Consider the following 72,089-nt stretch of genomic DNA (forward strand, 5'->3'; position numbering starts at 1 on the left):
AATATCAAATTTATCGCCAGGCCTGGCTTGCATGCAAAATTTGGTGACTTTTGGAGAACTATCAAATATGGACCAATCAGATGAAGGGGAGGCGCGCTTTTTGGCATCTAGCGTCGTCACGATAACACTTTTGAAAGAGAAAAGTAATGCGCATAGTCACAAGATGGAGATGCACATTTTGATGTATAACACACCTGGGTGCACATTACGGTTCGGGCCATATTAATTGCTGAAGGAATGGCATAAATTGCGCCAAATTTACACAATTATTTCAAAATGGCTGACTTCCTGTTCGGTTTCGGCCATGGCGCCAAGAGACTTTTCTTTAAGTTGCGACATGATACAGGTGTGTACCGATTTTTGTGCATGTACGTCAAACCGTATTGTGGGGCTTGAGTCACAAAGTTTTCCGGGGGGCGCTGTTGAGCCATTTTGCCACGCCCATTAATACAAACCATGAAATATCAAATGTATCGCCAGGCCTGCCTTGCATGCAAAATTTGGTGACTTTTGGGGAACTATCAAATATGGACCAATCAGATGAAGGGTGGCGCGCTTTTTGGCGTCTAGCGTGGCCACGGCAACACTTTTGAAAGAGAAAAGTAATGCGCGTAGTCGCAGGATGGAGACGCACATTTTGATGTATAACACACCTGGGTGCGCGTTAGGGTTCGGGCCGTATTAACTACCAAAGGAATGGCATAAATTGCGCCAAAATCACGCGATTAATTCAAAATGTTCGAAATGGCCGACTTCCTGTTCGTTCCGGCCATGGCGCCAAGAGACTTTTCTTTAAGTTGCGACATGATACAGGTGTGTACCGATTTTCGTTCATGTACGTCAAACCGTATTGTGGGGCTTGAAGCACAAAGTTTTTCGTTCTGAACCAATCAGATGAAGGGTGGGCGCGCTTTTTGGCGTCTAGTGTCGCCACGGTAATGCTTTTGAAAGAGAAAGGTAATGCGCGTTGTTGCAGGATGGAGACGCACATTTTGATGTATAACACACCTGGGTGAACGTTACGGTTCGGGCCGTATTAACTGCCGAAGGAAGGCATAAATTTCGCCAAAATGACACGATTAATTCAAAATGGCCGACTTCCTGTTCAGTCTCTCGACATGACGCCAAGAGACTTTTCTTTAAAGAGCATATTGCAGGTTAGAAATTTTTCAAAAATTATACCTGACCTTATGTGAAAATGACTATGTGAGAAGTTAATGTAGGATTTAATATGTTTTACAAGACAGGGCATTCAGAGGAAAAAGTGGCTGATTTTAGCCAAGCTCCTACAAACGCTTTTGTTTTCGAACATCGCGTCATATGACGCAACACCAGGGAGACGTCTCCACAGCTCTGCCCCATCTGACTGTGCAGACCCCGTACACACGTAGCCGGGTATCTGCTAAACCGAAGATATTTTCCTACGTTTCGACCTGTCATCCACATGAAAACGCAAATAAACGAATGTTTAAAAAAACTCTTCAAAAGACTTTTCAAAGTGAAGATTTTTGGCCCCCTCCGCTGCCTCCGCGGCGGGGCGCCCCTCTGGTCTTGGAGGGCCACTTTCGTGGGGGCAGGTGCACCTGCCCGCGTCGGCGGCCGGGACGGCTCTGTCTCTCCGGGCAGGCTGACCCCATGCCGGGTGGGGGTCATTGGCCTGGAGGGTGAGGGCCTCCTGGCCACGTGTCCGGCCCGGACCAAGTGGCCGGGGATTGCCTGGGTCGCGGTCCGCGGCCGCGGGATCCCTGGCTGCTTCTTTCCGCACCGTGGGGGCCCCGCCCTCGCAGGCGGTGGGTTGCCTCCCTCCTACTTCTCCCTTCTGTGGGGTTGCTGGTGGCCTGGGTTCCGGGTTCTTCCGTGTCGGCCTCTGGTCTCGCGGGTGGCGGGGTTGCTCCCCCCCCCTCCCCTATAGATACCCTTCAGGTGGAGCTTTGTAATGGTTTATTACACACACACACACACACACACACACACACACACACACACACACACACACACATACACATATAGCCACTCTCAGTTACATGCACACAAACATACACAGCCACACAAACATATACATACACATACATATACATACACAGCCACAAAGACACGTACACACACACACACGTACGTACACACACACACACACACACACACACACACACACACACACACACACACACACACATAGACATACACACTGGCTTGTTCACCTGCATGCTTGCTCTGTAGTTTTTGGGGTTAGGTAGCGGTAGCTTAGCTCAGACTGCGATCAGATCTCAAGATTTGGGTCAATTGCTGTTCGTGTTTTGGTCGGCTCCGTGCCGGTTTCGTGTTTTGTTTGTGGTTTTTTGTTGCAGATTTCCAGTGCTTGACGTGTGTCTCCGTGTGTTCCTGCTTCCTGGATTGGCAGTGGATGTCGTCACGAAATGGTCTCTGCGGGGGCCCCCCTTGTGGGCCAGGATGGTCTCTGTGGAGCCCCCCCCCCCCTCCTTGTGGTTGGGATGGTCTCTGTGGAGCCCCCCCCTTGTGGGCCGGGATGGTCTCTGTGGAGGCCCCCCCCCTCCTTGTGGGCCGGGATGGTCTCTGTGGAGCCCCCCCCCCCCACCCCCCCCCCCCCCCCCCCCTCCTTGTGGTTGGGATGGTCAATGTGGAGGCCCCCCCCTCCTTGTGGGCCAGGATGGTCTCTGTGGAGCCCCCCTCCCCCCTCCTTGTGGTTGGGATGGTCTCTGTGGAGCCCCCCCTTGTGGGCCGGGATGGTCTCTGTGGGGGCCCCCCTTGTGGGCCGGGATGGTCTCTGTGGAGCTCCCCTTGTGGTTGCGGGTTATGAGACGTCCTGGTGTGGACGGCTCCCTGATACCGTTTCCTCACCTGGATCATCAATGCTCAGCCATATCCACACCCATATTTATATAGATGCGTGTGTCTGCTTGTGTGTCTGTGTGTGTAACCTGTGTGAACTGATGGTGCTTGTGTGTGTGTGTGTGTGTGTGTGTGTGTGTGTGTGTGTGTGTGTGTGTGTGTGTGTGTGTGTGTGTGTGTGTGTGTGTGTGTGTGTGTGTGTGTGTGTGTGTGTGTGTGTGTGTGTGGTGGGGGGGGTTCTCAGTACAAACGTCATCAGGTTTGATCACAAGAGCAACATATTCCTATCAGATACATGTGTGTATATTTATGTAACAACTTCAGAATCAGAATCAGAATCATCTTTATTGGCCAGGTTCGAACATTGCCAACAAGGAATTTGACTCCGGTAATTTCGCTCTTTGGTGATAAAATAAAATAAACAATAAAACAAATGTGGAATTTCTATGATACAGAATAAACAGTATAAACATTTAAGGTGCAGCAGTTTGAGGTAGAGAGAGAAAAGAAAAGAAAAAGAAAAGAAAGAAAGAAAAAGGGACAGTTCTGAATAAAAATAAACATAACCTATTTACAATTTTACAGGGCAATTATACAAAAAAAATACAAAAAGATTATACAAATTATACAAAGAAATACACAGTGAGGGGTGCAGCTGAGTGAGGCAGACATGGTTGTCAAGGAAGGTGCTAGATGATTTTTGCACGTGATTGGTTACTCTGAGACTCTATTAGTCATGGGAGTTCATCAGAGCAACCGCTTGCGGGAAGAAACTGTCCCTGTGTCTTGAAGTTCTCTGTAGCGCCGTCCAGAGGGGAGGAGTTGGAACAGGCTGTGTCCCGGGTGTGAGGGGTCAGCAGAGATTCGACCTGCCCGTTTCCTGGTCCTGGACCGGTACAGGTCGTCGATAGATGGGAGGTTAGTCCCAACTATCCTCTCTGCAGACCTGATTGTCCGTTGCAGTCTGTGCCTGTCTAGTTTGGTGGCTGATCCAAACCAGACAGTGATGGAAGAGCAGAGAACAGACTGGAACAGACTTGATTTATTAAAGAAAAATAAATAAATAAATAAATAAATAAGTAATAGTCAGCAAAAAGAAAAGAAATAGAGAAGAAAAAAAAAAGAAAAAAAGAAAGGAAGAAGATAGAAAGTATCTAACTATTGTTAGATACGATCTTCTTCTTTTCTTTTTTCTTTTTTCTGGAAAGTTATTAGTTTCCATTTGAACTCTCTCCAGATATTGGCATTGGTTACCAAGACAAATTCAAGACAAATTTGTTCCCAGTCCTCATTTGATAATTCCTCATGCATCTCGGTTTCCCATCTTTCTTTAATGTGTTTTGAGTTAGTCTGATTCATAGATAAGAATTCCTGGTACATACCAGAGATCAGTCTTCCCCTGTCTTTCCTCAATTGTACCTTTGCCAGGTACAACTCCACCCCTGTTGGATTTCTAATTTTATTCCAGTCATTATGTTTTGTTACTGTAGAAGGTGTCTTAATTGTAGGTATTTAAAAAAAGTCAGGAGGTAACAATGTCGATTTTCAGCGTTTTAATTTCCATCGTTGTGTGTTGCACTTGTTCGGAGCTCTTCGCGGCACGTTTCTCTGAGGATGTGCCGGGCCTGTTGCCAGGGGGTCCGTCGTATTTGAATTTCCGTAGATTGTTCGCCATTTATGTAGATTTTTTGCTCATTTGTCTTTACCCCAGTTAAGACATGTGTCGTGTTCTCACCATATTTTACTCAAACAGCGTATAGACAAGTTTACGCGCCAAAACACGGGCGCTGCCATTCGTCTGCATAGATGCGGGTCATTTCCGGCGGAAGGGGTTTCCGCCGCCTTTTACCGGTATAAACACAGCGGCGTGGACACGGCGTGGACACAAAGCTAAACGAAATACTTGCTGTTCGTGTGTTTTTTCTCTCGACAACTATGTCTTTGCCATGGGAACACGGTTCTACGACTTTAACTGGAGGTGGCGTTACTCTCCCGACCCGAATTCAGTGCAGAACTGGGATGAGAACGTGATGACAGCAGCAGAACTGACAGCTGATCTGCTCCCACTTCCTGCAATCCGCAACGGACAAACTGAAAGTTTCTGAGGTTTATCAATATCTGCACAGAGACAAAGTCGGTTTTGTCATGTCATACAAACATGGTCGTTTTGTTTATTTGAAAGCAAATGTCGAACCTGGCCAGTGTTTGAACAATGCGGGGCTTAAAGCTCGGCTGCTGTAACTGAAGCTGCAGAATCAGACCTACGGGATGTTCGTTTTGCTGGACCGGAGTTCGTGTTCCCATTCAGCTGCGATCTTATGGAAGGTAACAAGATTATTTGACATATATGTCTTCATTTTTGGTATCCGAACTACATCATAGTCTACTTGGCTTTTTTTTTCTCTAGGTAGAAAATGCTGTGAGACGGGAAAACCGGGCTTGCCTGCACTGACAGAAGAGCTGGGTCTGAAAGAAATGCTGGTCAGAAGAAGATGAAGTGCAGGACTGTCTCAGAAAATTAGAATATTGTGATTTTCTCTAATGCAAATATAAAAACAAAAATGTCATACATTCTGGATTCATTACAAATCAACTGAAATATTGCAAGCTTTTTATTATTTTAATATTGCTGATTATGGCTTACAGCTTAAGAAAACTCAAATATCCTATCTCAAAAAATTTGAATATTCTGCGAATCTTAATCTTAAACTGTAAACCATAATCAGCAATATTAAAATAATAAAAGGCTTGCAATATTTCAGTGGATTTGTAATGAATCCAGAATGTATAACATTTTTTTTTTTTTTTTTTTAAATTGCATTACAGAAAATAAAGAACTTTATCACAATACACACACAACAGGAAGGATCTTTACCAGCCGTCACCAACAGCATCTTCTACCACTCCAGAACTGGCACAGGAGGTGAAACTCTGTAGGACTCATGAAGAGTGGAGGACCAGCCCTGGGAATATTCTCCTGCAGCTCTGCCTCCCGCCATCACCCAACCAACTTTCACACATACTCCCAAAAATTGATGATTTTGTTGAGGGAAGGTTACAGTTCTGCAGTAAATATCTCAGCATTTTAAAACTAAAATGAATTATTTAGGAACCAACAGATGTTTGTACTGTGAAAATAAAGTTTGATGAAACTTAATTTCATTTCATTATTGCACTGAACTACGATCATGAATGATAGGCCTTATCTTCCTTAGTGTGTTACAATGTCTTTTAACAGTTCATCATTCATAGTAAGCTCATACTGTACATTAATAATGGATGAATTTTGAGTTTTGAGGAAACTAAACAAATGGCTTCAACAAGAAAATTCATATGTTTAATCTTAACAGGAATAAAAAAGTAAAATATGGGGTAAGGGAACTGTCAATCGAATTTGTGCACATAAATCAAATGTGTGCATATTATTCTACAGTTATGCATAAATAAAAAATTTAAATATTTGTCAAATCATACATATAGTGTGTATTTTCTCTGTAATCCATGTTCATAATCTTCTAATCACAGAGAAAATACACTACATATTATATGTTTGATTTGACTTAAATGTTTACATTTCTATTTATTTATGCACAACTGTAGAATATGCACACATTTGATTTATGTGCACAAATTCAATTAACAGTTCCCTTACCTCCATAGTAAAATACAAAAGCATCCCACACAATTACATCACTATAAAAACTATTCATATATAATATTAAAAAATACAATGCACACAGTATTTGCTGTTTATCTTTATTTAATGAACAACATCACTTGTGTAGCAGGCTCGGCCTCAGGCAGGCTGACAGGTTTCATCAGGACCATCTAAAAAGGGGGAGATAAAACATGGATGGAGCAAAATTAACCATGTACCATTTGTGTTTGTGTTGTACATTGTACTCACACACACACAATCATCACAACAGCCTGCCAAATTGCATTATATTTATGTTGCACTGCAAAAACTCAAAATCTTACCAGGAATATTTGTCTTATTTGTAGTTAAAATGTCTCATTTTTAGTCAAAAAATCTCATTACACTTAAAACAAGAGTATTTACCAAAAAAATAACTTGTTATTTGACAATTTTCCCCTGTTTCAAGTACATTTCACTTGAAATAAGTAGAAAAATCTGCCAGAGGGACAAGATTTATCTTCTTATTACAAGCAAAAAAATCTTGTTCCACTGGCAGATTTTTTCACACGCAGGCACGCACACACATACACACACGTCCCATCTCAAAACCATCAACTGCCTTATAAAAATACCAGTAGCAATGTTAGTGTATGACAACTTCTTCATAATTAACAGTAGCTACTGTCAGCTTCACAGCTAAAGTTGCTGAACTTACCTCAGGTCCGTGTTTGTTTCTCCGGGGGAGGGAGCGGAAAAAAGTAAACAAAGCAGCGCATGGACATGTGTCTTTGCAGCTGGTTTTCTGGTCGCAGCAGTCTCTATCCAACCATTCCTTCAGGTGCTCCCTCGAATTCTTACATCCAACTGCCGAGACATGTCGTTCCCGAACCACTTTTTTTCTTAGAAATAACAATTTTGTCCCTCTTTGTCAGAGCAATGTCGCCATTCTAATCAATGGGAAACCGCCAAAACGGAAGTGGACTGCTTAGAGGGGAGGGGTTTAGGAAGTAGAGCGGAAACGGCTCGTAAACTTGTCTATATATATATATTTAAATTTACTACGGTTCCACCGGAGCTCCAGGAAAAGCGAATATGAAATATGTTGGCTCACTAGCGCCCCCCCGTTTAATGTTTGTTTAATGTTTTATGTAAAGCACTTTGTGTTGCATTATGAATTTTATATAAATAAAGATTGATTTGTTTTTATTTTATTAAACATCCCTATCCTTCTTATGATATCAAAGTTTAATAACAATATTAATTTTGTTGTTGCACCAGTTAAGCCTCTTGGCCAAGCCTCCCTCGCAAAAGAGATTCCATCTCAAGGGATTTTCCTGGTTTTCACCTATCTACAATGGAATAATAATTAATGTAATTGCAAACTGCATGGGACTTTCTTCTTAGGAGTCAAATGAAACAGTGAAGCGCCACTATCTCATTATCGATCAAGGTGGTTGGAAGCCTCTCTCACTACGTATGAGATGCTTTTAGTCTTATATATATATATATATATATATATATATATATATATATATATATATATATATATATATAAGTATTCTGATCTGCCACATCTGGTGAAAGTCGTTGATGTTTTTATCAATTTTCTGTTTTCTTCTGGCTTTCTTATGAGGATCCGCTGAAGTTAACGACTGGCCAGAGCCACATATAAAACCATGCCCCTTCATTTGAATATATGAACATGAAAAGTAAAAGAGCCATGAAACAAAATAAAAGTATCAATGCAAAATAACAGTGTCATGAAATGAAATACATAAATGTGGCATTACAAAATAATTAAATATCTCTTTGTGAAATAAGTGTCATGAAATACATTTGTAAAATAATTAAAAAAAGTTGTAATGGTTTTTCTTAATTATTGTTTTATTTATTTCATTGTCGTTCATTTATTTAATTGAATATTTAATAAGTTAATTATTTATTTACATTAGAACTATTTTGGGGTAAAAATAGAGAAATGCTGCCCTTTTACCAAACAACAGCTAAAAACAAGAAAAAGGGGGTTTGTAAACACTGGTTTCATCAAATTGATGTGTATATCTAATTGATGTGTGTGAGAGAGACAGAGACGGTGTATGTCGCAGTATAAGAATTTTCAACTTCTCAGTCCCTCTCTTTAAAAAAGTGTATTCAATGGAACAGGAATATATAAGCTATTATAAGCATAGTCTTGTTATTGATGTTTGGTTTGAGTTTGGAAGGCTCTGTTTTTCTTCCCTCCCCCACCCCTTTCTCTCTCCCTGGCAGCACGTGCAGCGGAGGGCGTGGACAGGCTGGCATGCTCAATGAGGCACACCTGGTTCTCATCCAGCACACCATGCCTGTGCCAGATTATTCCGTTGCAGGCGGTGTGATAGTAGCTTCAGTTTCCAGTGACTTTTGTGTTTAGTCCTCGCTCTTCACCATTCCTGGGATTTTGTGCAGATACCGGGGTGCCTCTCAGCCATGCCTGAAATGTCTTGCTTCTAAATTCAGATAAAACAGAGGTTATCATTCTTGGTCCAGAGCATTTTAGGAAGGGATCAGATGGTGTTGCGATGTATTCCAGTGCAACTGTGAGAAACCTTGGTGTTGTTATCGACCAGGATTTGTCGTTTAAACCATATATTTATCAGGTTCGTAAAATAGCATTTTTCCATCTCTGTAATATTGCAAAGATTAGAAAAATCCTCTCGTAGAGTGATGCAGAAAAAAAAATAGTTGATGCATTTGTATCTTCTAGACTGGATTACTGTAATGTGTTATTAGCAGGATGTCCAAGTAATTTGCTGAATAGGCTGGAATGGGGTGGGGAGGATCTGGCCGGACCATAAATAGCCTTTAGCCAGTTGTCGCATCAGAAGTAGCCTTAAAGCAGGAAAGTCATGCTGAGTTTCAGCAGGCCGATAGAAATATTTTTTGTTGTGGTTCTCTGCTCACCGCTGGATGAAACCATCATTGGTAAGCTGTCATAATATTAATTATTTCTGATAATATTGTCATGACGCTGAATATATGGCCTTTCCTATATTGTTTGTTGCTGTTTGACCGCCGTGTCACTCGGTCATTGTGTTAAATACATGTCGTTGCACATTGTAAACTGTTGTGTATGTTGAACACGTGTGTCTGAATTGTGCTACTCGGCGAATCCGACATCTATGGCTATGATGAAAACTTAGCCTTAAAAATAAAAATATCCCCACGATAAGTCATAATTATGAGATTAAAAGTCGAAATCATGAGACATAAAGTCAAAATCATGAGACATAAAGTCGAAATTATGAGATAGAAAGTCATAGTTATGAGATAGAAAGTCGAAATTATGAGATAAAAAGTCGAAAGTATGAGATAAAAAGTTGAAATTATGACTTTTTATGTCATAATTATGACTTACCGTGGGGATATTTTTATTTTTAAGGCTAAGATTTCATCTTATTTTTTTCTTTTACTGGCGGAAATGGGCTTCCATAGACATCACTGGATGGCATTTGATTTTTATCTCCAGTTTGATACTTATATCTTAAAGTCTGCATTAGGCTTATAATTAGGTTTGACATAATGACCGGCAAAATCCATGGTGCTGAAACCTCATGTGAATCAATCTGATCGTCGTGTCGTCTGCGTGCTGTGGTTGTGTGTCAGAGGGGCTGATCTGTGGCATTTTTTTTTTGTTTTAACGGGGATGTTTAGGCCACAAGGGCCCATCTAGAGAGCTTCGCCCCCCATAGGCTGGGACCCCTGCTCCGCCCCTCTACGTGGTAGATATTCTCTTATAGGCCTATGCTGCAGTGGGGCACTGACATGATGCACTGGCCGGTGCCTCACCCTTCTTCTCTTCTCCTCTTTCCTTCTTCATATGTCCTCTTCTATTTTTTATTTATTATAAGTATCTAATAGCCATCATTTTCGTCCATCGTTCTTGTAGTTTATTGTGCTGACCCCTTTTTTCTCTTTTGTGTATGTTTGCCCGGAGCTTCGGGAGCTGCATGCTGGCCTGGGCCCCCCCCTCTTTTGTCATCCCGCTGCTGCTCCCACATGCATGTGGGGATGTCTGCTGTGTGGTTGCTGACGTCCTGTTCTGCCACCGCCCCCACTGACCATTTGATTTTTTTTCCTCTCATTTTCATTCTTTTAACAAAGTCAGAAGATTCAAAGGGGATCTTCAATCATTTCATTATATTAATATCTTAATAGATTATTTCTTCCTTGAACTGCCACTTGGTGGGCAGTTTTGTGTACCCAAATGATCCTAGGAACTATGTTGTTGGGGGTATTACGCCCCTGGTAGGGTATCTTATGGCAAGCTGGTCCTAGGTGATGGGCCAGACTTAGGGCCTGATTTACTAAAGGTTTGCGTGTGTAAAAACCTGTGCAAACTTGACAGCACCCGCAAACCAAGGTGCCAGCTGATCTACTAACAGCGTGCAAAGAATAGCGTGCGCAAAATAACACACGCAATCCATTTAGTACTTTTGCCCTGATGAATAATCAATATGGGGCGTACCCGGCAGAATGCGCTAAATACTGGGAGGGGAAGATGCAAATATGTCTGAAAGTTTTTGCGCGTATTGTGATTGCGTCTGTATTTAATACGTTCGAAAGGAAGGTGCTAATCTGCACAGCATTACTATTGTGGTGAGGATTCTCCACATGCAAAAGGAGAAATATTTTATTTGAATGTTAAATCGAGTATTATTCAGCAAAAGGTTGCCACAGGAGGCATCTTCATTTTTTTTATTTGTGATAATAAATAAATCACGTGTTTTCATGGATAAAAAAGTGTTTCTTATTGTGCGCCAATGACGTGATCTACTAGTTTGCATTATTCGTTTTGGAATACTCAATTTAGATATATACTGCATGGGATTTGGACTCAGAATAATGGCTATAATTGCCACGGCATGCCACGGTCAGCTGGAGACAATTGTCTCGAGCTGACCGGAGCATCAAGACTGGAGAGATGATTAAAAATGATGTCCGAGCTGTCATGTTAGTCTATGTCCAAAATAACACTGAAAAGCTTGTCTGATTACGCTTTTAGTTGTCATCCATCCATTCAATACACGTAACTGACATTGATGTATTCACAATGATTCATTATCAGCTGTAAATACTTGTGTACAGCCATTATTCTGACTCCAAATCCCATGCAGTATATATCTAAATTGAGTATTCCAAAACGAATAATGCAAACTACAGATCACGTCATTGGCACCCCAGGATACAGCTTTGCCACCGAGGTCTGCTCTGTGCGCTCTGTGCGCTCTGTGCGCTGTTCTGAACACTTCTCTTCTCTTCTTGCCATATGATGGTCCCGTCTGTCACACATTTACTGTCAGTGTTTGCTATATAATATATAATATTTGCAATATACTGTGGACATCTGAATAAAAACTTAACTCATAAATAGATTGAATCAAAGCGCTCTCCAGCTCTGTGTCTGATGTCTTTTTCTCCTCAGATCATGCCGAGCACCGCCGGGTCACGTAAACCCGACCAATTAAATATTAAAATCAAATTCAGTCCTGTGGCCCGTTTTTCTATTTCGTATTTTTTATCTGTGCCTAAAGCTGAAATATGAAAAACCAGACGTTTTTCCGTTTTTTGTGTTACCAACTGCATTTTTTCTATCACAGGTTTTCTCCGATATTGCGTTTCTTTTGGTAATGTTTACATTTCTTTGCTGTAGTTCATGAATGTGTTTATTTGCCTCTTCCACTAATATCTCTAACTCCAACTCGTCAAATTTAATTTTGCGCTTGTGACTTGTGACTGTGCATTCCATCCAGACTCTCCATGGCGCAGAGTTTGCGCTCGCAAACCTTAAGACACGCAACACCTCATTTAAATACTGCTGTTTGCACCTGTTATCAATTGCGCACGCAATCTTAGTTGATCACCCGCAAACCACGCAACAACAGCACGCGCAAACTTTTTCAGTGCACACACAATTTAGTACTCTTTATTTAGGACCTTAGTAAATCGGGCCCTTAGAGGGGTATACAAGCCCATTATGAATAGCAGAATAACAAAGAATTTTATGTTGCCCAGATGGCATCACTGTGGCCCCACCCTGGAGCCAGGCCTGGGGTTGGGGCTTGAAGGCGAGTGGCTTCATGGTATTTGACATCGAACCATGTTCGGCGGCTCCATTGACGATGCAGCGGCTCATAGTTGGGGACGCAAGAGGTATGGTGCCTGTCCTGGCAACAACCCCCGAACCCGGGTTTGACACCGGAAGTGAGGGATACTGTCAGGCTGAAGAAGGAGTCCTATCGGACCATATTGCCCTGTGGGACTCCTGACACAGTTGACAGGTACCGGCCGGCCAAGCAAGCCACAGCCCAGGCGGTCCTGAAGCAAATACTCGGGTCTGGAAGGAGTTCAGTGAGGCCATGGAGGAGGACTATCGGTCGAATTTGAAGAAATTCTGGCAAACCACTCGGTGCCTCAAAAATGGGGAACCAGTACTCTGCCAACACTGTTTAGAGTGTAGATTAGGAGCTGTTGAGTTTCAGTGGTGTTCCAGAGACACCAGAGACCCCCAGTGGCAAGGCACTGGGGGTCTCTGGATGTTGTAGGGCTGTCTTGGCTGACACACCTCTGCAACATTGCATGGAGGTCGGGGACAATGCTGCTGGAGTGGCAAACCAGGGTTGTGGTCCCTCTTTTTAAAAAAAGGGTGGCCAGAGAATGTGTTTGAACTATAGGAGGATAACAATTCTCAGCCTCCCCTGGAAAGTCTATGCCAGAGTACTAGAGAGGAGAATTTGGCCAAAAGTCAAACCTCAGATTCAGGAGGAACAATGCGGTTTTCATCCTTGTTGTGCAACACTGGATCAGCAATATATCCCCCAAAAGGTGCTTGAGGAGTTAACTCAACCAGTGCACATGTGCTTTGTGTATCTGGATAAGCCATTCGACAGTGTCCCTCATGGTATTCTGTGGGGGTCTGCGAGTAAGGTCTGCAGTTAGTCAGATCTGTTTCCAGTGCATGTTGGACTCCGCCAGGGCTGCCCTTCGTCCAGGGGCCGGAGGATGTCCAGTTTGGGAACAACAGGATTTCATCTTTGCTCGTTTTGCCTTCATCAGACCAGGACCTTCAGCTTGTGCTTGGGAAGTTTGTCTACGAGTGCGAAGTGAGTGGGATAGGAATAGGCACCTTCAAATCTGAGACCATGGTTTTCAATCGGAAAAGGGTGGTGAGCACTATCCAGGTAGGTGGAGAGGTCCTTCCTCTCCACCTACCTGGTGGAGAGGAGGAGGAGGAGGAGTTTAAGTATCTCAGGGTGTTGTCCACGAGTGAGGGAAAGATGGAGTGTGAGATTGACGGATTGGTACAGCGTCTGCAGTGTACCGGGCCGTCGTCGTGAAGGAGCTGAGTCAAAAGGCAAAGATCTTGATTTACTGGTCAATCTACACTCCCACTATCACCTATGGTCATGAACTTTAGGTAATGACCATGACCAATGATCAAGATTGTGGATACACGCGACCAAAATGAGTTTTCGCCACAGGATGGCTGGGCCCTCCCTTTGAAATAACCTGAGAAGGTCAGTCCCTCGGGAGTAGCTCGTAGAGTAGAGTAGCCAGACTCTTCTCCTCCATTGTTCCCTGATGGTGGAATGACCTACCTAACTCTGTCCACCTGTGTCCAACTGACCTCTCAGCATTATGACCAGCACTTATCCAGCTGTACCCTCTTATGTGATTTTGTGCTTGTGTTGTTCTCTCAAATGTAAGTCGCTTTGGATAAAAGCGTCTGCTAACTGACAGTAGTAGTAGTAGTAGTGCCGCTGCTCCTTCACTTTGAAATGAGTCCCCCTGCGACCCGTTCCCGGAGCGAGAGGAAGAAAATGGATGGATGGATTATATAGTGTAATGAACATTTTGTTGACCTGATTTGTGTGTGTGTGTGTGTGTGTGTGTGTGTGTGTGTGTGTGTGTGTGTGTGTGTGTGTGTGTGTGTGTGTGTGTGTGTGTGTGTGTGTGTGTGTGTGTGTGTGTGTGTGTGTGTGTGTGTGTGTGTGTGTGTGTGTGTGTGTGTGTGTGTGTAATTTTTAAAAATTATAATTATTTACTCTTCACACTTCTTTCCTCAAGACTACCTTCCTCAAAAATACTCAAATAACAGATAAACTAAGACCCACTGAGCCCCTTAATACTGCTCCCCCTCACACAATATGAAGGGATTTCTATACACAACTGTAAACTGACAGAATCTTTGGTCAAGATTAGAAGTATATTAGGGCTTTTCTACCAACTGAAACTCGGATGTGGAGCTAGCACCTGCTAGAGCCAGTTCGAAACAGATTCTACAAAGATACTTTTTATCCATCTTCTTCAAAGTCGAGATCTTCTTTTTTTATCTTTTTGAAGAGAAGTCTCGCAGGATTAGATATGGAATGTTACAAAGAGAAAACTAGGAGTTATGCTCTGAATGAGGAAACAAGAGTTTAATGGAAACAACGGCCCCTGCAGCAGTTCCCTTGTATTGCTTTTTTTTTGCGATAAAGTGTAATGGAGACGCAACTAATGGATGCTTATCCTGGTCCTAAAAATCTTTTTGGAGTCCAGAATGGACTTCATGCAAGTATCTGCCATCAACATCGACTGTGTTTACATGTCAGGGAAAAAGTAAGTCACATTGTATGTACCGTAGACATATTTTGCATTAAAAGATTAAATCAGTAAGAATTCATCCAGGGTTCCCTGGTATGACATATGTTTCAAGAAGTTGTTTAAATATGGCGGTTGTATTTGGTTGGTTACAATCATCAAAGCCCCCGCCTTGACATAGCGGTTCTTCCATCTGTCCCAGCAAGGTTTGGTGCTCAGCATAGCACCAGTTTTCTTGGCACCGAGTTGGCATCAAAAAGTTCGGCACTAGCACCAAACCAGCACTGGTTTGGTCGCGTGTATAGGGCTTTTTTTTGGTCAAAAAGCCCTATACAACAAATGTAACAATAAATATACCATACAATTTACATAACAACATAGACTTTGTTGATCAAACTCACAATACTACAGCTTTTAAAAGATCCTTTAAGCCATAACCATCAAATGAATGGAAATTAAATATTAAAGTTTCTTCAGGAGTGCTTTTGTGAAATTATTTATGCACATCTTAAGAATGAAGATGCAAACATCGGACAATAACAACACTGGGGAAAAATACCTGCATAATACAATTTCATGATTCAACTCTTAGTAGGACAACACATGGCACCATTTACTAATCACAAATTAGAGGTTAAAGAGGTTATATATATATATATATATATATATATATATATATATATATATATATATATATATATATATATATATATGGAGAGAAAGAAATGTAATACAGGAGTTGTAATGAAAATAACCAACACTGTTGCCTCACAGCAAGAAGATTCCTTGTTCAACTCCTAGCAGAAGTTGAATAAGCAGGTATAAAAAGTGGATGGCACTTGCTCATTATTTAGCAAATGGATTACAAGTGGTAGTTCTTTTTTTCCCTGAAAATATTAATCAGAGGAGCTGAAATCATTTTAAAAAGTGCTAATTGCTTAGCCTTCTCGTTGAGCTTTCTCACAAGTGGTCTATTGTGGTATCCGAGTCCACTGATAGATTCCTGTGAAGGTTTGGATTCTGGCTATGCCTATTTCTACTCCTTACCGAGGAAAAGGCTGTATCACAGCCAGGGACTTTACATTTGTGGAGAAGTCGCAGATGAACAGTTTTGTAATGGGCTCTAAATGTACCCTTATTGCTGTACACTTTTTGGCAGACATGACATGCCATCGGGGAACCACCCCCACTTGCCTGAAGCACACTCTGTCCTTCCCCACTACAATTCATACTTCTCTCTTCCTCTACTGTTATCGCCCCACCCCGAGACCTCCTCATACCAATGGGATCAAAGCTGTCATCAATGTCCCCCATGGAGAGGACCTCCTCATCTTCTTCAACCCCCTCTCTTTCCCCATTACCAGCTCCATCTGAATCCAAGGAAGACTGAACACTTCTGTTGTCACATGGTGGGGCAGAGGCAGTGGTGCTCAGGTCCAGGGCTACCCCTTCATCACCATTTGTTCCACCTTCTCCCCCTCCTAATCTCTCCATCTCTACTAAGGTAGATGCCTCTAAAGTGCCTGTTACAGTAGGCATTTTACTCATAGGAAACACCAGACCCATACGGTTACATCCTCGATAGATGACAGGAGTCTGACTAGTAAAGTCCCTTTGGGGTAAATCTCTGTCCCATTGAACTGGGCAGTAGTCCAGGTCAACAGAGTCTTTGTCTGTGCAATGTGATGAAGGTGAGTAGACTGTGCTGGCTGGGCTTAGTAAGTCTTTAGTCATATTGGCATCGTTCCTGTGGATAAAAAAAAAAACAGACTTTAAAATGTTGTAGTGAATCCTTAAAAACTGAGTGCCTCAAAAAATATAGCTTTTCATTACTTCTATTCCCAAGTGATCAATGCCCTGTTGCCTCTGTGCAAAACTCTGTTAAGACATGGTATTTAATAAAATAGTATTTTCCACAAAAGAAAATAGACTATAGACTATATACTTCTTATAGGCCATGAAGTCTGCAATTTATATTTTAACGTATGGGTGTGGCTATTTTCAGTCCCTTCTTTCTGCTAACTAATGTGTATTTTATTGGTGGACATGACCTGATAGAGGTTGCACACTAAAGGCATGTGAATAAACTGACAGCTCAATAACCAACATCTGAGGGAAACCTTTAAGTATTTTATATTATTAATACCTAATAAAATTGTACATAAGTTGATGTAAAAATGGCTTCTTAATGGCTCCTCACCTATCTCGGCTCCTGCAGGTGGGGAATGTAGCATTGTAGCCATCCATTGTACATATGTGCATCTCCTTCAAGTGAACATTTTGGTTGTGCATTTTGACATTGTTGGAGCTTTTAAAGGTCGCAGTGCAGATCTCGCAGTGGTGAGGTGGGTCAGTATCTTCACCACGGTCATTCAAACGCCCATCAAGCCCCCCTCTCTCTAGGAGACAGAGACCAACCCCTTTGGTCAGCCTGTGGTAATCTTCATCCCATTTGAGATATGACAATTTATTAGGCAATAAGTTTGCATGCTCACCAATTACACTTTCTTCAGTGCCATTAGGTTCCTGACAAAGTAAATGGCTACCACAATGTTCCTCCAGGGAGCTTTTTTCAAATGGGAAGGATATACAAGGGATGACACCTGCTTCAGCTTGCCTCAGCTCATCATCGTTTTCTTTCTTCTCAAGGCCATCATTAACTAAGGTTTGGTCCATCTGATTCTTGGTACTTTTCCTTTCATTACTTTTGCCATTGAAATAACATATTGCATTCTTAACCTCCCCAGATTTACTTGTACACATATAGCTCTCTGGTTGGTTACTCATACACTTGGTATTTTCCCTGTACGATGAAGGAACTTCCTCCCCAGAGTTGTTAACCACATCTTTCTGCTCATATTGTTGTACCATTTCCTTCTCTATTTTTATTGGCATACTTGACTTACGAGACTTTTTCTTTGGTATAAGTTCTGTCAAACAGGGTTCAGGTTTTGCAATGGGTTTGACAGGTACCAAAGAGGATAAAGGGGGAAGGGAGGGAAGACTTCCTGGTGTGTTGGCTAGTTCTGCTGGGGTTACCAGGCTTCGGTAGAAAGGCAGGACAGGCTGCACTGTTTTTAAATTAGGAAAGAGGATTCCATTCTGGCCCATGCTGGGAAATGAGCTGCTGTGGAGTTTAGGGCTAGTTTCTACATGGCTCATCGTGTAGTTGGGAACAGACTTATGGCTTTCTCCTGAGCAGATGGGAATGGGATTGCTATATTCAGGTCTTCCCTCCTCTTGAGAGTTCTCATCAGTCGACAGGCAGTGTCGTAGATCCTTGTCCCTGTTGTTTCGGTTCATCGACATGTGTAGCCGAGGATTTGGATTAGCACTATGGCGATTGCGACTGCGAAGTGAACTGAACACCATGTTGCAGCCCTCAATGGTACACTTGTGCTTAATTTTTAGGTGCACTGCATTGTAGTGGATTTTTAGTGTGCCCTTATCATAAAATGTCTTCTCACAAGCATTGCAGAACACACGGCCCTTCTTCAAAGAGCCTCCACCCCCTAAGACCTCTTCATTGCCACTGCTATTCCTGTCCAGGGAATGTAGCTTTATTTCAGGTGACATCTGTGCTACATCTGAGATCATAGACAGAGTGCCAGAGTTGTCACTTTTGGAGAAGTCCTCACAGTCAGTCTTTGTGCTTGAGATATCCATTGGCTTTTCTTCATTTTGGTCTAAACTAGCAGTGAATGAAATGGAGCTACAACTTTGCAGCAACAGGTTGCTCTCTGATTGATGTGAAAGAGAAAGGACACTATTCTTCCCAAGCCCGTTCCTCCCTTGATCTTCTTGAGCCACGTGGGGCTCAATTGAAGCCTCACATGGCTGCTGGTATTGTTGTTGCTGCTGTTGAAGTGCTCCTGTTGAGGATCCCAGACATGGTGTAGGCACAGAGCCTAAGAGTTGGAATGGAACCATGAAGGGTATGCTGTTGATATAGGTCTCAAAGTGATGAGTACTATTCCTGCTCATCTTATCGACTTTTGATGTAGAAAGGTTGACAGCATTGCGAGGGATATTACGTTCAATGAAAGTGCGGATATCTGAATTGGTCCGGGTGCTTGGAATCAACACTGTTTGGCCCTCTTTATCCTGTAGAGCCATAAGCTCCACTATGGACTTAGTCTCGCCAAAACGCAGAAACTGCTGCAGTGTGGCAATTTCTTCTTCAAATGTCATGATGATCCACCGGTCCAGCACTTTCCCTGCTACATCCTAGAAATGTCAATGAAAGAAAAGGAATGATAACATGTTATCAAAAAGTGGAGAACCATCATGAAAAAGAAGGGAGGAATTCATCATTATTACATACATACTACTATACTATACTATACTATACTAACTTAATAAAGAAATCAGAGGGATGAGTTTGAATAGGCAATGCAAATCTTGGTGAATAGATAGGTAGATAGATAATGTAGCAACAGCTTTTCGTCTCTGAACTGAAGAACTTTTTAGCTCACTTTGAGGCCCACAACAGCACCCCTGTACAGAAATCCCCACCTCCGCCTGGTGACCAGGTAATGACACTGTCTCTGGAAAGCATGATGAGCTTCCTTTGTAGGATTAATGCACATGACCATCCAGGTCCTGACAACATACCTGGTCATGTACTGGGACAATGTGCAGGCAAATTTAAAGTCAGGCTGTCGTCTCCACATGCTTCAAAGCCATCACCATCATTCTGGTCCCGAAGAAGTCATGTAGTTCATGCGTCAGTGACCTGTCCCCGGTTGCACTTCCCCCCACTCTCATGACGTGCTTTGCACAGCTAGTCATGCAGCACATCCAGAGCTGGACCCCAGATCAAATTATTCCATTAACAGTAAGGTAATGAGAAGAAGAATTACATTTAACAGTTACAAAAAAAAAAACAACTCCCTTTTACATTGATCATTGAAGACACTGTTCTTACTTATTTAGAATCAAGACATTTTAACTTATAACTTATATTGTAACTTATTAGTTGGACAATATTTATCAACATTCTTCATTGTTTTCATCAGGATAATTATTGTTTACTCAATGGGGCAGCATGGTGGTTCGAGATTAGCACTGTTGCTTTTATTGCAACAACAATACTGGACCAGATCAACTTATTCTTAAACTTAGGATGTTTACCACAGGTTTTCAAAGTTGCAGTAATTAAACCTTTACTTAAAAAACCTTCTCTTGACCCAGACATCTTAGCTAATTATAGACCAATTTCCAACCTTCCATTTGTATCTAAAATAGGAAAAAGTAGTTGCAAACCAGTTATGTGACTATTTTTGACTATTGACTATTTTTTGTCCTCATCTTACAATGCTGTTTTGAAGACAAAATCCCCTGGCACTTAACAGACCAACCAACTTGCTCCACCTCACAGGCGGGGGGAGGGGTATCTGTTTAGGCTCCTGGGACACCATCTTCTCTGGCTCACTCATTGGGCAGTCATGTGACCTTAGTCATGTGACTCCTTTGTGTCTATAACTGCCAGAGCTACTTCCTGTGGACCAAACAACTGATGAAGGTGTTTGGATGAACACCGAAACGTCTTGTGTTTTTAAGTATGTTTTAGGTCCAGAGTTTTTAAAATAAAATCCTTTTTAGAAGAACTTTCTACCTGGATAAATTAATCTCCACAGATTTATCTGTTTGAAGTTTTTCAGTCAAGGTTCAGAATGCATCATAGCACAGAGACATCACTGGTTCCAGTCACGAATGACCTTCTTATGGCCTCAGATAAGGGATTAGTGTCCATAGTGTCCCTCAGATAAGGGATTAGTGTCCATAGTGTCCCTCAGATAAGGGATTAGTGTCCATACTGGTTCTACTGGACCTCAGATAAGGGATTAGTGTCCATACTGGTTCTACTGGACCTCAGATAAGGGATTAGTGTCCATAATGGTTCTACTGGACCTCAGATAAGGGATTAGTGTCCATAGTGTCCCTCAGATAAGGGATTAGTGTCCATAGTGTCCCTCAGATAAGGGATTAGTGTCCATACTGGTTCTACTGGACCTCAGATAAGGGATTAGTGTCCATACTGGTTCTACTGGACCTCAGATAAGGGATTAGTGTCCATAATGGTTCTACTGGACCTCAGATAAGGAATTACTATCCATACTGGTTCTACTGGACCTCAGTTCTGCTTTTGACACTGTAGATCATGGCATTTTACTGTACAGGTTAAAGCATGTTGTTGGGATTAAAGGGACAGCTCTACGTTGGTTTAAATCATATCTATCTGACAGATTCCAGTTTGTTCATGTACATGAGGTTTCTTCAGAACAGTCAAGGGTCTGTTATGGTATTCTGCAGGTTTCAGTGCTAGGGCCAATCTTGTTCAGTTTATACATGCAGCCATTGGGAAGCATAATCCAGAATCACGGCATACACTTTCATTGCAATGCTGATGATACGCAGCTCTATTTGTCTATGAAGCCGGATGAAACAGAACAGGCATGTCTAAGGGACATCAAGGACTGGATGGAAAAAACATTTACGGATGGAAATGTTTTGTTTCTAAATTCAGATAAAACAGAGGTCATTTTTGAACCAAAGCATTTTAGGAAGGGATTAGATGGTGTTGTGATGGTTTCCAGTGCAACTGGGAGAAGCCTTGGTGTGGTTTTCGATCATATATTAATCAGGTTTGTAAAATAGCATTTTTCCATCTCCGTAATATCGCAACGATTACTACTACTACAACTACTGTCATTTGGCAGATGCTTTTATCCAAAGCGGGTGTGGGGGGAATCTCCAAGGCAGAAGTGCTGGAACACTTCTGTCCTCATTTTTGCTGTTTCTGTTGTGGTGTGTTGTTTTACCTGTCCTTGCCTTTGTCCCCAAGTCGGTTCTCCCTCCTGTCATTAGTTTTATTATTTTAGATATTTATTAATCTGTTTTATTATACTAGTTGTGTGTGTGACTGATTCTGTGAGCTATCTATCTATCTATCTATCTATCTATCTATCTATCTATCTATCTATCTATCTATCTATCTATCTATCTATCTATCTATCTATCTATCTATCTATCTATCTATCTATCTATCTATCTATCTATCTATCTATCTATCTATCTATCTATCTATCTATCTATCTATCTATCTATCTATCTCTGTAGCCACTAGACTACCACCCCACTTTAGATTTAGATCAGGAAAATCCTCTTGCAGAGTGATCATGCGTTTGTATCTTTAAGACTAGATTACTGTCATGTGTTATTAGCAGAATGTCCAAGTTATTTGCTGAATAGGCTCCAGCTGATCCAAAATGCAGCAGCGCGAGTGCTGACAGGAATCAGTAAGAAAGACCACGTCTCTCCAGTGTTAGCTTCACTCCATTGGAGTGATTGTGGGGCTTAGCCCCACAGTATTTGCAAGACCTGATAGTACCTTGTGTTCCTAACAGAGCTATCCGTTCTCAGAGTGCAGGTTTACTCGTAGTTCCTAGAGTATCCAAATGTATATTTGGAGGGCGCACCGTTCTGCTATCAGGCACATTACTATGGAACCAACTTCCAATCTGGGTTAAGGAGGCTGACACCACCTCCACCTTTAAAATCAAACTTAAAACGTTACCCCTCCCCCTTTTCTCTTTTGTGTATGTTTGCAGGCCGGAACTTCTAGAGCTGCGTGCTGGCCTGTGGTCCCCCCCTATGGTGATCCCGCTGCTGCTTCCTCATGTCTATTTGCACTAGGACTTACTGAGCCCGACTCGGCTTGTCACGTCTTTACCCGCCTCTACCCGTTTGTTTTTCCACAGCCAGGGGAGAAGTGGGCAGGTTTGGGTGAAGCTGCTGTGACGTACTCGATTGCGCAACCGCTTTGTTCATGTCGGCGCTGGTGAGAAATCAGCTGGAGCCGGGAGCGGCTGAGAGTAAAACAGCCCGTCTACATCCCTTTTTTAATTCTCTCCTCAGCCACCAGGTTTATGAACATCTGCACCTCAGAGTTGAATCACCAAACAGACGTTTTGCGCTTTATAATAAAATCGCCGCGGGTCGCTCTCGCGCTGACTCGCGCTTCCTGATTCAAACGTCTGACGGCCCCGCCCCCCGACCAATCAGTGGCGCGGAGGGTGGTGACATCAGAAATAGTCCCGGCTCAGCCCGCAAAGAACCTCGCCGGAATGGTTACAGAAATAGTATCGAGTTGGAGCGGCTCTACCCGTCTCAGCCCCTAGTGCAAACGTGCAAGACGGGGCTGCACCGAGCCGAGCCGGGCGGAGGCGGGACTAGTGCAAAAGCGCCATTTGTGGATGTCTGCTGTGTGCTTGCTGACTTCCTGGCCTTCTACACTTCTGCACACTACAGTTGTCTGGACTTACTGGACATCGGTTTCCGACTGAAGATGACCATCTCCAATGACTTTAATCGCACTTACAACATTCCGGAGGAGACAGCGAGACCAGTGGGATCTCCGTGGTCTGGCAGGCGATGCAGACGGCAGCGCGAGAGGAAACAGAAGCAGGGCTGCAGGGTTGCAGGGCAGCATTACTGGCTAGGCTAAGGAAACAGCCATTTAAACTTCCGCTGCCCAAGTCTCTACCTTACAAACACCAGATCCATGGTACACAAAACAGACTATTCGGAATTACAGCTGGCTGGTAATCGTTATGTTTGTGAATGCTGTGTGCTTATTGTTAGGATTTCATGAAATTGTTAAAAGCTCAAATAATTTATAACACTGGTGGGCTTTCTCTTTATATTCAAAGTAACCTCGTATTTATTAAGACACGGAGCCACCCCCCTGGTGGTACTGGTAAACTATATTAGATTAGAGGTTAGATACAATACACATACCATTGTTGAAGAGAAGACGGTGGGGAAAAGCAGATGCTTAGCATTGGGGGGTCTCATCTGTGACCTAGATTTGACACCCTAGGTGGGAGACAGCCAAAGGAAATGTAGAGTTGGAAGTGACACGTTAAGGGGTCTTCCCCGTAGCTGGCTCCACCAATGACATTCAGGTGCAAAGGACACCCCCCCTTCTTATAAAATCAACTGGACTGATGACCACGGTGTGCATTTCTTTCCTACCCACCATGGTCTGAGAGAAGTGTACCATCCGGCCGGAAAACCTTGTACTTGACATATTAAAAGCTTGTATTAGTTTTCTGAGGTTTTGTCCATTGGCGACACTCACTGGCGATGCAGTGAGGTGCAGAATATGAGGAAACGTTACGTCAACAATAAGTTCGTTACCACACGTGAAGGACACAACAGTCCCCACATCACCAGATAAGTTACACAAGAGTGGAACTGCAACAATCTCACAATCAACCATATGATCTGAACATACAACTAAAGGCAGGAGCTCAACGATGGAACCCGCAAATCACAATGGCATCCTTGGCTTCGTTAGAGGACACTGCTAGAGGACACTACTGATGATCAGGAGGGAGCGAGTCTTCAGGGACCACACCGATCTTCTGGTCCAGGGTGAAGACTTGGACCATCAGCTGGTTTAGTTTGGACCTGCTGGTCCAGGACTAAGACTGGACCATCAGCTGGTTTAGTCTGGATCTGCTGGTCCAGGACTAAGACTGGACTATCAGCTGGTTTAGTCTGGATCTGCTGGTCCAGGACTAAGACTGGACCATCAGCTGGTTTAGTCTGGATCTGCTGGTCCAGGACTAAGCCTGGACCATCAGCTGGTTTAGTCTGGATCTGCTGGTCCAGGACTAAGACTGGACCATCAGCTGGTTTAGTCTGGATCTGCTGGTCCAGGACTAAGACTGGACCATCAGCTGGTTTAGGTACCAAGAGGATCTTCTGGATCGCTGCCCTGAACTGCACCAGCTGCTCCGGTTCAGACCAACATGATCTTACAGCTGGAGCTGCTACAGGTCAGACATCTCTCAGTCACTATGACGACCGTATGGGACGACTACTCGAGATAAAAGCCAGATCCCAAAACATCCCATAACTGTGACTGGACAGAAAAAAACATTAAAATACATTTTGCAGCGAAAAAATGGTTCTGTAAAGTTGTTTTAAAGCTTAAAACTAAGATGTCAAGGAAAGGTTGGTTGGTACGAACTGATGTGACTCAGAAATGAATTAATAAAGTTGTAATTGAATGTTTAGGCAACTTTCAGAGTCTGATATCAAGTCAGCAGATGCTACAGGACTCCAGAAAGTGTTTCTCTGGTGATGGAGGTCCAGGACCTGGACCGGTCTCTCCTCCTGGTGACGGGAACCGGGACCGAGACCGGTCTCTCCTCCCGGTGATGGAGGCCGGGACCTGGACCGGTCTCTCCTCCTGCGGATGCCATACTCGGAGTTACAGCAACTTTGCTCTTTATTTCTCACGTTTGCACCTCAATAATCCCGTTGGCACAACTTGTCTTTCTGCAGCAGAGGAATCAGATCGTGATGCTTCATGTTTTAAATATACTGAAAGTTCATGTTGTTCCATCGTTGAGCTCCTGCCTTTAGTTGTATGTTCAGTGTAGCGGGAACAGATGTGTAGTACCGGGTTAGAGGGGGAACCTATTAAGGAACAGACCAGAAGTATGTATGGAATGGTGAATAAAGATTGAACACAGAGCTATATATACGTCTCCCGTCTGGATCAATACCGACTGCCTAAGCAAGACATGTTACATGGTGTCAGAAGAGTGCTGAATCCCGTCTCGGAGGGTCGCTCAGAAGAAGTTTTCGGGCGAGTTAAATAAATAAATAACCGCAAACCGTGAGTCCCGGTCGGCTCGAAGCTAAGCTAACGCTAGCCTGCGGTTAGAAACCGAGTGCAGTAAATAGCTGGTGAGACGGACGGAGCGGGAGCGTGTTGGAGCGGGAAGTTAAGAGACAACAATAAAGAGAGAACAATGGATTCCCTTTTCTCCATAAACCCACCAGAAAACTTTGACTTCTCAGACTTTGCTAACTTGCCCAACTGGATTCGTCGGTTTGAAAGGTTTCGGATGGCAGCAGGACTGGACAGTAAAGTTGAGGAATATCAAGTGAACTCATTAGTTTATACTATGGGCGATAAAGCTGATGACATTTTGGGCACGCTAGGCATAAGTGCTGCAGATCTAAAGAAGTACAGGCCAGTAAAGGAAGCCTTTGATAAATACTTCATATGCAAGTATAATGTCATCTAGGAAAGGGCTCGTTTCAATAAGAGAAGCCAAGAGCCAGGAGAATCAGCTGAGGCCTTCATTACTGCAGTTTATAAACTAGCAGAGCACTGTCAATATGGCCCTCTGCAGGAAGAGATGATCAGAGACAGGTTGGTGGTCGGGATAAGGCATCAGGGCCTGTCTGAAAAGCTACAAATGGACAGTGCATTAACACTGGAAAAAGCAGTCACTGCAATAAGACAACATGAAGAAATTAAGAAACAGCAACCTATAGTGAGAGAGAGAAATTCTCCAGAACAGAAAGAAGCAAACGTGGACTTACTGAAATTCAAGAAAAAGTCATACAGAGAACACCAGACAGGGAAGACAACATACGGAAAGGGACAAAAGGATTTTCTGAAAGGACAGAAAGTTGTGGACGATGTGGAAAAGCACCAGCACACTCCCTGAACAACTGTGCTGCACGGGAAGCAGAATGCAGAAAATGTCGGAAATGGGACACTTTGCAGCTGTTTGCAGATCAGGTAGAGTAGGTGCAGTACTCGAGGAGGTTGAAGAGGACACTCTTTTCCTGGGAGCGGTGTCCACAGGAAAGAAACCTACAACATGGAAAACCACACTGAAAGTGAATGGTCAAGACATCACCTTGGATGGTTGGATACAGGGGCGGATGCAACAGTCATCCCAGCTACAGCCTACTCAAAAGAATGGCACGGCACACTCACTAAAGCAACAATACCATTGTGTGGGCCCAGCAATGAACCTCTAAAGGTGAGAGGTCAGTTCGATGGAGTCATGGCATATAAGGACAGGACAACAACACAACCAGTGTATGTGGTACAAAAGCTAGCTACTCCTCTGCTTGGTTTTCCTGCAATCACTGACCTGAAGCTACTGCATCTAGTCGACAGTGTTAGATAGCTGGAGGCTGACATGAAAAAACAATACCCCAAGGTCTTCACAGGACTGGGCTGCCTAAAAGGGGAGTACAAAATTAAGCTGAAGCAGGACGCCAAGGCTTACGCATTGTCGCTGCCACGACGTGTACCTCTACCATTAAATAACAAAGTCAAAGCAGAGCTCCAGAGAATGGAGAAAATGGGGGCAAAATATGCCCAAGGAAGAGGCTAAAGATTGGTGCGCAGGCATGGTAGTGGCACCAAAGCCCAGAGAAAAGATCAGGATCTGCCCCGACATAACCCATCTGAATGAGTACATCTGCCGATAGAGACATATCTTGCCGGCCGTCGCCGAAACCCTGGCCAAGCTCGCAGGGGCAACCGTCTTTACGAAGCTGGATGACACGGCCGGATATTGCTACAGGAGACTGCCGTTCGGGATTTCAACGGCACCCGAACATTTTCAAAAGCGGCTGACACAGATGCTGACAGGGCTGGAAGGAACTGTGTGTCATGCCGACGACATCCTCGTCTTTGGATCAACGCGTGAACAACATGACCACATGACCGCACGACCGCACAGAGTGTTGGAGCGGCTCCAGGAAGAGGGCCTGACGCTCAACAACGACAAGTGCCCTTTGCAGTCGACAGGGTCATGTTCCTGGGCCACATCGTCCGTGCACAGGGTATTGAGGCGGACCCAGGCAAAATAAAGGCAATAACGGAGATGCCCATGCCCAAAGACGCTGCTGATGTGAAAAGGTTTGTGGGCATGGTTAACTACGTGGGAAAGTTTTCTCCACGCATCGCAGAGCTCACACAACCGCTACGAGAGCTGCTGAAGACAGACGCCGACTGGGTGTGGGGGAGCGCGCAGCAGAGAGCGTTCGACGAGCTGCATAAGGAACTGAGCTCACCAACAGTTCTGGCAAAAGTTGCAGCAGACGCTTCCTCCTTTGGGTTGGGAGGAGTTTTGTCTCAGATCCAACCGTCTGGAGAGTGGCGGCCAGTCGCCTTTATATCACGAAGCATGACGAACACAGAGCGCAGATACGCCCAGATAGAGAAGGAAGCGCTTGCGCTAACCTGGGCGTGTGAGCGTTTTCAGTCTTACCTGATAGGGATGGACTTTATCATACAGACTGATCACAAGCCTCTCATCTCGCTGCTGGGCAGCAGAGCGCTAGATGACTTGCCGCCTCACATTCTGAGATTCAGGCTGCGACTGCTTCGCTTCACATACAAGATTGAACATGTGCCTGGAAAGAAGCTGATCACCGCAGATGCACTTTCCAGGGCACCAATCCAAGCCTACACCTACACCAGAGGACAAGCAGCTGGAACAGGATGTGTGTGCGTCCATCAACCTAATAATGGAGCACTTGCCAGCGTCAGAGCAGAGGCTGGTGCAGATCAGGACAGCACAGGACACAGATGATGTCTGCAAAAGACTGAAAAACATGGTGCAAACAGGTTGGCCTCTAAGCAGAAAAGCTCTTCCACCTCAACTGCAGCCGTACTGGCAGTATCACCAGGACCTGCAGGTGGCAGATGGACTACTGATGAAAGGCGAACGACTCATCATCCCTGTCATAATGCAAGAGGAAATGCTCGAAAAACTACATGAAGGTCACCAAGGCATGACAAAAGTGTGCCGCCAGAGCACAGCAGTCAATATGGTGGCCAGGTCTGACCAAACAGATTAAACAGAGAGTGGAAAACTGTATGATCTGTGCACGTGAGGCTCACAATGCACCAGAGCCGCTGCTGACGACTCCGTTGCCAGAAAGGCCGTGGCAGCGTGTGGCAGCGGATCTTTTCCAGTGAGACAATGCCATGTACCTTGTGGTTATTGATTATTACTCACGCTACATTGAAGTGGCTAACCTCACCACCACCACCACAGCCCATGTGACAGGAAAGCTGAAGACTATTTTTGCACGTCATGGGGTCCCAGAGACTGTTTTCACGGACAACGGCCCCCAGTTCTCTGCAGCGGAGTTTGCAGCCTTCGCTAGAGACTATGACTTCACACACACGACCAGCAGCCCTCGCTATCCTCAAATTAACGGAGAGGCAGAGAGGGCTGTGAGGACAGTGAAATCTCTCCTGAAAAAGAGGGAGGTTCCACACAAGGCTCTCATGGCTTACAGGGCCACTCCCTTGTCACATGGATCATCTGCTGCGCAGTTGCTGATGGGCTGCAACATCAGGACGCCCCTGCCGGTCAGTAAAGGGAAGCTACAGCCAGGATGGCCTGACCTCCAGGCTTTCCGCAGGAAGGATCAGGACTTAAAAGAGAAACAGGCCTCCTGGTTCGACAAAAGACTAAAAACAAAGACAAGACAAGAGCTCAGACCAGGACAAAGAGTCTGGGTGAAGAACACAAAGGAAACAGGGACTATCAGTGGTCCAGCTCAGACACCGAGGTCTTACAAAATAGACCTGCCCTCAGGAAGTCTCAGGAGAAACCGATCTCCCATCAGGGTGATTCCAGAGACTCTCAGAGAGACTAGATCAGGCCGGACCATAAAACCACCAAAAAGACTGGACTTATAAACTACATAGAAAGCTGTGGTTTGTTTCACAGGGCAGAATAATCCCCGCACAGCTTCGGGACTCAGGTAGTCTACCCTGATCCCTAAAGAGGAAAGACATTCACGTTCAATGTTTGGATAAAAAAAAAACAAAAAAAAAACAAGAATCTCATACTGAAGGTTATGTGTTATAGAAGATGTTAACCAGAAAATGTGTTTACAGGTGATAATATGCACTACTGAAAAAAAAGACGAAAACAGAAGAAAGGAGAAGTAATGTTGGTTACTTGAATGTTTAGTGCTCAGGTTAACTATTTATGTTTACTGTTTAATAAGTTTATTTGCACATACAGTAAAAACAAAAGTAGCTCTTGTAAGAAAGTCTGACAGTTAACTAAAGGGGGGAGATGTAGCGGGAGCAATGTGTAGTAGGAACATATGTGTGTACCGGGTTAGAGGGGGAACCTATTAAGGAACGGACCAGAAGTATGTATGGAATGGTGAATAAAGATTGAACACATAGCTACGTACGTCTCCCGTCTGGATCAATACCGACTGCCTAAGCAAGGCATGTTACATTCAGATCATGTGGTTGATAGTGAGATACGTTCAAATCAATTTTTGTATATCCGACCGTGAGCGTTGAAAGTGGCGTACGCACGTTTTTTTGTGCACTGCACGTTTTGTACATGAGACCCCTGTTGTGACAGCGTGGCACTCCAGCTGCACAGAAGCAGACAGGAAGAGGCTGCAGAGGGTGGCAAACACAGCACAGATGATCATGGGCTGCCCTCTGCCCTCCCTGTCTGACATCTACTGCTCCCGTTGTCTAAGCAGGGCAAGGAACATCTTAAAGGAGAACACCCACCCCGGTTTCCATTTCTTTGATTTGTGGCAGGCGCTTCAGGTCCATACGGGCCAGAACAAACAGACTCAGGGGCAGCTTCTTTCCCAAAGCTGTGAACATTCTGAACTCATCTGCACTAATACAACTGCACTGCCATATATCTGCACTGACCACTGACCACTGCACCACCATAAGCTACCTCATCCTGTGCAATATTCTTTCATTCATTCATTTTTATAGTGTATATATATTTATATTGTCTGTTTCTTGTTTTGTTTTTACAAAGCCTTTTGTATGTGTGCACTTTTATGGAGCTGCTGCTTAATCTAATTATATTATTATAATGACAATAAAGGCCTCTATTCTATTCCATTCTAGTATCAAACGATGGGTGCTTCTCTGTGAGTTACTGACGCCAGAGAGCAGGGGCCTCATCTATAAAGCTTGCTTGCGCAGAAAAAGCGCCTGAAAGTTGCGGAAGCCGCCATCTACGCAAAGCCTCGGATCTAAAAAGAAAAAACTAACCGAAAAATCTGCTTATCTTTACGGCACCTAGGACCCTCCTGTAAGAATTTACTTAAAGGGGACCTATTATGAAAAACAAGTTTTTTCTTGTTTTAACATATATAAAGTGGTCTCCCCTCACCCTGCCAGCACAGGGAAGATAAAATACCATGGAATTCTGCAGGGTCTGCTCCCCCCCCTGACTGAGTCTTCCAGTGTCACGTGACCTTTTTTTGAGCCATTCTGAATCTGCGCCTATGGTGACGTCACCATAGGCGCTCATTTCCATAGGTTCAGCCTCCGCTGCTGAAACCACGCCCACAACCAGCTCTCTCCGCAGGCTGGAGCGGTGCTTCCTTCAGCCAGTCGGACGCGGCGCCGCGGCGGAGCGGATCCGGGTTAAATCATCCAGGTTCCCGGGTGGTTTGGGAGCTGGGCCCTTGGGGGTCTGTCCCAGGTCGGACCAGCTTCACCCTCCGAGATTTTCAGCCAAATCTGTCGGTTTGATCACCGGTAACGGGCGATGCGCCGCGGATGCGCCCCGGAGCCGATCTGTGCGCCCGCCGTGGGGTTGCGGCGCCCGTTGCGCAGCATCCGCCGGGCAGATCCGGCTGAAATTCCGCTGGTCGGTCCCCGGGAGTCCCTGCTACCGGTCAGATTCCCTGGTTAAAGCCGCGGTGATGCGCGCTGCTCCAGCCTACTTCCCCGTTCCCAAAGCGCAGTCCGTCCGACTAAATTGTCCAGGTTCCCAGCCGCTTTGGGAGCAGGGATTTCTGGGGTACGTCAGCGAAATCTGTCGGTTTGATCACCGGTAACGGGCGATGCGGCCAGCGTTCAGCATCCGCCGGGCAGATCCGGCTGAAATAGTGCATAAATGTTATTTATATACAACTCATATTTTATTTTTTTAACAATAAAGTTGCCATTTGTGAAAATTCAGTGTTGGGATTTATTTACAGGCTCGGGCTGCTCTGGCAGAGCGAGGCTTATTCTCCTCCCCTGCTACACGTCATTCAGGGAGCCAATCAGCACAGAGCCTCATTATCATACCCCCCCCTTCCCTTAAAATGGAGCACAGAAAAAGGGGTTACAAGCGGTAAAACTAGTGACAGGGCCCACAGGCTGGATTTCTGATTTATGTAGAAAAAACAAGCTTTAGATTGTTTTTAAGACATTCAAGGCCTGTTTAAAATATACATTAAATGCCATAATATGTCCCCTTTAAGACACGGGGAACTGGCGACACAGGCAGTGAGGTGGTGAAATGAACTCAGATTCATGTCATACTCTTAATAATGTCATCACATATCACAACATATATCAGACTTATAATAAAATAGTGCTGATAACGGAGCAGGCGGTGGGGGCGGGGGGGATGGCTGCCGCTCCGAGCCCACTACTCCACGCCGAAGAGGAAAAACGAAAGTGTTCTGATTAAAATAAGGAAAGTTGGACTATATAACAATTGCGTTCATAAGGATAAAGTTTTAAAAAAAATAAAAATTAAAGAAATAGTCCCTTCTCCCCGTGTGTGTCTGCCTGTCATGCACGAGTACGTGCGCTCATGTTGTTTACGTTTATGCCTGATTTATGGTTCTGCATCACACCAACGCAGAGCCTACGGCGTAGGGTCCGGCGTAGGTTGCGCGTCTCCGCGTACCCTACGCCGTAGGCTCTGCGTTGGTGTAACGCAGAACCATAAATCAGCCTAGAGCAGCTCTGAGGGGAGACGGGAGGGAGGAGGGAGAGCGGGGGCTGCCAGGCCGCCGTCCCGAGTGTCTTGACTCTTGATGATTTGCTGAGCCTACCGTTAGTTTTTAAACTGTAAAAAGTAGGGCGGGGGGGACAAATACATGATTTGGGACATGTCCCCCCTGCCCCCAGTGGAAATTGCGTCGTGGCACTAACGGGCAGCAACGGGTGCTGCCACTCACTCGCTTTATTTTATACTATTTATATACTTTTTCTACTTTTACTGTGACCACCAAATAATCTCGTTTCACTGTCCTCTCCACATCATCCACAACATCTAGATCTCAGATCTCAGTGAAATTCAGTGGCACGGTGGCTCGACACGTTCATTCATTCTGACGCAAAACAGGCTGCAGGAAGCCACTGCGCATGCTCAGCAGGCTCATTCATATGCAAAAAAATACCATTTATTGCATGAAGTGGGCGTGTAGAGGGCGGGATATGAGGCGGATTCACCTGCGCAGCCTTCCAGCTGGACTGTGATTTATAAGAGAAAATTACATGCAAGTGTGCGTGCATGCAGTTTTATAGATCCAGATTTTTTTTTGCGCCCGGCATTTTCGGCTTTTGAGTGTACGAGCAATTTTAATATGACTCCTACGAAGTCCATTATAAATGAGGCCCCAGAACTGTCAAATTAAACGTCTCTGTCCCACCCGCTGGTCATCTCAACATGATTCGCTTTTTGCGTTATGGCCCAGATATGGAGATATTATAAAAGCCCTCGTCAAAATATCACTGACCAGTGACAAAAAATATGAGCATGGTGCCCTCAAGAATGCCATAAGCAAATTTTATTTCAACATGCAAACCAAGATTCTTGAATGTATAAACACTTACTTTAAGGTAAGGACATGGATATTCTGAAAGCATCTACATATCTGCAAAACACCATCAGTGTTTTGATGGAGCTTAGGGAGCAATTTGATGAGGCTAAGTTTTCCACTCTTGCTCAAGCTACAAAATGGGGAAGTGAAATGCAGTTTGAAGCAATCTTTAATGCTGCATTAAAGACAAGTCTTGTCTCTTACATCAGTTACCGGTGCTTTGCAATTTGTGAATTTTGGTCAGTATGGAAGAACTATGGAAGAACAGTGTGAAAAATACATGACAGAGCTATTAAAACATCCCTGTGCTCATGGACATAAGGCTACCCTGTCTAGACTTTGTTAAACACAACAAATAAGTTTGTCTAGCATTTTAAGGCCATGTAATGAAGGAAAATATTTGTCACCAAAATGGCAGTTCACCAAAATCTCAGACTAAGACAGGTAATACATGTTCTGGAAATTTGTTGTGTCTTGATACAAAAAATATGTCTTTGAAAGTAAAGAGAATGTCTCTTTGCTGTATCGCTTTGGTCTCCTAAATGTGTACCAAAATGCCTGTATGATGTTCCAAATTGGAAACAAAACAAATAATAGATTGACAGAGCTCGTTCCAATCAGTGGTCCGAAGCATACTTATAAAACCCGAAAAAGACATCTTATCTATGGCAAAAAAAGAAAATCAGCTTGAAAATTGCTTGTACAGGCCCACAGATCTGGAACAAGCTCAACAAGAGCTTAAATGTGTTGAAATTAATCTCCACCTTTAAAAAACATTTAAAGACCAAATTACTTTGTTTATTTACCTGAAACTACTTCTAGGACCTGGAAATGATTAATCAATTCAATTTAATTTTATTTTTATAGTGTCTATTACAACAAAAGTTGTCTGTGCTTTCCAGAGACCCAGAACATAAACCCCCGAGCAATTATTACATAAACAATGGCAGGTAAAAACTCCCCTAGTGGGAGAAAAGCCTTAAGCCAAATAGTGACAAGGAAAAACTCCCCAGGAGGGAAGAAATCTTGAGCAGGATCATAAGGGGGTAGAAACCTGGACCAGGACCTGGATCATAAGGGGGTAGAAACCTGGACCAGGACCTGGATCATAAGGGGGGGCCCTCCTGCTGGAGGCCAGACTGGGCAGAGCAGGAAAAGGGTTATCAGACAGAGTGAATGAAAAACAGAGAGGGGAAGTTAGTGTACTACAGGGATGACTATAGAAAGAGATTTAGACAGCAGACATCGAGGTGGTCAAAGGGCAGGACTGCAGGGAGGAAGCAGGTATTGGGATTGTAAGTTGGTGCTACAGGGATGGATATATAAGCAGATGTATACAGCAGGCGCGGAGGTGGTCAGAGGATGGGACTGCAGGGTTTGCAAACATGCACAAAAGAAAAAAGGAGGGGGCAGACAAGCACAACAAACTACAAGAACAATGGAGAACAATCATGGTTATGAGATACTTCTAATTAATAACTGAGGGTTTATTTGAAAAAAGAAAAGTGAAGAAGAAGAGAAGGTGGGGTGAGGGGCACCCCATTCAGTGGATCCTGTCGGTTTCCCCCTGCGGTGTAGGTCTATAGCAACATATCTACAACTAAGCTATTTTTAAGACGAACTGCTCTAGTCTTGTCCTATAGCTGCAGCTATGCCTACTGGCCTAACATACTAGAGTTTACACTAACACAGTGTTTACACAGTTCAGCTTTACTGAACAGAAAGGTTTTAAGTTTAGTTTTAAAGGTGGAGGTGGTGTCAGCCTCCTTAACCCAGATTGGAAGTTGGTTCCATAGTAATGGTGCCTGATAGCAGAACGCCCACACTTGATAATGCTTTCATCAAAGTGAGATCTTGAGCTGGTAATAATGCCCGCAGCCAGGGTCTCAACCAGCTTAGAATTCCTCGATTGGAAATCAGAGCACAAGATATTTTACACCCAAACCCAGCACAGTCTGGAGATTGCTGTATTCCTGATTCCCCCTCTACCTCTTCCTCCCTCATCTCCCTCAATAATCCATGTCTCCAGAGTTAAGCAAGATATGTTTTGGTTCTTGTAACCTAATTCTGAGAGTAAATATTTCCACACAGAAATTACCACTGGTTGAGATGCTATTTAAACAATATACTGTATAGTGTTAAATACATGCAGAAGCCCAAAGAACAAGCTTTCCCCACAATACCCACCTGTAGCACATATCCTCGTATGTAGTCCTGGAGAGTCCAGTCAAGTGCATTTAGGATCTGGATGACTTCTTCCTGCTTGAGGACAGAAAAAAGGCGGTCCAGGAGGATCTTGAGGCGGATTGGAATGGCTTGGGTGCCATACAACATCAAGCTGCAGATATCGAACACCACATTGGAGTGCACAATCTCCACCTGGCTGCACTGGTAGATGTGGTGCACCTTCAGCTTGCTCACGGCTACAATAAAATGAAACATATCTCCTGAGAAAAGTGGTATAAGGTAAAACAGAGCAAAATGAAAAGATAAACATGTTATGAGAAAGGATGGGGCTGTGAGGGTCCCATTCAATTTATAAAAAAAAGCAACGAAAAATTAAAAACATTTGTTATAAATATAAGTGAACATGATTTTTTGCTGACACTGGTAGAACCTCTTTTAAAACCAAGAGTAAAACCATAATAACAATACATAATGACTGAGAAGCATTCTGACAAAGAAGAAGGAGCAACACACAGAAATTCCAGTTAGATGCAGAAGGAGCAGGGGCATGGAGTCACACTACATATGCCCGAACCTTTAAGCATCAGTCATTGTTTTAGGACCATCAGTTGTGGGTGAAGTGGCCTCAGGGCAGTCTCAATTTTCACAAATGCACAGGACAAAATTCAAAAATGCACAGGACAAAATTCATATATGCACAGGATGTTTCACAGGTCCGTATAGAGCTAAATTCACAAATGTATTTCTGATGAACACACAAATATAACCTGATTTACAAATGGCTTGTGGTCTGTGGACTCTGCATGTGTGTGTAGATTTTTGAGACTCCCCTGAATGGCTTCAATCCACAAATGTCTTTTTTTAAATACGGAATGATTAGCAATCCGATATCTTCCCTGTTTCAGCCAAACATAAATGTAGACTTAAATCTGCTTCATTTTGGTAGTGGTAATAATAATATTAAACACTAATTGTGGGAAATATCCCAGTATAATACCTCAAGTCTTTAGAATCAAATAGAAAAGATTTAAGGTTTCACTGATTTGTATTGACAACGTTGATTTCATTACCTCAAATGACTTAAACCTGAAGGTTTAAGTCTCCTTAACCCAGGGAGACTGGACAGCAGCCTCTTGACCAAAGAAAGCCAATATATAAAAAAAATATAAGTAAGTGATATCCTATGTTTATTAATGTAGACCATAAAATAGATATAAAAGTGGCCTCCAAAATATGAAGCAAATTTCTTGGTACCCTTATAACTTTGAAACAGTGATTTATTTCCTCTGAAAAAGTATTATACTGCATGTCATCAGTAGGCGGCTGTTCTAAAATAGCCATAACATCTTAGCATATTTGCTTTTAAAAAGTGTGTGTGCGTGTGTGTTCAATCAGCTATTTTAGATTTAAGTCCATTTAAAGCCACTCTACACAGGATTACAGTTAGGATTACACTGGAATACATATGCAGAGTGCATATGTATTACCAGTATGCAGACATAAGGAGTTCCTAACAATAGTAGTTGGGACAGTATGGCACGTTCACAATGCAAAATGTCCTGTCATGTGCTGCTCCAGTGTGGTCAGAAGTGGTATTGTGATCATTTTTTAGTTGCTTTGAGGGAAGACAATTTTCCGCCTTGTGTTTTGGCATTATTGCTTGGGCCATATTACAAATGGACCAGGAAATGTAAAGGAAAGACTTGTTTGTTGAGCCTATAATTGTTAAGAATGTCAAAGGAAACTACAAGACCATTTCCAAGCATGTTCATGTTCCTGTGGCAACAGTTGTCATGAGTTCACCTACATGATCACTGACTCTCCTCCTGTCTTTGCAGATCCTGCCACACCCCTTGCCCTGCTGTCCTCTTCACCTTACCTGCATGTGCCCCGCCCATCGCCTCATCTGGTTCCCATCAGGTTCCCATCGGCATTATCAGTCAGCCTTCATAAACTGGTCCAGATCCTCTGACTCATGCCAGATTGTCCAAGTGTGTTTTGCCTACACTTCTCAGCAGTCATATCTTCCTGTTGACCTGCCTGTATCCAGATCCCTGTCAGTTTTCCTGGTTTAAAGCACTAGTTTCACCCCCCTTTGCATTTATCTGCCTCGCCTAATTGCTTGCCTAATTTTTGACCCCCTGCTTGTTTTCTCGGACTCGATGATTGCTATTGCTGTCTTTTGGGTTCCCTAGGTATTGAGCCGTTACAACAGTTTCATTTAGAAGTCAAAGGTCTACCAATTGTAGCCAGCCTTCCAGAAAATGGCTGCAAGAGTAAATGCAAAATGGATTGTGTGGATGGGAAATATTTTGAGAGCACAAACTGAAATGGAAAATTTCAGCACATGAACATGGTCTGTAAGAAACAACCGAAATACCTGTTGGCCTTTCATCTACAAAGATTAGTATGAACACTTTTTGTTCAGACTTTTTACATCTATTTGAAAACTGTTGAAAAATAACACATTCCTAGTGATGTTGACCTTATTTTTCTACAGGTTGTTTCCCCATAATGTGAGTACCAAACATCCCATTCATTTTGTCTGGATTACAATCCAGGCTGAAGTCATAGAGATCAGCCCCTGAAAATAAGGACAAACAAATCCGTTTAAACGCTTTTATATTATTCTAGGGAATGTCTAATAGTGCCTTACCGTGTGCTACCCAGCCATGCTTGCAGTTCTCACATTGCCTCCTCTTCAGCTTCTCAGGCTTAAAATTGTCACAGTGACAGTTCATCAAGGAGCAGCAGATTGTCTGTTAATAAAAAAAGAAAACTAAATACAAGTTGTGGGGGACATTCAATACTTCTACAATTTTAGCAGTAAATTCATAACAAAATAACAACATACAGACATACATACACTAACGCATTATGTATGTGTGTGTGTGTGTATATATACACATACATATATACACACACACATACATCAAATCTTTTTTTTTCATTGAGAAGGGAAAAGCATCACCAGATTTGTGATCAAAGATGCTGTTGTTAGTGGTATATGCTGAAAACCTTGGGGTAGCTATGCAAAGGCACTCTCTTTCCCTTTGCATTTATAATGCATGATCAGTGGGGGTGTAGTATTCATGACCAGAATGCTTAGCTCCGTTCTCTTAGGGGGAAAAAAGGAAAAGTGTAGTTAGGGATCAACCCCTTTCTAATTTACTCAGTCTCATGGTTTGTGCTTCAGGGTTGGCTTGTCCTTGTAATATATAATCACATTATTGCATCTTAGACAGCCTTCTTATTGTTGGGATATATAAACTGACCACAGAAGAAGTCAGAAGTAGCTCGAAGCACTGTAAAAAAAAAAAAAAAAAAAGAAGAAAAAAAGTAATTCTGTGACCTCTGTTTGCTTTGCTTTTCTCATTTGTAAAATGGATAAAGATGTTACTTTATTTTTTATTAAATGTTTTGACACATTTTCACTTATCTATATATTGCTAAGATGAACAGAAACTGTATGATTATTACACCATCCTTTTCAGGTGGCTTTAGTCTCCAGAGTGAAAGTCTGAGCTTCCTCAAGACAATGGTAAGCTGTGAAAAAGGTACTCATCTTTTTCACAGCTGATGTTGTTAATGTTACAGAACATCAAGATTCAACATGGGCGGCTTTAACAAATCTCATCCCATTCATTGTTTGTGCACGCTCACCCTCTGCTGCTGTGGCCATTGAATGAATATATCAGTTATGTGACACTGCTAGGATGCAATTATATTCCATTTCAACTTGCGCTTGCAGTTGTTTTCTTTTTTCAGACAAATATGAGGCAAGAGTGAAATACATACACGAACAAAAGCCCCACCCCATCCTTTTATCATTGCTTTTTTTAACAACAAAGCAATGGCATATATGAAGACAATGACAACTACAGTAATTCTGCAAAACGATTAACGGTTTTCATTTTTATTTTAAACCAGTTACTGAACCATTATTAAGACCAATGAGGAAGCCCTCATACTGGTGCTCTATTAAAAGGCTAATGTGTGTAAAAGTTTACAGGTTTTCCTGAACTTCATACGGTTTTTATTCTTCTTGGAAAATCTTCATGTTATAATCAATTGACCTATCTATACTGAACCCCATCCTTGAAATGTTTCTTACAAAGCCACTCCGTTGTTACCTGGGTGATGTGTTTAGGATCATTGTCCTGCTGAAAGACACGTTTCATCTTCAATGCCCTGCTGATGGAAGGAGGTTTTCACTCTAAATCTCACCATACATGGCCCCATTCATTCTTTCCCTTACACGGATCAGTCGTCCTGGTCCCTTTGCAGAAAAACATCCCCAAACCATGATGTTTCCACAGTAGGTTTGGTGTTCTTTGGATGCAACTCAGCTTTCTTTCTCCTCCAAACACGACAAGTGTTTCTACCAAAAAGTTCTGTTCTGGTTTCATCTGACCGTATAACATTCTCCCAATCCTCTTCTGCATCATCCAAATGCTCTCTAGCAAACTTCAGACCTGGACATGTACTGGGTTCAGCGGCGGAACGTCTGGCCCTGCTGGATCTGAGTCCCTGATCGTAGTGAGTTACTGATGGTTCCTTTGTTACTCTGGTCCCAGCTCTCTGCAGGTCATTCACTAGGTCCCCGTGTGGTTCTGGGATCTTTACTCACCGTTCTGGTGATCATTTTTACACCCCGGGGTGAGATCTTGGAGCCCCAGATGGAGGGAGATTATCAGTGTCTTCCATTTTCTAATAATTGCTCCCACAGTTGATTTCTTCACACCAAACTGCTTCCCTATTGCAGATTCAGTCTTCCCAGCTGGTGCAGGTCTACAGTTTAGTTTATCACGTCCTTTGACAGCTCTTTGGTCTTGGCCATAGTGGAGTTTGGAGTGTGACTTTTTGAGGTTGTGGACAGGTGTCTTTTATACTCATAACCAGTTAAAACAGGTGTCTTTTATACTGATAACCAGTTAAAACAGGTGCCTTTTATACTGATAACCAGTTAAAACTGTTGCCATTAATACAGGTAACAGGTGGAGGACAGAGGAGCCTCTTAAAGAAGAAGTTACAGGTCTGTGAAAGCCAGAAATCTTGCCTGTTTGTAGGGGACCAAATAATTATTTTACAGAGGAATTTACCAATTAATTCAGTAAAAATCCTACAATGTGATTTCCTGGATTATTTCCCCCCATTCTGTCTCTCATAGTTGAAGTTACCTTTGATGGAAATTACAGGCCTCTCTCAGTGGGAGAACTTGCACAATTGGTGGCTGACTAAATACTTTTTTGCCCCACTGCATGTGTATCACACACACACACAGAAAGAAATACAAACGGAAAAATGCATGTAAAAGTTAGTGCATCATAACTAAAAATCATACACCTCTGTTTACATGCACGAGTTTATTGCCCTGTGGCACTACAGAATTATGAAAAAGAAATGAGTGATGGAAAAAGTAACAGGTAGTTATGGAGAGAAGAGTGTACACTAAAGATTGAGAGTGTCATAAAAGGTTGGGAAAAGATTGTATTTGAGGAAAGATTCTTTTCGAACCACAGCCCTCCACCCGATTCATCTCCTCTGGCTCACTCTCTTACATACATATGCACAAAGACACACACAAATGTATAGATAAAGTGTTGATATCTATCATTATTCCAGTATTCTTCGTAGCTATACATCTACAAAGATTATTGGAATAATAGCCTTTAAAACAAAACAATCTAAGAGATATATTGTTAGAGAAAAACGTAATGTATAATAGGATGATAAATTAATTTAGGAAATCAATTTTAATAATTTGATTGTCTTAAAGTTATGTTTTTACTCTGTTGTTATTTGTAAAATGGATAAAAGAGCAAACTGTATATTTCATATGATGTAAAAATACCATTACTTTACATAGCTCAAATTACAAAGTATTACAAAGGTTATTATCAGATATTCAATTCAATACACAGTTTTGATTTATGTAACATATTTTACAACACATATTGTCTCTAGGAAATATCAGAATATTTTACATTTTAATGAATGTGGTTTAAAAAAAATGTAAAATAATTATTCTAAAAATGCTTGTTATGGCCATATTTCCTTCAGTGACTAAGCTGTGCTATATGCACATTGTTTCATTTATCAAATTTATTTTCACTAGATATTGTTGTAAAAAACGTAATTCTAATTATATTTGGATGATTTTGTATGATAAATATTGCTGTGTTCCCTTTAAGCACTATTCACACAGTCATGTGTGCCTACATACAAACACACAGACATGCATCTCAATTATATCATCATAAAAATTAACACCATTAATTGTTACATTAAGGTTGTAACATAACATTAGCTGATAAACATTTCATTAGTCTGTGACCAAAAGGTACATTAGGATGCTACAAGACACCAGATTGCGCTGCTTGCTGACTAACCTAGGTAAGGAGTTCTGGTTCTCACTTCCTTTTCAGATTTAATTACATTTCCCTCCCCTGCATGTAAGTCTTGTCTTCTAGACAATGGCGACATTTCACACAATATAAACAGTATGGCTATTGAAAAACTAATAAAAAATGTTATGCATTATTTTTAACAAAGAAAACATATTTCAATGAATCAAAAATGGGAATGTAGTGATTATACAATGAGAAGATAAACTAGAGGAAGGGGTAGAGGAGACATTCTGCACTTTTGAAAGCCTGAATTAACTCTGGCGTTATTGGTTAAGAATTTAGATCCCTGCACCTATTCTGTATCGATAAAATGATTCAATTTGTGGTTTTAATGATCATATTAATAGTTTGAATATTTCACCAAAAAAAATCAACGTTAAAAATGTGAATCCATCCATCCATCCATTATCTATACCCGCTTTATCCCTTGCGGGGTCACGGGGGTCTGCTGGAGCCTATCCCAGCTCATTTCAGGTGAGAGTAAAAATGTGAAATTAGGTTTAATTGTATTTAGAGACTGATGCAGATATGGTTCTTATTGAGTTGCTTTTCACATTTGAAAACTTTCACATAAAATAAAATGTGTCCGAGAAGTAACAAAAAATAAGTAACTTAAACACATAAGGATTTTCTTTTTTTAAATCCACTCACACTGTGAACATGTGATCATGCACGTGCACGTGTTCATTAGAATACAGTTTAATTTATGTGAATCTGCATAATGAAAAAGTAAATGTGTGCACTACTTACAATCTAAATGAACTCCATCTAGTTTGTCTTTGTTAGATATAATGTTAACTCTCTATGCAATGAAGGAGAGTTAGATGAGCTAGGAAGATAGAGGATCAAAATAGTTTTTTTTCTTACCTCTGCCATTGTCATTTAGTTGGATGTTTCCAAGGATACCATAGAGTTTGCCATTCTCTCGCAAGTCCCACAAACAACTGTCTCTAACTATTCAGTCCACACAAGTGAACCATCACTCCTTGCAGCGTCTACTGCTACAGCTCTCTCTCTCTCTCTCTCTCTCTCTCTCTCTCTCTCTCTCTCTCTCTCTCTCTCTCTCTCTCTCTCTCTCTCTCTCTCTCTCTCTCTCTCTCTCTAACTAAAAGCAGAACAAGTTTCTGTGCCTTTTTTGTTCCTGCACAGTGCACACTTCTCTGCTTTGGCTCATGTAATGGTGCAGTGCGCTCACTTTAAAATACTCAAGATATTCAGTCCATGTGTGTGCCTGAGTGTGTGATTTTGAACTGGGCACAGTGGACTGGAATGATATCCTCCCACTCAGCAATCTCACCTTGGTAGTTGCCTAACACCCCCACCGAAGCTTAGAAGTGTGTGTGCTCTTTGATGCACACAGACACACATACCTCTACTCCTTTAGAGTCACAGGGCGGTCCACTCACAGCTGGCTGGAAAAGGGCATGACACTCATCTTTCACAGAGATTTGATCAAAAGAAATCACAAAGGCTGGAGGCTCCTAATGCAGTCTGGGGGACTCTCCCTTTTTCTCCTCTCTCTCTGTCTTACTAAGGCCAAAATCAGTGTTGCTTGCTTCTCTTCGTGCATCCAACCCCAGTGTGTTTAAATTCAACTTAACATAGCTTGCTAACATAGCCTGCTGTCTGGATTGAGTCTTTGTCATTGTGTCATTGAATAAGAGACTTAGGAGTTATGGGTATTGTTGAGCGTCAAATTTTAATAAAAAAAAAAATCCACAATGTTAAATTTAGAATAAATAGCACTATAGCATGAAAGATTAAATACTATTAACTGGTATTTGGTGTAATTAAAACTATTTATTTTGAAGTAAAAATTAAATAAAAAAAAATAAATAAATAAAACCCTTGAATAAACATTTTCCTTAACAAATGTGAATACATTATCATAATCTTAATAGCAAAAATGAAAGAGTGTGATTAACTTGGAGTCACATTTATTTTTTAGTGACTGCATTTAGATTATAAATGTAAGATAAATTAATATAGTTTACTGAGAACAAATCAATTGGAACAAATATTGTGGTGGAGTCAGCAGTATTAATAATGCTAGTTGTTGTAATGTAATATGTATAATACACACCCACAGCTTGCAAAATATTATTTGGAATATCTACATGCCACTGACATAACTAAACTATCAAAATACCTCCAACATCTTCCAAAAGCTTAAATCCATTGCAATTCATAGAGGTTGTGTGGGCAACTTTGCTGATTTCGGAGAAGAGCCTTTTTTACCAGGTGTGACATGCCAAAAGATATCCATATGCAACGTTTCTCAGCACAGATGCAATTGTTGTCCACTTAACCTTCTAGCAGTTGCAATGATGCAGCTGTTAGTTGAATGTGGTGTAGAGCTGCTAAAGAGAAAAATGGATGATTCAGTACAGATGGAATCAATACTGTGAACAGAATTGACCGCTCAAGCACCTCTGACACTGGGACTGGCACCCCGCAGAAATTATAAAACAATACATGGCTGATTATGGTCTTGGCGATAGTTGGAGAATGAAAAATCCTTCAACATGAGAATATTCCTATTTCTCCTCCCTTCACCAGTCATCTTCCTGAATCGACCTCTTTTTAATCAGCAACTCATTCGCCCCAAATATTCATGAATCCACAATATATCCCATTATCATAAGTGATCACGCCCCTATTTCTCTTGCAATACACATTCAAACTTATACTAGACCCCTTACAAGATGCCGACTCAACACATCATTACTTCAAGACCCTGACTTCAACACCTTAATTGCTGAAGAGTGGGCATCCTTTATAACAGAGATGAACGACTCTCCAGACATATCACCATCACTACTATGGAAAACAGGCAAAATAGTCTAGAACAAATAATTAAACAATTTACAAACCTTCTCTCCAATAATCCCACAGAACAGCTAGAAAAGGAACTCAGTAACCTAAGAGTACAACTGGACAACATTATACATACATAAAAAATACCATTTCTAATCCAACAACTTAAATATGACAACTTTCAATATAGCAACAAAGCAGGGACATTTTTAGCAAATCAACTACAACACAAAAGAGAAAAATCAATATTCCATCAATAATCATTCCATAATTAATTCGGTAAAATGACTCAAGATCCACAGGAAATAAATGAAACCTTCCAAACCTTCTATAAAAACTTATACTCTTCCAATCATGAACCTCTTCCATCTGAATTAGAATCCTTTTTATATGAGCTGGACCTACCCACACTCCCCAAAGAATTAGCCGACACTATAGACGCACCAATCACCCCAGAAGAACTCAGTAATGCCTTAAATCAAATGTCAAATAACAAAATCACCTGGACCAGATGGATTCCCAGCAGAATATTATTACATTTCTGGCACATACTTTCACCACTATTTCACAGACTAACCTCAGAAATTAACACTACATCCACAATTCCTACACACATGAATACTGCTAATATGTCACTTATATTACAACATAACAAATACCCAACCGACCCCTCTAGCTACTGCCCTATTTCTCTAATGAATACCGATTTAAAAATGATCACCAAAGCATTAGCTACCCGGCTTGAAACAGCCACCCCCATTATTATCCACCCAGACCAAACAGGCTTCATCAAAAACAGACACGCTTCCAATAATACTCGTGAACTATTCAATCTGATTAACCTAACACAGCAAACCAAAGGCAAAACTATAATTGTATCATTAGACGTAGAAAAAGCATTCGATAAAGTGAGTTGGTCATTTCTAAAAACAACCTCCATAAGTTTGGTTTTGGAGAGTCTTTCATCCACTAGATCAAAACTCTTTACACCTCACCTATTTATAACCAATCCCCAATGTAGTATTCCAGCCATCTTAGACACCATCTCTCACTTCGGTACATTTTCAGGTTATAGGATTAATTGGTCTAAAAGTGAACTAATGCCAATTAAACTTGACCCCTCAACATTGCAATTGTTTTTACAATTACACACAATAAATTCACTTACCTAGGAATAGAAGCGACCAAAGATTTCCAGTCACTTTATGAAGCTAACCCCCCCCCCCCCCCCCCCCCCCCCCTCCCTTGTGGTGAAATTGCAAAATAACATCCAGTTTTGGAGGTCCCTTCCTATTTCCCTGGCGGGGAGAGTCAATGCAATAAAAAAAAAAATGTCTCCCTTAAATTCTTTATTTATTTCAAAACATTCCAATTTTTCTGCCTAAGAAATTTTTCAAGAAGCTTGACTCCATAATTCTTCAATTTCTATGGGACTATAAAGCTCATCAAATTAGTAAGGCTCACCTCTGTAAAGCGAAATTAGCTGGGGGAATGACCCTCCCAAATTTCTCTCTTTATTACTATTCCTGTGCACTCCGCACTATTACAATGTGGTTAGATCATACTTTTACACATCCAACCTGGATCATGATGGATCAATCCCTTATGAGATTGGTGCTCTGATTTTATCACAGACTAAAAAGATAAATCAACATATAATATTAACAACATTATCCACAGCACTATACGTATTTGGAAACAGATAAAATCTCAGTTCCAAATTGAGTCCATATCCACACTCCTACCAATATCAAGGAATCCGTCATTTGCCCCCTCTACTTTGGATTCAGGTTTTACACAGTGGAGAGATTTTGGTATCCGGGCTATTGGAGACCTGTTGGTAGAAGGGAATTTTGCCTCCTTCACTCAACTTCAGGTCTCCATAAGCACAACCACTTTAGATACCTGCAGATCAGGACTTATGTTAAAAAGCACATGCACGCCTTAGAAAACATAAAGCTAGCTAAATTTGATGGACTCTTTAAGATGGGAGGCAGGGAGGGACACCTATACCTCAGTTTTATAACTCAACTATTGTTGAGGGACTGTTTTATGCAGGTCTTTTTTTGTGTGTTGTTTTCTTATGTACAGTACTTTGTGTTCGTTTTGTATATCTTAAGTTATTTTCTTTTCTGAGTGAAGGTGTATAAATATCACACACACACACACACACACACACACACACACACACACACACACACACACACACACACACACACACACACACACACACACACACACACACACACACACACACACACACACACACACACACTACATTCAATAAGGAAAAACAAATATTATTGTTACTTATTTTACTTTTCTGAATGAATGTGTATCTTTGTATAGATCGCCATTATTTACTACTTTGCATGTTCAAAGAGGATTGTGATGTTGATAGATATTTATTATCATATTCTACATTACTTACAGTATTTCATTAATTAATTCCCTTTCTTTTACTTTATTTATTCGTTTTTAATTAAATATTATTATTATTATTATTATTATTATTATTATTATTATTATTAGTATTATTATTATTATTATTAATAATGATATTATTATATTAATTTAAGTGTATGATCTGATCCTACCCATACATAGCCCACCCTATATTTATTTATTTACTTATTCATTTATTTTCACCATTTGAGTGCTGGAACTGTACCGGGTTGGGCCCTGGGGGCTGGGGGTTTGGGGGAGTGGGACTGGCGGATGGGACGGCTATATATTATTAAGTCAGCGGAGCCATCTGAATAGCTGGTCTACAGCCCTGAGATGAATCAACCCCCACCCCTGCCCGTAGGGGAGAGGTCTGGCTCACAAAGGAGCTGACTTTCATCGGGCCGGCCACCTCCTATGGGTCTGATGGCGGCCCAAAGTAAGGGACAGCTAGAAGGAAGGGGAGGGGGACATTGAGAACTTATAATGAAAGGAAAAGAAGAAAATGCGAGAATATGAAACATACCAGATTAAAAAGCAAATTGAAGGGGAAAAGGAAACAAAAAAAACAAACAAAAAACCTATTTGTTTATTTAGCTTTATTTACTTATTTATTTATTTTTGGCTGCATTCCTCTCCTTAAAAAAAACAAACATTGTAGAACACCAACATACCAATACACACCACACACGTGCATAAGAAAAAAACAAAAAACAAAAACAAACTGTGAACAGAAATGAGAGCTTTTTAAAGCTTGAAAGGTGCAAATGAACTGAATTCTGATGAAATTCCCATGTTAGCTACCTGGAGTGAGTCATGCTTATGTCATGAAGAGTAACTAAGGGAAATGTAAATATGTGTGTTTGTGTCCATGAAAAAATAAAAAACGAAACTCTAAAACAAGCGTTATAGTTCCATATTTTACTTTGCAAATAGTATGCAGATATTTTTCCAAAAGAAGAATGGGAAGCAGAGCTTTCAGGTTCTTACCTTCTGGAATCAGTTCCTAGCAATGGTTTGGAAGGATGAGCTCATATTTAAGCTTTAAGAATGAGCACATATTATGTTATTTAATAATATGGTCATTGATAAATAATTAAGTAAGCACTGGCTAATTTCAATTAAATTTTATTTACATAGCATCCATTACAACAAAAGTTGTCTCTAGGATCTTTCCAGAGGCCCAGAACATGACGCCTGAGCAATTATTACATAAACATGCACAATGGAAGGGAGTGAAAAATAGTAAGCCAAACAGTGGCAAGAAAAAACTCCCCTTTAGGAAGAAAGAAACCATGACAAGGACCTGGATCATAAGGGGGGACCCTCCTGCCGGAGGCCAGCTGGGCAGAACATGAACATAAACCGCCGAACAATTATTACATAAACAATGGCAGGTAAAAACTCCCCTAGTGGGAGAAAAACCTTAAGCCAAACAGTGGCAAGGAAACTCCCAGCCAGTCACTGCCAGATTGTTCTGGTGTCATGCCTGACTTTCCTGCTGTTTTTCTCCAGACTGATCACCTGTTTCCGACCCCTGTCAGAGGGGAGGGGTTGCTTTTGAAATGCCGCTTTTGAGACCGGAGGACAGAGCAAATTTGCTGCAGAAAAAGACAATGGTGCTTTAATTCCCTGCGGGACTGAGGAATAAGATGCCTCTTAAAGTTGCAGTTGGTAAGTTTATTTTTTGTCATGATCAGTGAAATCACCATATTTTCTGATAATATTACATAAACAAGATAATTTGAGAAACAAATCCACTCCTTTGTCACCACCTGCTGCTTGCAATGACGTTTACAAATTTCTACCGCTCCCATTGCAACTTCTCAAATGTCAGAGTAGTGCCCATGCCACTCACCCTCTCCCCTCCAGCGCCATGCTTCACGTAAACATTAGGCGTTTTTAGATTTGATCCTGCTAATATGCTTGGATGATAAACGCATGTATAAGGCACGTTAGCAATGTAAACGCCAAGCAAAATTAGTTTTTTTTTTTGGCTTCTTGCAAAGCCCCAGTTCGTCATTTTTGTGGCCACTTGTTCAAACAACGGACCATCTTTTGTGGTTACGGACATACGCCGGTTCATGGCGTCCTCGGCTCCAAGTTTGAGTAGCTCCTGGATCTGCTTGTATCCCCAGTTACTCATCTTGCAAATATAGATCTTGTGACGACCTGCTGCTGCTGTTACTCTCATCAGCTGTTTACTTATTTTATAAAACAACTCAATTGAAAAACTCTCCCCTGGTAGGTTGTACTCAGTTTGATGATCAACAAACCCTTCCCACAACCCGCCACCTTGCGTTGGTTCTGTTTACATTGACCCGTGGTTAAGACTACCCTCGGAGGTAAGTTCTTCGGGACAGCTAGACACGCCATCCGCATCTGTCAATGTAAAAGGGGCACATGACGCTATATCCGTGCGTTAAACGTGGGGTATTCGCCAATATAAAAGGGACTAGTGACAGGCCACTGCTCGAAGAAAACTAGATTTGAGGTGGTTGTTATACGTTTATTAAAAGGGCCAACAGACAAACAAAGCAGGCCAAGTTGCCGACTTCTTCCTTGGCAATTACTGCTATACATGTATGCAATGTAAGCAGAAGTAGATCGTCGCAGACAAGCAAGACAAGCAAGGAAAAAGAAAAGAAACTGCCCGTACTGGAAATAATACTAAGGTGAATATTGGAGTGCGTTTCAAAAGTAGAGGGAGCTGTGGCACTTATAGTTATCTCATAGCTATCATTTTTGTCCATTGTTCCTGTAGTTTCTTGTGCCGGCCCCCCTTTTTTCTCTTTTGTGTATGTTTGCAGGCCGGAGCCTCAGGAGCTGCGTTCTGGCCTGTGTACCCGGCCCTCCCCCCCCTCTGGTCATCCCATTGCTTCTTCCACCTGCCTACGTGGATGTCTGCTGTTGCTGCTTCCGCCTGCCTGCACCCCCCCCCCCCCCTCTGGTCATCCCGCTGCTGCTTCCACATGACTGTTGTGTGCTGCTGACGCCCCCCCCCCCTCTGGTCATCCCGCTGCTGCTTCCACATGACTGTTGTGTGCTGCTGACGCCCCCCCCCCCCCCCCCCCCCACCTCTGGTCATCCCGCTGCTGCTTCCACCTGCCTGCTGTGTGCTGTCGACGTCCCTGACTCCCCCAGTCTGGCCTTCGGCAGGAGGGTCCCCCCTTATGAGCCTGGTCCTGCTCAAGGTTTCTTCCCTCCTAAAGGGGAGTTTTTCCTTGCCACTGTTTGGCTTAAGGCTTTTCTCCCACTAAGGGAGTTTTTACCTGCCATTGTTTATATAATAATTGCTCGGGGGTTTATGTTTATGTTTGTTTATGTTTATGTTCATGTTCTGGATCTCTGGAAAGCGTCTAGAGACAACATCTGTTGTATTAGACGCTATATAAATAAAATTGAATTGAATTGAATTGAAGGGTTTTCAGTTTGATGTGGTATTTCTTCTTGACAGATAATCATTAAATTTTGCTTGTATCAATTTTTTTTTTTTTTTTAGCCTTGTCCAATGTAAGGCTATGGTTAGTTGGAGCTCAGCTGGCTTGCATTGCATTATTTATTCAAACGTTATTTGAATGCTATTTGTAGAAGTTGGTACGGTATTGGTATGGTTTCCTTCTAGTCCCCGCTGTGTAAACACTTGAAGGATAACATACTCATTACGTTCAAGTCCACAATGAGGTTAGGAGAGGCATGAACTTTGTATGGAACTTTGTAAGGAACTAATGCAGATAGAGACAAACTTTTTGATTCTAAATCTTTTTTTTTTAATTGAAAAATGCACAACATGCTTTTTAAATACTAGAAATTAAAAACAAATGACTTGATGACAAACATCTTATGACTTAAATTGTTTTTTGGATGATATGATGGTTTTTGTTTGCTACAATCACAATTAGCAGTGCTGTGTAGATGAGACCCAGCCTGAATGTTGTGAATAAAGGATTGAGTGTATCCAAATTAAGGAGACAATCGAGACAGACATAATTAGGGGAAGTCTTCTATTTCAAATCATAATGCTGCACAGGCCAGAACTAAAACAAAAACAATCATTCACTAAAATGAACCAAACCAAAAGGAGTTCACAAGAACAGGACAAGATAGTAAACAAACTGGCAGGGAAAATTGAAAGAAAAAAGAGCACATTTCTTTTAAGACATAAAGATACTGAATAAACTGATAAATAAGGTTGGCTGAAGTGTTCTAAAGCCTCTGAAGCTGATTGTCCAAAGGACATCTTATGTGAAGGTGATCATGGACAAATGTTAGCATCTGCTTCACAACACACTTAGTCAACAGTGGAGGTTCATCAGTCAGAAGCTTCTTCAGATCCACAGACTACACACAGATCCTTCCTGTCCATGCCAATAAACCTCTTCAGTGAATCTTTGTACTTAAGTTATGATTACTGCAACAATCAATTTCTCCTAGGATATTAATAAAGTATGTTTTGCAATTGAATTTTGAATTGAACTGAATTTGAATTACTGTTAAATATCTACTTCTGTGGAACTTTTCTTACGATTTCCTTCATTTTTCTCCTAAACTAAGAGGAAAATAGTCATTAGGGGGCATCTAATCCACAAATTATATAGCATATTTGAACAGGTAGCTGTAGTGTACTCTACAAGTGTAGCTTAAAGTAAAAAGGAGGGATATTAGTTGGTTGATCGGTTCGGCTAGACACACTTAGTAGGAAAAAAAACGTTCAAGACTTTTTTCACCTTTTCTGAAAAGCAAACTTTATCCACAGAGCCAACAACACGATTCTCAATAAGTCACAGCATCATATTTACAATCCCCTTTAATCATGTAAAATGTCTGGCTTGGCTGACTGCGGAACTAGGGAGCTCCAAGCCAAGCTCAAAAGCAACCAAACTGAAACGCTTTAGGAAGGGAAGAGACTTTCTCCAGCCACATTCATGCTGGAACCAAACTGAAGTCAACAACTCTTAAATCATAAACCTGCTTCTTTTTTTTTTAGGTCACTCCCTTTCAACATTTAAAAAATAAAAATGATATAACATTAAAACTGCTCTACTTTCCACAGGAGATCAAAGATGTTCTTCTATGTGAAAAGCCCAAAATATTATGAGCTTTTATATATGCTAAGAGATATCCTATCAAGGCGTGTATAATAAGGTTGGAAAGCCTTCCACTCCTATGGATGTCGAGGCAAGCAGATATGCTTACTGACCTTGTATTTATTCCACACCTAGGGGATGCATAACAAACATCCCCAGACCTGGCCTGGATTAGGTCTGCATTACTTGTCAGATTACCACTCCCTGGGCCAGAGTATCACAGACATATTTTTTGCCCCAGGGACTGAGAGTAAAAGCTAAGGCCAAAACCATGGTAAATACACTCCATGTGCAGTGGAACACATCAGATTCCCAGATTTCCATGTCTTTCATTAACCCTCCTGGAGGAAAAAGTAAAAGGGGCTTGAGTATTTGAGCAGATAAATGGCTTAGGTCAGAGGAATGCACAATTATTTACACTTTGTTTATGTGACGAAGCCAAGTAAAATTCTAAAAATAAAATGTGCACAGTTATAAATGTAATGATGCACTGAGCTGATTACAGCTCAGTGCATCAATGAGTGTGTCACTTCTAATCTGAGTGATATACATTGTCAATTTTATTTGACCTTCCATTGTATCTTGTCACATTGACAACATGAATGAACACAACTATAGTGTGAATATACTATATAGGTTATAGTTGTTTGTCTACCATTACCTATCAATATAATTATAAAATATAAATCTTAATAGTTGGTACTTAATTTCTCCTTTATTATCTTTGCTTTGTAAATATTGTGTCATGCAGAACCTGCCACAACGCTGCCATTACAGTAAAGAGTATTCATTATTTTGCATAAAAGGTGCCCGTGTGCTATGTGGGTGTGTTTCCACCCTTGCGTGTGTGTGCACATGTAATTTGTTTTTTTTTTTTTACTGTAGCTGACGTTAAGATTAAATGAATAAATACGCGGTAAGCCATTTCCTCTCTGCAAGCACTGGCTGCCACTATAAATGACCGGAAACTCATCGGTTCACTTGTCATTCCATGCAGTTATTCAATACGGACACTGAGTCATTATGAATCAAACAAAGAGACACCCAGACACCATATAAGAATTGCAGGGAGATTGATTTAAGCTGTCGGATGACACCGGAGGTGTTTTGACTGCTGTTTATTATTGAAGATATCACTGCATATGACATTGCCATGCACCAATGTAAATATGATTATGTGAGAAGGAGATGAAAAACATTGCAATGAGGAAAAATGAAAAAAGTACCTTTACTATGAAACATGAAGGGAAGTTAGGACTGCTTGTGTGTGGGAGGTGAAGGGCTTTTATAAAGACTGGATTTTATATAAAGCTGCTTTGAAAGCAGTGAAAATGAGCTAGTGAATCTACTTCAGATGTCAACTGAATACCATTAGTTCTCACTATTAATATATGCTTCTCTTTCTAGTGAGAGAGTGCATTAAAGAGTTAATCTAATCAAGTAAAAATGTATTTGATAATTCAGAAACAATAAAATAAAAATTACTGGTACTCTACTGTGTGTCATTCAAGGTGGCATTGTCATCATCTTTCTTTAATTCAGCGAAAGCCGGGCATGAACTGTGCGATTGTCGGCTTGTTTTGAACCAGATTTCTACTCGTGCGACTATTTTTTGGATCGGGCCAGATTTTGAACCAATCTTTGGTCTTGCCTTGTGAAAGTATATGTGGGGTAACGATGAGAGATTAAAACCTCACGACAAGCTCCCCATCGCGAATCGTGTGCTCGCAAGAAAATCAAACGTGCTTGAAATCCTGGTCGCTCCTCGTGAAGGAATCGTATGGGCAGAAATATGTGCCACTAGAAACTGAATTTGCATCATTTATATTTGAATTTGAATTGCTCAACTTGAATCATTGCATTTAAAAACTGAATCTGAATCACATAATTTGAATTTGTATTGTTTAATTTGAATCATTGCATTGAAAAACTGAATCTACATTCCGAAAAAATGAATCTACATTCAGCTCTCGCAATTCCAATTCAGTTCTTGCAATTCAATTCCAATTCTACTGTGCCAGACATCCGGGTCTTCTGGAGGAACAGCAATCGAGTGCAGATAAAAGAACTCTGGTATCAGTCACGTGACGTTTTTTGTTGTCAGCGCCATCTTGAGGACAGACCGGGGACATTCCCCATGGTCTCCACTCAGCAGCATGCCGATCTTCCCAGTGGCCAGCCGCGGTACTGCAACAAAAAATCCCATGGGGCCCAGAAAGCTTTTTTCCCATAGACCGCAATAGTAAAATAGAAGCCTCTAAAACTGTTCACAGGAACCTCCAGCTCTAATCACCGGCAATTACTAATCTTTGTATTCTATATTTTTAAGTCATGGACTTTATACATACCTGCCAACATTGGGCTGTGAAAAAGAGGGAGATTTTCTGGGGTAGCGGTTGGAATGCTCCACTCACATCCCCGTCCTGATAAACAAGACGACTTTTAATTAGCTTTAAATCCATATCTACAATGAAATGTGCTAAAATGTACCTCCCAAAATGACTCTACAGCCTTCTTGGAGCCAAATATGTTTAATATTAATAACAATAAAATACAATATACAATTGTACATACAATAATAACAAAAATCAATGCTGTCAATAATGTCATCTTCTAAACCACACACATACTGAATCACGCACTGAGGTGGTGATGATGTGTGTGTGTGTGTGTGTGTGTGTGTGTGTGTGTGTGTGTGTGTGTGTGTGTGTGTGTGTGTGTGTGTGTGTGTGTGTGTGTGTGTGTGTGTGTGTGTGTGTGTGTGTGTGTGTGTACGTACGTGTCCAGGACTTAAATTTTCCAGGTTCCCTTTGTCACCCAAGGACCTGTTGTAATTGTAGGTGGCAGACTTTGCAGCTTCAATCACTTACTTGGAAGGTACATACTTGTGGCCCAACACAGTCTCACTCCGCAGGCGTCGCTTTTCGACGAACGGTCACGAACCATTGGCGACATCTACTGACGCAAAAGGTACCCACATGCGTCTCTTTCAGACGCAAGTAGGCTCCAATTGACTGCAGCTATATCTGACGCTCAGAGCAGCTGATCACCGCGTCCTCATTCCTCTTTTAAAATGCAAATACTTCAATTTAAAAGTGTGGTTTGATGACATTTCTAGCGAGAAATTTTCAGATGCAAATAGAATACACCAAATTGTATGACATCTCCAGTGTAATCCCGTCTGCGGCTATATGTGACGCTCAGAGCAGTACTTCAATTTAAAAGTGTGGTTTGATGACATTTCAAGCGAGAAATATGCCTTTTTTATCCCACAATCTCTGTTCAGTGAGTATCATGCATGGTTTATCAGTTATTAAGAAGCATTTTTCCACTTTGACCAGAGTGAAATGCGGATGGAATTGGGCACCAACAAACGACAGCAGCCTTTTTGAAAAATATATTTTTAGTTTAATGCATTGCATGCATGCGTTTATAATTCCCATATATTCTGTGGCTGTAGCCTACTAGTTGTCTGACATTTCTGGGAGATGTATATATATTTTAAAAACTTAAATAGGGGACTAGTAGCCGTCGTCTCGCTTTATATCCTCCCCCCACCTTTCCGCTACCCCCGATGCGTCCAACAAGGACGCTTTGGACGCTGCGGCACTACTTGACGCCCAGGGCAAGTAATCACCAAATCACCATGACAACCAAAGACTACACTCCCGACTCCTCTCACATTAAAACGTACCCTGCCTACTTGTTCCAAAGTACAAAAACGTAGAGGGATTACAATAATAGCCCTTGAATTGTATAAATACATTTTTATGACTATTCCTTTTGCGACCAAGTCACTGACTTTCAAGATTCTGGAACACCCTCTGGGAATTCCCTCTACGTCATAGTGACGAGGGGGATCCTGGACACGTGACAGATGCTCCGATCGTGGGCCGTTGACCGTTATCAGCCCATTGAATGAGGCGTTATTTAGTCCCATAAGTAGGCTAGTGGGGGGCTATTAACCTGCTAGTAGTTACCGGCCATTTGTTTCAGTTATGGATAACTGAAACAAATTGTTTGAGTAGCCCAGTAATGATTTGTACGCTTGGTAAGTCTCAGCCAATCACGGGGCTGGTTGTTAGTAGGTAGGGACCCGGATGTGGTTAATGGTAATCCTCAGCTACCGTTGCTATAGAGACGACGCCAGTCCGCTTTGCTTGACAAAATCGTTTTAACTATTTATTCCAAAATTAAACAGAATGTGAATGTGAGTAAGCGTTAATTAAAAGTGATTGATAATTAAATCGGTGTCTAAAGACATCAACCTTTAGTTTCAGCTAAGCTGCTGAGAGCATCATGCCAGCCAATCAGAATCCTGGAAAAAACATCAACAAATGACACGTGTAACTTCCAGTTAAGGCTGAAGCAGCAGGCGGAAGCAGCAACAGGATGATCAGAGGGGGGGGGGGGTGCGTCAGCAGCATTTCGTGTCTATTTTTGAACAGTTCACTAATGCTTTAAGCTACGAGGCTGAAATTCTAGACTCTGTATCAGGAGGTGACTTTCATCCACTGTGCGGATTTTCAGATCTGTGTGACCTTCGGAAGTGTCAAAGGTCACGCTTTTCGGCCTGCAAAGACTATTTCGTGTCTTTTTTTGCATAGTTCACTAATGCTTTGAGCTAAGAGGCTGATATTCTAGACTCTGTATCAGGAGGTGACTCTCATCCACTGTGCCGAGGTCCAGACCCATGCGACCTTCGGAAGTGCCAAAGGTCACCGTGTGTGGTGCCTTTTTCGGGCCTTTTTTGTGTGTTTTTTGAATAATTCACTAACGCTTTGAGCTGGGAAGCTGATTTTTGACTATGTTGCAATGCAGAAGGCCCTTTGCTAGGATCTTTGCTCGGGAGTTTATGTTTATGTTCATGTTCTGGATCTCTGGAAAGCGTCTAGAGACAACATCTGTTGTATTAAACGCTATACAAATAAAATTGAATTGAATTTAATTGAAATAGGCCTCATAACAATACATAACACACCTCCTGTGCCTACTGAGCATTAATAACATGTCATAATCGAAGGAGAACTAATTAAAACGGATGTCCTTAACATGAACCTATTGTATTATTGAATTATCAAGGACACTTTCGTGTTTTTGTGTTTAGAAATGTTAAAATAGTTATATATAAATATAAATAATAATAATAATAATAATAATAATAATAATAATAATTAATAATAATAATAATAATAACAATTAAAGCTGCAAGCAGCGATGAACGGGCCCTCGCACTCACGGCCACCGCCCCCCATAAGCATATCAGAAATGACAACACCAACGACTTCCTATGTCAAACAATTCAAAAGTTATAGCAGAAAAAAGGGACAACCAATAAGAAGAAGGGGCGGGGCTAATTCAGGCCAATGAAGGTCAAGGACTCCATACAGAATCTGATGACACCACCCACGACTCTCTATGTCAAACCATTCCAGAGTTATAGCAGAAAATCGGGACAACCAATCAGAAGAAGGGGCGGGGCTAATTAAGGCCAACGAAGCTTAAGAACTCATTACAGAGTCCCATGACACCACCCACGACTCTCTATGTAAAAACATTCAAATGCTATAGCAGGAAATAGAGACAACCAATCAGAAGAAGGGCCGGGGCTAATTAAGGCCAACAAAGCTTAAGGACTCATTACAGAGTTCCATGACACCACCCACAACTTCCTATGTCAAACCATTAAAAAGTTATGGCAGATAAAAGTATTCTAGGGGGCGCTGTTGAGCCGTTAGGCCACGCCCATTAATGCAAACCATGAAATATCAAATTTATCGCCAAGTCTGGCTTGCATGCAAAATTTGGTGACTTTTGGAGAACTATCAAATATGGACCAATCACATGAAGGGGTGGCGCGCCTTTTGGCGTCTAGCGTCGCCACGGTAACACTTTTGAAAGAGAAAAGTAATGCGTGGTGTCGCAGGATGTTCACCCACATTTTGATGTATAACACACCTGGGTGCACGTTACGGTTCGGGCTGAATTAACTGCCGAAGGAATGGCATAAATTTCGCCAAAATGACACAATTTATTCAAAATGGCCGACATCCTGTTCGGTTTCGGCCATGGCTCCAAGAGACTTTTCTTTAAGTTGTGCCATGATACAGGTGTGTAGCGATTTCCGTGCATGTACGTCAAACCGTATTGTGGGGCTTGAGGCACAAAGTTTTCCGGGGGGCGCTGTTGAGCCATTTTGCCACGCCCATTAATGCAAACCATGAAATATCAAATTTATCGCCAGGCCTGGCTTGCATGCCAAATTTGGTGCCTTTTGGGGAACTATCAAATATGGACCAATCAGATGAAGGGGGGGTGCGCTTGTTGGCGTCTAGCGTCGCCACGGTAACACTTTTGAAAGAGAAAAGTAATGCGTGTAGTCGCAGGATGGAGACGCACATTTTGATGTATAACACATCTGGTTTCACGATACGGTTCGGGCTGAATTAACTCTCGAAGGAATGGCATATATTGCTCCAAAATACGCAATTAATTCAGAATGTTCAAAATGGCCGACTTCCTGTTCGGTTTCGGCCATGGCGCCAAGAGACTTTTCTTTTAGTTGCGACATGATACAGGTGTGTACTAATTTTCGTTCATGTACGTCAAACCGTATTATGGGGCTTGAAGCGCAAAATTTTTTCTGTCTGAACCAACCAGATGAAGGGTGGGCGCGCTTTTTGGCGTCTAGCGTCGCCACGGTAACGCTTTTGAAAGAGAAAAGTAATGCGTGTTTTCTCAGGAGGGAGACGCACATTTTGATGTATAACACACTTGGGGGAACGTTACGGTTCGGGCTGAATTAACTGCCGAAGGAATGGCATAAATTGCGCCAAAGTGACACGATTAATTCAAAATGGCCGACTTCCTTTTCGGTTTCGGGCATGACGCCAAGAGACTTTTCTTTAAGTTGTCCCATGATACAGGTGTGTACCGATTTTCGTGCATGTACGTCAAACCGTATCGTGGGGCTTGAGGCACAAAGTTTTCAAGGGGGCGCTGTTGAGCCATTTTGCCACGCCCAATAGTGCAAACCATTAAATATCAAATTTTTCGCCAGGCCTGACTTGGGTGCAAAATTTGGTGACTTTTTGGGCACGTTTAGGGGGGCAAAAAGGCCTTCCTTTTGTCAGGAAAATAATAATAATAATTAAAGCTGCAAGCAGCAATGAACGGGCCCTCGCACTCACGTCAACCGCCCCCCATAAGCATATCAGAAATGACACCACCCACGACTTCCTATGTAAAACCATTCAAAAGTTATAGCAGAAAAAAGGGACGACCAGTCCGAAGAAGGGGCGGGGCTTATTCAGGGCAAAGAAGATCAAGGACTCATTACAGAGTCCCATGACACCACCCACGACTCTCTATGTCAAAACATTCAAAAGTTATAGCAGAAAATAGGGACAACCAATCAGAAAAAGGGACTGGGCTAATTGTCACCAATTATGGTCAAGGACTCAATGCCGAGTCCCATGACACCACCCACGACTCTCTATGTCAAACCTTTCAAAAGTTATGGCAGAAAAAAGTATTCTAAGGGGCGCTGTTGAGCCGTGAGGACACGCCCATTAATGCAAACCATGAAAAAAAAAATCAGATCACTCAAATGAACGACGATCATACAGTACAGCTGTATCTCATGGTCCAGAATGTATGATATTATATTAATCTATTATACCATATTATATTACATGTTGTTATTTCATATTAGCGTACCCAGTAATATAGCATATTGTATTATTGCATTGTATGTTGCTTCATTTCATATATTTTTGACTATATTATATTGTAAAATTATATATCATAGCGATTGCATTATTATATAATTTCAATTTATAACACTAATACACAATTCCTCACACACACACTCCTTCCAAATGTTTCTTTTTTTTCTCCATTATGACAATTGTATGCTGTCATCCGTTATGTTTTTTGTTTTTAAGCTTGTTATCTCTGTTATTCAAATATATTTATACATTCATTAATATGCTATACTGTACTTTGTATTGTGTATATTGTGTGTGTGTGTGTGTGTGTGTGTATATATATATATATATATATATATATATATATATATATATATATATATATATATATATATATATATATATATATATATATATATATGTGTGTGTGTGTGTGTGTGTATACCTGAAGTGTGACTACCTGCAGAACGTATTTTAGCATGAAAGCTTGCATATTTAACGTACATCAAGCATCCTGTATCATAGCTACATGTCTGCCGTTTGTAACAAAACAAACCGCGTGAAAATCGGTTGAAAATCAAGTGAGTTATAGTTATTTTACTTATGCAGACACCTCCTTCCACAATAGAAGTGAACGCTCTAGAGTTAAAGCGATACCGATCCAAGATGGCGGCCACGTCCGACGTTCTCAGGCAGTCAATGCGGCGCCTCGACCAAGATGGCGGCCGCGCTGAACATCAGCCCCTCCCCCCGCGGGAGCTGCGCGCGCAAACTCCACTCAAATTCAAAAGTTATGGCAGAAAATCGGGACAACCAATCAGAAGAAGGGGAAAGAGAAAAGTAATGTGCGCCGTCACAGGACAGAGACGAACATTTTGATGTAAAAAAAAAACACAAAAATTGCTGACAAAAATTTTGGCATATCAAGCCAGGCTTGAACTCTCGACCTCTGGCAGAGAAGACCGCAATAATCTGGCTGAGCTAAGTCTCAGCTATTCCTTTTATTTGACCTACTGGCTTAGGACAGACCAACATAGCGATAAAATGTCTGGAACTTTTTTTTCCTAATTTTTTAAATATTTGTAAGTTATAAATATTAGTAAAACCCTACTATTTAAATTATTACTTTTTCTGTAACCATTCTGCCAAGGTATTTCTGAAGTCACCACATTACAGGGAGCTGATTGGTCGGGGGGCGGGGCCGTCATCACCCTACTCGCCACTGATTGGTCGGGGGGCGGGGCCGTCATCACCCTACTCGCCACTGATTGGTCGGGGGGCGGGGCCTCCATCACCCTACTCGCCACTGATTGGTCAGGGGGCGGGGCCGGCAGACGTTTTAATCAGGAAGCGGGAGTCAGCGCGAGAGCGACTGGCGGCTCGCGGCAATTTTATTATAAAAAAAGGACAACCAATCAGAAGAAGGGGCGGGGCTAATTCAGGCCAATGAAGGTCAAGGACTCCATAAAGAATCTGATGACACCACCCACGACTCTCTATGTCAAACCATTCAAAAGTTATAGCAGAAAATCGGGACAACCAATCAGAAGAAGGGGCGGGGCTAATTAAGGCCAACGAAGCTTAAGGACTCATTACAGAGTCCCATGACACCACCCACGACTCTCTATGTGAAACCATTCAAAAGTTATGGCAGAGAAAAGTATTCTAGGGGGCGCTGTTGAGCCGTTAGGCCACGCCCATTAATGCAAACCATGAAATATCACATTTATCGCCAGGCCTGGCTTGCATGCAAATTTTGGTGACTTTTGGAGAACTATCAAATATGGACCAATCAGATGAAGGGTGGGTGCGCTTTTTCGCGTCTAGCGTCGCCACGGTAACACTTTTGAAAGAGAAAAGTAATGCGTGGTGTCGCACGATGGAGACGCACATTTTGGTGTATAACACACCTGGGTGCACGTTACGGTTCGGGCTGAATTAACTGCCGAAGGAATGGCATAAATTGCGCCAAAATTACACAATTAATTCAAAATGGCTGACTTCCTGTTCGGTTTCGGCCATGGCTCCAAGAGACTTTTCTTTAAGTTGCGACATGATACAGGTGTGTATCGATTTTCGTGCATGTACGTCAAACCGTATTGTGGGGCGCTGTTGAGCCATTTTTCCACGCCCATTAATGCAAACCATGAAATATCAAATTTATCGCCAGGCCTGGCTTGAATGCCAAATTTGGTGCCTTTTGGGGAACTACCAAATATGGACCAATCAGATGAAGGGGGGGTTCGCTTGTTGGCGTCTAGCGTCACTACGGTAACACTTTCGAAAGAGAAAAGTAATGCGTGTAGTCGCAGGATGGAGACGCACATTTTGATATACGCAATTAATTCAGAATGTTCAAAATGGCCGACTTCCTGTTCGGTTTCGGCCATGGCGCCAAGAGACTTTTCTTTTAGTTGCGAGATGATACAGGTGTGTACCGATTTTCGTTCATGTACGTCAAACCGTATTATGGGGCTTGAGGCACAAAGTTTTTTCTGTTGAACCAATCAGATGAAGGGTGGGCGCGCTTTTTGGCGTCTAGCGCCGTCACGGTAACGCTTTTGAAAGAGAAAAGTAATGCGTGTTGTCGCAGGATGGAGACGCACATTTTGATGTATAACACACTTGGGGGCACGTTACGGTTCGGGCTGAATTAACTTTCGAAGGAATGGCATAAATTTTGCCAAAATGACACGACTAATTCAAAATGGCCGACATCCTGTTCGGTTTCGGGCATGACCCCAAGAGACTTTTGTTTAAGTTGTCCCATGATACAGGTGTGTACTGATTTTCGTGCATGTACGTCAAATCGTATCGTGGGGCTTGAGGCACAAAGTTTTCTGGGGGGCGCTGTTGAGCCATTTTGCCACGCCCATTAATGCAAACCTTTAAATATCAAATTTTTCGCCAGGCCTGACTAGGGTGCAAAATTTGGTGACTTTTTGGGCATGTTAAGGGGGGCAAAAAGGCCTTCACTTTGTCAGGAAAATAATAATAATAATTAAAGCTGCAAGCAGCGATGAACGGGCCCTCGCACTCACGGCCACCACCCCCCATAAGCATATGAGAAACGATACCACCCACGACTTCCTATGTCAAACCATTCAAAAGTTATAGCAGAAAAAAGGAACAACCAATTAGAAGAAGGGGCGGGGCTAATTCAGGCCAATGAAGGTCAAGGACTCCATACAGAATCTGATGACACCACCCACGACTCTCTATGTCAAACCATTCCAAAGTTATAGCAGAAAATCGGAACAACCAATCAGAAGAAGGGGCGGGGCTAATTAAGGCCAACAAAGCTTAAGAACTCATTACAGATTCCCATGACACCACCCACGACTCCCTATGTCAAACCATTCCAAAGTTATAGCAGAAAATCGGGACAACCAATCAGAAGAAGGGGCGGGGCTAATTAAGGCCAACGAAGCTTAAGAACTCATTACAGATTCCCATGACACCACCCACGACTCCCTATGTCAAACCATTGAAAAGTTATAGCAGAAAAAAGGGACAACCAATCAGAAGAAGGGGCGGGGCTAATTCAAGCCAATGAAGGTCAAGGACTCCATACAGAATCTGATGACGCCACCCACGACTCTCTATGTCAAACCATTCCAAAGTTATAGCAGAAAATCGGGACAACCAATCAGAAGAAGGGGCGGGGTTAATTAAGGCCAACGAAGCTTAAGAACTCATTACAGAGTCCCATGACACCACCCACGACTCTCTATGTCAAACCATTCAAAAGTTATGGCAGAGAAAAGTATTCTAGGGGGCGCTGTTGAGCCGTTAGGCCACGCCCATTAATTGCAAACCATGAAATATCAAATTTATCGCCAAGTCTGGCTTGCATGCAAAATTTGGTGACTTTTGGAGAACTATCAAATATGGACCAATCACATGAAGGGGGGGCGCGCCTTTTGGCGTCTAGCGTCGCCACAGTAACGCTTTTGAAAGAGAAAAGTAATGCGTGGTGTCGCAGGATGGAGACGCACATTTTTATGTATAGCACACCTGGGGGCACGTTACGGTTCGGGCTGAATTAACTGCCGAAGGAATGGAATAAATTTCGCCAAAATGACACAATTTATTCAAAATGGCCGACGTCCTGTTCGGTTTCGGCCATGGCTCCAAGAGACTTTTCTTTAAGTTGTGCCATGATACAGGTGTGTAGCGATTTTCGTGCATGTACGTCAAACCGTATTGTGGGGCTTGAGGCACAAAGTTTTCCGGGGGGCGCTGTTGAGCCATTTTGCCACGCCCATTAATGCAAACCATGAAATATCAAATTTATCGCCAGGCCTGGCTTGCATGCCAAATTTGGTGCATTTTGGGGAACTATCAAATATGGACCAATCAGATGAAGGGGGGGGTGCGCTTGTTGGCGTCTAGCGTCGCCACGGTAACACTTTTGAAAGAGAAAAGTAATGCGTGTAGTCACAGGATGGAGACGCACATTTTGATGTATAACACATCTGGGTTCACGATACGGTTCGGGCTGAATTAACTCTCAAAGGAATGGCATATATTGCTCCAAAATTACGCAATTAATTCAGAATGTTCAAAATGGCCGACTTCCTGTTCGGTTTCTGCCATGGCGCCAAGAGACTTTTCTTTTAGTTGCGACATGATACAGGAGTGTACCGATTTTCCTTCATGTACGTCACACCGTATTATGGGGCTTGAGGCACAAAGTTTTCTCTGTCTGAACCAATCAGATGAAGGGTGGGCGCGCTTTTTGGCGTCTAGCGTCGCCACGGTAACGCTTTTGAAAGAGAAAAGTAATGCGTGTGGTCGCAGGATGGAGACGCACATTTTGATGTATAACACACCTGGGTGCACGTTACGGTTCGGGCTGAATTAACTGCCGAAGGAATGGCATAAATTTCGCTAAAATGACACGATTCATTCAAAATGGCCGACATCCTGTTCGGTTTCGGGCATGACCCCAAGAGACTTTTGTTTAAGTTGTCCCATGATACAGGTGTGTACTGATTTTCGTGCATGTACGTCAAACCGTATCGTGGGGCTTGAGGCACAAAGTTTTCAAGGGGGCGCTGTTGAGCCATTTTGCCACGCCCATTAATCCAAACCTTTAAATATCAAATTTTTCGCCAGGCCTGACTAGGGTGCAAAATTTGGTGACTTTTTGGGAATGTTAAGGGGGGCAAAAAGGCCTTCACTTTGTCAGGAAAATAATAATAATAATAAAAATTCCTGCAAATACAATAGGGCCTTCGCACTGAAGGTGCTCGGGCCCTAATAATAAAAATTCCTACAGATACAATAGGGCCTTCGCACTGAAGGTGCTCGGGCCCTAATAATAATAAAAATTCCTGCAAATACAATAGGGCCTTCGCTCTGAAGGTGCTCGGGCCCTAATTAAAGCTGCAAGCAGCGATGAACGGGCCCTCGCACTCACGGCCACCGCCCCCCATAAGCATATCAGAAATGACACCACCCACGACTTCCTATGTCAAACCATTAAAAAGTTATAGCAGAAAAAAGGGACAACCAATCAGAAGAAGGGGCGGGGCTAATTCAGGCCAATGAAGGTCAAGGACTCCATACAGAATCTGATGACACCACCCACGACTCTCTATGTCAAACCATTCCAGAGTTATAGCAGAAAATCGGGACAACCAATCAGAAGAAGGGGCGGGGCTAATTAAGGCCAACGAAGCTTAAGAACTCATTACAGAGTCCCATGACACCACCCACGACTCTCTATGTAAAAACATTCAAATGCTATAGCAGGAAATAGAGACAACCAATCAGAAGAAGGGCCGGGGCTAATTAAGGCCAACAAAGCTTAAGGACTCATTACAGAGTTCCATGACACCACCCACAACTTCCTATGTCAAACCATTAAAAAGTTATGGCAGATAAAAGTATTCTAGGGGGCGCTGTTGAGCCGTTAGGCCACGCCCATTAATGCAAACCATGAAATATCAAATTTATCGCCAAGTCTGGCTTGCATGCAAAATTTGGTGACTTTTGGAGAACTATCAAATATGGACCAATCACATGAAGGGGTGGCGCGCCTTTTGGCGTCTAGCGTCGCCACGGTAACACTTTTGAAAGAGAAAAGTAATGCGTGGTGTCGCAGGATGTTCACGCACATTTTGATGTATAACACACCTGGGTGCACGTTACGGTTCGGGCTGAATTAACTGCCGAAGGAATGGCATAAATTTCGCCAAAATGACACAATTTATTCAAAATGGCCGACATCCTGTTCGGTTTCGGCCATGGCTCCAAGAGACTTTTCTTTAAGTTGTGCCATGATACAGGTGTGTAGCGATTTCCGTGCATGTACGTCAAACCGTATTGTGGGGCTTGAGGCACAAAGTTTTCCGGGGGGCGCTGTTGAGCCATTTTGCCACGCCCATTAATGCAAACCATGAAATATCAAATTTATCGCCAGGCCTGGCTTGCATGCCAAATTTGGTGCCTTTTGGGGAACTATCAAATATGGACCAATCAGATGAAGGGGGGTACGCTTGTTGGCGTCTAGCGTCGCCACGGTAACACTTTTGAAAGAGAAAAGTAATGCGTGTAGTCGCAGGATGGAGACGCACATTTTGATGTATAACACATCTGGTTTCACGATACGGTTCGGGCTGAATTAACTCTCGAAGGAATGGCATATATTGCTCCAAAATACGCAATTAATTCAGAATGTTCAAAATGGCCGACTTCCTGTTCGGTTTCGGCCATGGCGCCAAGAGACTTTTCTTTTAGTTGCGACATGATACAGGTGTGTACTAATTTTCGTTCATGTACGTCAAACCGTATTATGGGGCTTGAAGCGCAAAATTTTTTCTGTCTGAACCAACCAGATGAAGGGTGGGCGCGCTTTTTGGCGTCTAGCGTCGCCACGGTAACGCTTTTGAAAGAGAAAAGTAATGCGTGTTTTCTCAGGAGGGAGACGCACATTTTGATGTATAACACACTTGGGGGAACGTTACGGTTCGGGCTGAATTAACTGCCGAAGGAATGGCATAAATTGCGCCAAAGTGACACGATTAATTCAAAATGGCCGACTTCCTTTTCGGTTTCGGGCATGACGCCAAGAGACTTTTCTTTAAGTTGTCCCATGATACAGGTGTGTACCGATTTTCGTGCATGTACGTCAAACCGTATCGTGGGGCTTGAGGCACAAAGTTTTCAAGGGGGCGCTGTTGAGCCATTTTGCCACGCCCAATAGTGCAAACCATTAAATATCAAATTTTTCGCCAGGCCTGACTTGGGTGCAAAATTTGGTGACTTTTTGGGCACGTTTAGGGGGGCAAAAAGGCCTTCCTTTTGTCAGGAAAATAATAATAATAATTAAAGCTGCAAGCAGCGATGAACGGGCCCTCGCACTCACGTCCACCGCCCCCCATAAGCATATCAGAAATGACACCATCCACGACTCTCTATGTCAAACCATTCAAAAGTTATAGCAGAAAAAAGGAACAACCAATCAGAAGAAGGGGCGGGGCTAATTCAGGCCAATGAAGGTCAAGGACTTAATACCGAGTCCCATGACACCACCCACGACTCTTTATGTCAAACCATTCAAAAGTTATGGCAGAGAAAAGTATTCTAGGGGGCGCTGTTGAGCCGTTAGGCCACGCCCATTAATGCAAACCATTAAATATCAAATTTATCACCAGGCCTGGCTTGCATGCAAATTTTGGTGACTTTTGGAGAACTATCAAATATGGACCAATCACATGAAGGGGACGAGCGCTTTTTCGCGTCTAGCGTCGCCACGGTAACACTTTTGAAAGAGAAAAGTAATGTGCGTCGTCGCAGGACAGAGACGAAAATTTTGATGTAAAAAAAAATTTTTCTGCATACAGCTGGTCTCGAACTCCCGACCTCCAGCACCATAGACAGTAATGCTCTGGTTGAGCTAAGACTCAAATATTACTTTTACTTTGACTTACTGGGTTATTAGAGACCAACATAGCGATATAATGTCAGGAACTTTTTTTCCTAATTTTTTTAATATTTGTAAGATATAAATATTAGTATAACACTACTATTTTATTATTACTTTTTATGCATCCATTCTGCCGAGGTTCTAACCGGGCTGAGCACGGGACTATTTCTGACGTCACCACATTACAGGCAGCTGATCGGTCGGGGGGCGGGGCCGTCATCACCCTACTCGCCACCGATTGGTCGGGGGGCGGGGCCGTCATCACCCTACTCGCCACTGATTGGTCGGGGGGCGGGGCCGTCATCACCCTACTCGCCACTGATTGGTCGGGGGGCGGGGCCGGCAGACGTTTGAATCAGGAAGCGGGAGTCAGCGCGAGAGCGACTGGCGGCTCGCGGTGATTTTATTATTAAAAAAAGGACAACCAATCAGAAGAAGGGGCGGGGCTAATTAAGGCCAACGAAGCTTGAGGACTCATTACAGAGTCCCATGACACCACCCACAACTTCCTATGTCAAACCATTCAAAAGTTATGGCAGATAAAAGTATTCTAGGGGGCGCTGTTGAGCCGTTAGGCCACGCCCATTAATGCAAACCATGAAATATCAAATTTATCGCCAAGTCTGGCTTGCATGCAAAATTTTGTGACTTTTGGAGAACTATCAAATATGGACCAATCACATGAAGGGGGGGGGCGCACCTTTTGGCGTCTAGCGTCGCCACGGTAACACTTTTGAAAGAGAAAAGTAATGCGTGTAGTCGCAGGATGTAGACGCACATTTTGATGTATAACACACCTGGGTGCACGTTACGGTTCGGGCTGAATTAACTGCCGAAGGAATGGCATAAATTTTGCCAAAATGACACAATTTATTCAAAATGGCCGACATCCTGTTCGGTTTCGGCCATGGCTCCAAGAGACTTTTCTTTAAGTTGTGCCATGATACAGGTGTGTAGCGATTTTCGTGCATGTACGTCAAACCGTATTGTGGGGCTTGAGGCACAAAGTTTTCCGGGGGGCGCTGTTGAGCCATTTTGCCACGCCCATTAATGCAAACCATGAAATATCAAATTTATCGCCAGGCCTGGCTTGCATGCCAAATTTGGTGCCTTTTGGGGAACTATCAAATATGGACCAATCAGATGAAGGGGGGGTGCGCTTTTTGGCTTCTAGCGTCGCCACGGTAACACTTTTGAAAGAGAAAAGTAATGCGTGTAGTCGCAGGATGGAGACGCACATTTTGATGTATAACACACCTGGGTTCACGATACGGTTCGGGCTGAATTAACTCTCGAAGGAATGGCATAAATTGCGCCAAAGTGACACGATTAATTCAAAATGGCCGACTTCCTGTTCGGTTTCGGGCATGACTCCAAGAGACTTTTCTTTAAGTTGTGCAATGATACAGGTGTGTACTGATTTTCGTGCATGTAGGTCAAACCGTATCGTGGGGCTTGAGGCACAAAGTTTTCCGGGGGGCGCTGTTGAGCCATTTTGCCCCGCCCATTAATGCAAACCATAAAATATCAAATTTTTCGCCAGGCCTGGTTTGCGTGCAAAATTTGGTGACTTTTTGGGCACGTTTAGGGGGGCAAAAAGGCCCTCCTTTCGTCAGAAAAATAATAATAATAATAATAATTAAAGCTGCAAGCAGCGATGAACGGGCCCTCGCACTCACCGCTACCGCCCCCCATAAGCATATCAGAAATGACACCACCCACGACTCTCTATGTCAAACCATTCAAAAGTTATAGCAGAAAAAAGGGACAACCAATCAGAAGAAGGGGCGGGGCTAATTCAGGCCAATGAAGGTCAAGGACTCCATACAGAATCTGATGACACCACCCACGACTCTCTATGTCAAACCATTCAAAAGTTATAGCAGAAAATCGGGACAACCAATCAGAAGAAGGGGCGGGGCTAATTTGCACCAATTATGGTCAAGGACTCAATACCAAGTCCGATGACACCACCCACGACTCTTTATGTCAAACCATTCAAAAGTTATGGCACAGAGAAGTATTCTAGGGGGCGCTGTTGAGCCGTTAGGCCACGCCCATTAATGCAAACCATGAAATATCAAATTTATCACCAGGCCTGGCTTGCATGCAAAATTTGGTGACTTTTAGGGAACTATCAAATATGGACCAATCAGATGAAGGGGGGCGCGCTTTTTTGCGTCTAGCGTCGCCACGGTAACACTTTTGAAAGAGAAAAGTAATGCGCGTAGTCGCAGGATAGAGACGCACATTTTGATGTATAACACACCTGGTTGCACGTTACGGTTCGGGCCGTATTAATTCTCAAAGGAATGGCATATATTGCTCCAAAATTACGCGATTAATTCAGAATGTTCAAAATGGCGGACTTCCTGTTCGGTTTCGGCCATGGCGCCAAGAGACTTTTCTTTAAGTTGCGACATGATACAGGTGTGTACCGATTTTCGTTTATGTACGTCACACCGTATTCTGGGGCTTGAGGCGCAAAGTTTTTTCGGTCTGAACCAACCAGATGAAGGGTGGGCGCGCTTTTTGGCGTCTAGCTTCGCCACGGTAACGCTTTTGAAAGAGAAAAGTAATGCGTGTTGTCGCAGGATGGAGCCGCACATTTTGATGTATAACACACTTGGGTGCACGTTACGGTTCGGGCCGTATTAACTGCCGAAGGAATGGTATAAATTGCGCCAAAGTGACACGATTAATTCAAAATGGCTGACTTCCTGTTCGGTTTCGGCCATGTTGCCAAGAGACTTTTCTTTAAGTTGTGTACTGATACAGGTGTGTAGCGATTTTCGTGCATGTACGTCAAACCGTATTGTGGGGCTTGAGTCACAAAGTTTTCAAGGGGGCGCTGTTGAGCCATTTTGCCACGCCTATTAATGTAAACCATTAAATATCAAATTTTTCGCCAGGCCTGACTTGCATGCAAAATTTGGTGACTTTTTGGGCACGTTTAGGGGGGCAAAAAGGCCCTCCTTTCGTCAGAAGAAAAAGAAAAAGAAAAAGAAAAAAAATTCCTACAGATACAATAGGGCCTTCGCACTGAAGGTGCTCGGGCCCTAACTAGAAAATTTCTGGAAATTTTGATATGGGCATGCCCTACCGCCCATTCGTCCCCTCTTGCTGCTTTGGTTTGGGGCTGCAGTGGTTGTGTTTAGGGTGGTTCTATGTCAGTTTGAGGTGTTTTTACGCTTGTATTTCATTCATTCCTGTGCTCCCAATAGTTATTAATGGGGCGCGCTTTTTGGCATCTAGCGTTGCCCCGGTAACGCTTTTGACTGAGAATAGTAATGCCCATCGAGGCAAGATGGAGACGCATCTAACGATGTATGCCGTGCATGGGTGCATGTTCCGGTTCAGGCTATGTTAACGGATAGGTTTTTTTTTTCACCGTGGTACAAAACCCCATCCGAATGAATGGGGCCATTTGGCCTGGATTTTGACATAAAATTTCCTTAAATCCCAGCTTCATGAAATTTGAGTATGTTGAAGTCCACAGCGTGCCGAGTCAGGGGACATTTGTACGATGTCTCTACGATAACCTGTTGCCTAGCAACAAGCGTCCAAATTCAAACAGAAATAAAAAAGAAAATGAAAGGCCAATATCGCAAAAACTGTAATAATTAGCATAATGAGGTTGTAGGGTCTGTTAGTGCCAATCGGGGCGAGTGTTTGAAAGTTTCAACGATGTCTCTACGATAAAGTCCGGCCGAGCAATAAGCGTCCGAATTTTTGCCTTTTTTTTTGCTTTTTGGCGTCTAGCGTTGCCACGGTAACACTTTTTACTGAGAAAAGTAATGCCCATCGAGGAACGATGGAGACGCATCCAACGATGTATGCCATGTATGGGTGCATGTTCCGGTTCAGGCTATGTTGAAGGATAGGTTTTTTTTTCACCATGGTACAAAACCCCATCCGAATGAATGGGGCCATGTG

General features: G+C 42.5%; 1 protein-coding gene across 1 annotated transcript; it reads right to left on the reverse strand.

Moving 5' to 3' along the window:
- Window positions 1-15,788: 15,788 nt before the first annotated feature.
- On the reverse strand, window positions 15,789-43,121 carry bnc1 (basonuclin zinc finger protein 1). The gene is made up of 5 exons (XM_061708098.1): window positions 43,027-43,121; window positions 38,406-38,508; window positions 35,750-35,985; window positions 17,307-19,333; window positions 15,789-16,853 (listed from the first exon to the last, which is right to left on the reverse strand). Exons 1-5 carry the CDS (start codon window positions 43,039-43,041, stop codon window positions 16,067-16,069), a joined length of 3,168 nt encoding a protein of 1,055 aa, XP_061564082.1. The 5' UTR covers window positions 43,042-43,121; the 3' UTR covers window positions 15,789-16,066.
- Between the last annotated feature and the right edge of the window lie 28,968 nt (window positions 43,122-72,089).

This window comes from Cololabis saira, chromosome 2, assembly GCF_033807715.1.
Source record: "Cololabis saira isolate AMF1-May2022 chromosome 2, fColSai1.1, whole genome shotgun sequence".
Taxonomy (NCBI): Eukaryota; Metazoa; Chordata; class Actinopteri; order Beloniformes; family Belonidae; genus Cololabis; species Cololabis saira.

Bases quoted from the DNA above. Each gene is read 5' to 3' on its own strand.
- bnc1 (XM_061708098.1), bottom strand. The intron at 35,986-38,405 runs GTAAGGCACTAT...ATTTTATTGTAG, and splicing joins GCATGGCTGGGTAGCACACG to CCGTGAGCAAGCTGAAGGTG. The intron at 19,334-35,749 runs GTGGGTATTGTG...TGACATTTCTAG, and splicing joins TACGAGGATATGTGCTACAG to GATGTAGCAGGGAAAGTGCT.